The 56,024-nt window shown below is 39.1% G+C and overlaps 6 protein-coding genes and 1 long non-coding RNA gene across 7 annotated transcripts; 3 read left to right on the top strand and 4 right to left on the bottom strand.

Annotated features, from left to right (window-relative positions):
* Positions 1 to 1,776: 1,776 nt before the first annotated feature.
* On the top strand, positions 1,777 to 4,993 carry LOC103989022 (truncated FRIGIDA-like protein 1). Its single transcript, XM_018826851.2, has 3 exons — positions 1,777 to 2,681; positions 3,886 to 4,061; positions 4,150 to 4,993. The coding sequence occupies exons 1-3, from the start codon at positions 1,931 to 1,933 to the stop codon at positions 4,705 to 4,707; spliced, it is 1,485 nt and encodes a 494-aa protein (XP_018682396.2). The 5' UTR covers positions 1,777 to 1,930; the 3' UTR covers positions 4,708 to 4,993.
* A 3,228-nt stretch (positions 4,994 to 8,221) lies between these two features.
* LOC135639855 (uncharacterized) lies at positions 8,222 to 9,577 on the bottom strand. Its single transcript, XR_010497058.1, has 3 exons — positions 9,440 to 9,577; positions 9,299 to 9,373; positions 8,222 to 9,181 (listed from the first exon to the last, which is right to left on the bottom strand). It is a non-coding gene; the product is annotated as an uncharacterized LOC135639855 (long non-coding RNA).
* A 2,739-nt stretch (positions 9,578 to 12,316) lies between these two features.
* LOC135641758 (probable methionine--tRNA ligase) lies at positions 12,317 to 25,955 on the top strand. Its single transcript, XM_065157449.1, has 17 exons — positions 12,317 to 12,558; positions 12,676 to 12,820; positions 13,245 to 13,398; positions 13,506 to 13,661; positions 13,776 to 14,006; positions 14,175 to 14,318; positions 15,344 to 15,434; positions 17,229 to 17,335; positions 17,441 to 17,555; positions 21,082 to 21,200; positions 21,327 to 21,392; positions 21,495 to 21,623; positions 21,761 to 21,904; positions 22,008 to 22,128; positions 23,234 to 23,463; positions 23,559 to 23,660; positions 25,512 to 25,955. Exons 1-17 carry the CDS (start codon positions 12,438 to 12,440, stop codon positions 25,740 to 25,742), a joined length of 2,406 nt encoding a protein of 801 aa, XP_065013521.1. The 5' UTR covers positions 12,317 to 12,437; the 3' UTR covers positions 25,743 to 25,955.
* A 1,357-nt stretch (positions 25,956 to 27,312) lies between these two features.
* On the bottom strand, positions 27,313 to 28,299 carry LOC103989769 (probable serine acetyltransferase 4). The gene has a single exon (XM_009408718.3). It carries the CDS (start codon positions 28,264 to 28,266, stop codon positions 27,358 to 27,360), a length of 909 nt encoding a protein of 302 aa, XP_009406993.2. The 5' UTR covers positions 28,267 to 28,299; the 3' UTR covers positions 27,313 to 27,357.
* Positions 28,300 to 35,714: 7,415 nt separating this feature from the next.
* On the top strand, positions 35,715 to 37,067 carry LOC135640132 (outer envelope pore protein 24B, chloroplastic-like). Its single transcript, XM_065154286.1, has 3 exons — positions 35,715 to 35,983; positions 36,049 to 36,444; positions 36,837 to 37,067. Exons 1-3 carry the CDS (start codon positions 35,768 to 35,770, stop codon positions 36,915 to 36,917), a joined length of 693 nt encoding a protein of 230 aa, XP_065010358.1. The 5' UTR covers positions 35,715 to 35,767; the 3' UTR covers positions 36,918 to 37,067.
* Positions 37,068 to 45,976: 8,909 nt separating this feature from the next.
* On the bottom strand, positions 45,977 to 47,479 carry LOC135639957 (geranylgeranyl pyrophosphate synthase 7, chloroplastic-like). Its single transcript, XM_065153991.1, has one exon. The coding sequence runs from the start codon at positions 47,278 to 47,280 to the stop codon at positions 46,129 to 46,131; it is 1,152 nt and encodes a 383-aa protein (XP_065010063.1). The 5' UTR covers positions 47,281 to 47,479; the 3' UTR covers positions 45,977 to 46,128.
* A 2,760-nt stretch (positions 47,480 to 50,239) lies between these two features.
* LOC103989019 (arabinosyltransferase RRA2) lies at positions 50,240 to 54,190 on the bottom strand. The gene is made up of 2 exons (XM_009407748.3): positions 53,919 to 54,190; positions 50,240 to 51,684 (listed from the first exon to the last, which is right to left on the bottom strand). The coding sequence occupies exons 1-2, from the start codon at positions 54,108 to 54,110 to the stop codon at positions 50,569 to 50,571; spliced, it is 1,308 nt and encodes a 435-aa protein (XP_009406023.2). The 5' UTR covers positions 54,111 to 54,190; the 3' UTR covers positions 50,240 to 50,568.
* Between the last annotated feature and the right edge of the window lie 1,834 nt (positions 54,191 to 56,024).

Below are 56,024 nucleotides of genomic sequence, written 5' to 3'. Positions count from 1 at the left end.
AAAATGTTAAATTACTGGACTGTAATGGCTCAAATATGCAAAAGACCAAATGAAGAGAGGACCAGGACCTTCATGACCAATAAAAACCAACAAGAAGGCCCTTCACAAACCAGATCCTGGCAGCAACCTTTGATAAACCAAAAGGTACTAAGTGCTAAAAAAAACAAGGGAAGAGTTCATGTTTTTACTTGTGAAGATCTTATTTGTTGGTTTAAAAATCAGGACATTACATTTGAAATATTAGGAATAATTGATCATAAGAAGCATAGCAAATTTAGTAACTGTGCTATGTAAGAAAAGAAATTATAAACTGGAACTACTGAATTAGAAGATGGTTTAATTTAATGCCTGTTATATATTGGGCAAAAGATCTTCTTGAGGAACAAAATCATTAACAAAAATTTCTTCATTGATGAAAAGGACAAAATCAAAGAGCACAGCTACAAGAAGTATGCCTAGAACTTTTGCCATGCAACAAAGCAACAACTAATAAAATAATTAAAGAATCATGGACCAAGAATGGGATAAGCTATGCAAGAATTATATGTATATAAATATAAACATGTATATATATATATATGTAACAGGTAAACATTGAGATCAAATCTCATACACTATTCTTCACATCATCTGCTTCCATTCCTAATAAACTGTACATGCATTATCCATCAAAATATTTTACATGATTAAGATGTATGGATACAAACATGTCCAAATTCCGATTGGAATTAAGCAGTTAACTATTATCAAATTAGATAATAATTACACAAAAAAATATAATCTCATTTACAAAGTAGTACAAGTGAAAGGTAATAAAAAAGGTTCCTATTTGGGTGCACAATCTGCATCTATAAGACCTTAAACAAATCAGTGATAGATAGACTATCTTTCGTATGGTACTTAATTTATAGGAGATATTATATGCCTTGGATTACATATGGTAATACGTAAGATTATAGAAATTACGATAAAATAAACCAAACCAAAATGATACTAAATCAATTTAGGGTTATTTATTCACTTATGTTACAGGAGAACTTAGATTTAATATGATATGATGTTGCTTTTCTTTATCAAACAGATATGGCCTTAGGCCATAATGTTTTCCCAAACAATCCATCATCAAATTTAATAGGACCGGATCATCGGATTCCATCTCACATGATTAATAATATCTGTCCTCATGGTTTACCCATCGAGGAACAGTAATGGTATGATCTGTGACAAGACTCTCACATTCGAAGATAGATTTTAGGACCTATGAGGTATGTTCTTATCTTAGAATTTTAAGGATGATTTTCCAGTTTTTTTTTTTGTTTTTCCTCGGAGATGTCTCTTTTCGGATTTCTCTGGCAGCTTCCTTTTGCTTGTCTAATTTTATCCTAGCACATGATATTCTACTATTTTATATTTTTTTGATATTATTAAAAAATGTAATTCAATGAAAAATAGAGGTTTTTTACATTGGTTAGCATATTTGGTATAAGTATCATAAGTAATCTAAAAATAAGAGAAGAAAAAAATATATATATGACTGATGGTCAAAGCAAGATATATTAGGCAAAGGACGAGCGCTAGGAAAATCTAAAATAGAGGGGTATATTTGAAAACAAAAAAGAGACTTTTTCGGAAAGATCGAATTTTACTACTTCTGTAGCTGTGCTATCGGGGACGGCTAGCCGTACAATCAAAATCCAACGGTTGATAGGGACCCTATCGGTTTTTGGATTCAATTAGGAAAGCAAGAACCCACGTCGGGTCGGAGTTTAGTTCGTGTACGATAAATTTACCCTACCCACCGATCTGTCCTCTCCTCTTCCGATTGGGCGCTCTTTCGATTAGGGTTTCGTTCGTCATCGTCGTCGTCGTCACGCTTCTTTTCGAACACCGTCTTCGGTAGATTTAAGTTAGGGTTGTCGTATCGTAGGTCATGACGACAGCAGAGATCGAGGCGGCCATGGCGTCGATCCCCTCGAAGAAGGAGGAGCTCCGGAAGGCCTTCGAGGCCCTCCAGGCATTCTCGTCCTGCCTGGCATCGTTCACTCTCAAGTGGAAGGACCTAGAGGATCATCTCGCCTCGATTGAAAGCCTCATTGGTGACCGCCTCCGCGAACTCGACTCCAAGTCCCACTCCTCTGTGAAGGCGGAGGCCAACCCGGAGACTGCGCCGGAGGTCGTACCGCGGCTTCAGCTCAGCTCTCTCTGCGTCAACATGGATGGCGTGGGACTGAGATCGTACATCATTGTGAACCGGAACGATATCGCCGAGATACGGAAAGAGCTCGGTGCTGCCATTCGGTCCGCACCAGACCCAGCTAAATTGGTCCTTGATGCCATGGACGGGTTTCACCGCCCAAGAGCCGAAGGAGAGAAGGATGGGGATGTGCAGGTGATTAAGAGGACTTGTCTGAGTCTTTTGGAGCAGGTCCAGATCTTGGCACCTGAAATAAAGTCTTCTGTGAAGGATCAGGCCAAGAAAGTAGCGGTGGAGTGGAAAGGTCAGATTTTGGATGACAGTGATAAAGGGACGGATGCTTTTGCTTTCTTGCAGCTCTTGGCAACTTATAGGTTGACTTCGGAGTTCAATACGGATGAAATCCTGGATCTTTTTGTTTTGATTTCACGGAGGAAGCAGGCTCTTGAACTTTGCAAGAGACTCGGTCTTGTCCAAAATATGTCCGGTACGCTATTGCTTCTTACCGTGCAAACAGTTCCTTGATTTTTTTTCCCATCTTCATTGATATGAATTCTGATAGCATGCAATTCATCCTACTTGGATGCTGCATATTCTTCTTGTTTGCATTTTTCTTCTCTTTAAGTCCTAATATGATGTGTCTTATTTTGTGTATTATATTTTGCTTGCCTTAGTCATCACCTGACTCACCTTTTGGTCATGCAGCAATCTTTTTCCTTCAAGATTTTTAATTAGATTTTTCAGTGAATATTAACATATATATAATATAATATAAAATTCTAGTATAGCTTATCCCATTCTTGTATATTTTTCAGTGAATATTAATATATATATATATATATATATATATATATATAATATAAAATTCTAGTATAGCTTATCCCATTCTTGTATATTTTTCAGTGAACATTAGTTGTTGTTTTGTTGCATGGCAAAAGGTCTAGGCACTGTGCTCTTTGATTTCGTCCTTTTCATCAATGAAGAAATTTTTGTTAATGATTTGGTTCCTCGAGAAGATCTTTTGCCCAATATATAACAGGCATTAAACCATCTTCTAATTCAGTAGTTCCAGTTTATAATTCTCTGCTTACCTAGCTCAGTTTCTAAATTTGCTATACTTCTTATGATCAATTATTCCTAATATTTCAAATGTAATGTCCTGATTTTTAAACCAACAAATAAGATCTTCACAAGTAAAAACATGAACTCTTCCCTTGTGTTTTTTAGCACTTAATACCTTTTGGTTGATCAAAGGTTGCTGCTAGGATCTGGTTTGTGAAGGGCCTTCTTGTTGGTTTTTATTGGTCATGAAGGTCCTGGTCCTCTCTTCATTTGGTCTTTTGCTTATTTGAGCCATTACAGTCCAGTAATTTAACATTTTACTAGCTTTTACCTGTTTGTAAGTCACTATCATTGTTATCAAACATTTGAGATTTTATTTTAGAGCATGTTTTCTTTTTCAGTAATTTTGTTTCTGGAAACATTTTTCTGAAGACTGATCCTCTTTTGTGTAAATGTTGATCCTTACTCTTCCTACTTGTAACCATCAGCATATGGAGATATTGAGGACATAGTGTCTGGAAGTCATTTTTAGGTTATAAATCTTGAGAAATTTTCACTGTGTTTTTCTTTTGGCTTGTTAAGCTCTGTCGGTCTCTGATACCTACAAGCAACCATTTTGCTTGTGACAGATCTAATTCAGAAACTGAACAGCAAGAGCAGACAACTTGAGGCTATCAAATTTGTCCATGCTCTTGACTTATTTGACAAGTACCCTCCAGTACCTCTCTTGGAAGCCTACCTAAGAGAATCCAGAAAGGCTGCTCAAGGAGCACGAAAGAGAGGAAATAATTCTAGTCAGTTACAGGTATGCATGGTTACCCTCTGTAGGTGTTGTTGATTAAAGGTGTCCATGATTCCATTCATAGCTCCATTTTGTGCATAAACTGCCACAGAATGAGGCCATTTCCAAAGAGCTTGCTGCTGCGAAAGCGGTGATTAAAACTGTTGAGGAATGCAAGCTTGAATCTGAGTTTTCGTGTGAGGATCTTCAGAAGCGTATTACTCGGTTGGAGCAACAAAAGGCAGACAAGAAACGAACTGCGACAGCTGCTACTGCCACGAATTCAAGAACTTCGAAGCAGCAGCAGCCTTCCAATAAACGGCCTCGATCATCTACAACTTTATCATATCCTGTTCGTTCTCACCCTCTTCCTTCATGTGCTCAAAATCAGTCCCATTTGGGTTTGACTGAGCAGCAATCGTCATATGCGGGTTTGGGTCGGTCCTATGGCCTTACTACAACTGCAGCTCTGTATGATGTTGCACTCCCTAGTATTCCTGGAACCATCGAACTGAGTGGAAAACCTTCACCAAGGTCTTATCTTTATCCATCAGAGTTCCATGCTAGCTCCAGTTTGTACAACAGGCCAGCATCGTACGGTGGCTACCCCATGTCTGGTTTGGGAACAAGTTATGGCTCATCTTTTTACCCACTAGGATATCAAAAGTGAAGTTGCTTCTTCACTGAACTTGTAATATGCCTGCCATATCCTTGGCCTAGTTGCCTTTTGTTTAGATCAACTTACAAGTGGAGACTTTTGGTTCTTTATGTTGCAGTGCTCTCGGTGAAGCTGATCAAATCATATGGAATACCATTTAGGAATTGGAAACAAATATTTGTTTTGTTTTATATTTTGTATTTTAGGTTGGTAACCATAAGATATATACTTCATTAAAATATAATTTTGGTCTGGACAAATTATTTGTTATGCTTATATATAAGTACGAGTTTTAGGATGTTGCTTCTTATGGTTGAAACATGATAAGCAATATATTGGTTCCTGTGGCTGTTGCTTCTCATAGACAGAAATTTGGCTAGCAGCATGCAGCATGTTAGTTGGTGATTATGTTATCCTATATTTGAAGATCTTGATATCTATATATCCGGTTGCAAATTTGTGGTCATTGCTTTTCTGGTTTAGGATGCAACATCTCCAGCCCGGTTGGCAATTATAATGTGAAGCCAGTCCTCCTGGTCAGCCATCGACAAAGATGGAAGTAAAAAAGATAATGCTATCCTCACGTCAATCCGCATGAGTGTTTTCACTGATTGATTGGGATGATAATGTAAACTTTGAGGCATTTTGGGTGTGTTTGGTGTCACTTATGTTTGACATCCTAGTGTATTTAGTCTTTCCATTATTATTGACTCTGTATTTTAGTTTTTGAGTTGATTGTGGTTCTTAAGAGTTGTCTTATAGAATCAATCATTTACAAGATGATGAGTACTGTAATATAATGCGGATTAATGATGGTGGCTACACATCTTCTTTTTATGTTGAAAGCTTATGATGTATGACTATAATTTGGGGATTTAAAATTGTAACTTCCTACGTACCCTCAGTATTATGTGAGAAATGTACCTCAGAAATGGCACAGAGTTGAATACATGGCTGTTTGGCCAATGATTATGACAATCCCAGCCACTTGATTTTAAGGTATAATACATGAGAAGGCAGGCTAGTTCAACATGTTTCGGCGGTTAAATCTATTCACTTGCCCATCTCATTGCTTATCAAAGTGGATCTTATCATGTTGAGCTTATACTAGCATCCAAGAAAGTTTTAAATGTAGTACAAGTAGTAGAAATGTATGCCTATGTGGATAATAAAGATGAATAGGTAGTGAATGGGATTGGTAACATGTAACAGTCGATCCAAGGTGGGACAATGGCACATCTAATATGATGGGATAGGATAGTTAATTTGATTTATAAGGCTATATTAGGTTTTCTATGAAGTTGGTTTAAGTATTTTAGATTAGTAGTTCAAGCATATTAAATTAATGTATCACTTATTTATGATATAAGTGGTATATATATAAATAGATTAGAGACACATCACAAGGAAAAGTTTGCACCGTGAGTTGAGTTGACCTCATGTGTTCTAAGATGCTTGTTTGGATCTTGACTTTTATAAAGCCTTTTGATAAAGGACTATTTTGATTTGGTCAGTGATCCTCGTACGGTTGTCTGTCTTTTATAGGACATATGAGCTCCAAAAATCACCTCTAAGAATAAGAAGAACTTGACGGATTTATGAGGTTTTGGTTCCTATACTCCTCAACTAATATGAGACTAAATAATTTTATTAATTCTCCTACCCATAGGGGAGCCAAGGTACACGGCTCGGGAGCAAGTTTGCTCGGTCGAGGTGCAAGCTTCGAACCCTCCTTCTAACTCGTGAGGAATTATCCGCTTTGAGCGATGAGCATACTCGCATGGTTTTATCCTTTGCGGAGCATATAAGTTCCAAAAAGCATTTTTGAGAGTAAGAAAGATCTAACAAACTTATAAACTTTTGGTTTTGCATGCTTCAAATATGGGATTAAATGATCTTACCTTTCTAATATTTTAGAATAAAAACTTAGCCTCTTGTGATATAAAAGTAAGAGCTGAGCTGTCTAGGCTAAATGAACGCCATCATCATAATATTTTACTTTTATTTGTTCCCTTTTCTATAGATTAAACTGGAAGTGTTCCTTTGATTAGATCAAGCATAAAAGTTTGTCCTTCTCCCATTTGCATGCCAACTGATTACTGTTTGTTTTTACAGTAGTCTCTCCAATGGCCTACCCGGTAAATGATGCAGAAAAAGGATAAAGAAATATACATATCACAATCTATTCAACACATTTTAGTTGTGGTGTAACCCTACCAAACTGTTGTTTTCGTTATAACATTTATTATGGGCCAGTAAAAGAAATCAGAACTTGGTTCCGTTTCATTTCTCACAAAAAGATGGAGATCATAGCAAATCTAAACCATTTTTAACCTCTTCACAGAAAGGAAGTAGTGGTCATTTTAAGGGAAGCAAATTCTTGGCTTCTGTCCCAGATTGATCAGCGGTGACACCTTCACAAAGAAAAGGTGAAAGCAAAAGGATCACAACTTCTCAGGCAACGGATGTCTTATGCAGAAATATGTGAAAAGGAAGAAGAAGCATCGGCAAACCGTAGTCAAAAAAGTTTGGCACCGTCAAAAGTCACTGATAAGTGCTTGACGTTTGATGTCTCCCATGGATTTGCGACCTTTTTGTTGGGTGGGTGGGGGATAGCTTTCCTTTTTGACCATTGAGAAAGCTCTGCTGTGAATACATGTGTTCTTCACCTGCCGCAGTCTGCAAGCAACAACAAAAGAGTTGCTGCAAGCCCTTAATGCGCTGGCTATTAGAAGTTTCAAGTTTCATGTAAATGATAGAGAAGTCCCTTCCTTGTATGGACTCATGTCTTCATCAATCGTTGCAGTCTGCAAGCAACCAAAAAAGAGATGCTGCTGGTCCTTGATGAACTGGCTTTCAGAAGGTTCAGTTTCATATAACATCTGTTTCTATAGCTATCTTTCGAGTCGTGTAAACCCAAATGATAGAGAAACGCTCCAAACAGAGGACAATCAGTCCATTTTCACTGTTTGAAACGAAGAAGCTGTCATCAGTGGTTGACAAATCAAGCAAAAATCTTTTCATCATCATGTCATCATTGCATCAATTGGCTGTTTACTCGTTTCTTTAGTTCTTGTTAACATCTATCTCTGGTGTGTGCTTAGTGGCATTTACATGTCATTATGAATAGGAAACACAAGGACATACCTTGCTCACTTGATTGTAGGTTCTTCTGGAGATGGAAGGTTATGAAATCGGAATAGCAGAGCTGAATCTTATCTGTGTGCATACAAGGAATCGTTATGATCCAGTAGCATAAGCAATCACAAGAAAAGGAAAGGTGAACTCTTCATGGCTTTTGTGGATCTCAATCATTTATGAGCGGAGATGAGAAATTGGTCGACTGATGCTGGAAACCTTCTGATTCTGCTCAAGCACTGGGTTATATTCTATGATTTATAAGAGACTGTACATTAGTGCAATATGTGGTATAAGAAAAACAAACAGTTCAAGATTTAGCATAACCTGAATTCAAGGAAACAAATCATGGATTTTTATGTCGAAACAGACTATATTAAGATTGTTGAAATATACAAATCAAGATAGGTACAAATTGGATGTACAATAGATATGTCTTGGAACAGATTTTAGGCAGAGATAGATGTGGAATCCACAGAAAAAGAATAATGAGAAACAAATTACTGTGAAACATCTTCTTCACTGAGATTAAGCTTCTCTGAAATTGCCAAAAACATAGTGTTGTATGGTATAATCTTAAGCCAAAAACTAGATGAGGTTGGTGCGATCTATTTACATATCATCATGCACTTAGTTGCTTGCTCTCAATCCATCATTCTAGAGAAGATACTCCACATCTTTAACATTGATGCCACTGCAAATGGAACTATAGGACCATTGAAGGCTACTTCACAGAACAAGCGGAAAAGGATGGTGATGTGGAGATGGCAGTATCACTCCAAGAAGGAAAACGAAGCATGACAAGAGAACAGCACCAGCAGCATAAGTGTCACTGCCTTCAGACCAGCAGAAGTCCCTTCCCATCCAAATGACTCACGACAAAGTAGAAAGTTGCAGACGTAAGAGATTGAAACTACAGCAGCAGCACAGCCTTCTGCTGGGACGATACATGCAATCCATTAAATCCAAGTTAATAATGCTTTTGCTTCTGTAGTCAAAAGCATGCATGAATAGATTACCCAAGAATTGGAAGAGATGGAAGGAACCTGGAAAGGCTGTCTTCCAAAGCCCCCCCATAAAATAGAACAACAGGAGGTGATTAAGAGATTGCAATCTGGGCAAGTGATAGAGGACAAACCAGTCACATAATCTTATTCTTCTCAAAACTCCCTTCCAAATGCATACCTCCATGCTTCCTTGGTCTACTCCCTCACCCCTATCTCCCTTTAAAAAGTGGCTTTGGCCCTGCTCCCATTCACCAAACAACTCCTGAGGCAACCTTCACACCCTTTAGCACTTGGACTTTGCCTTCCACCATAGATTCTCCTCCTACTCGCCGTGCATCATCCTGGATCAATTAGAGGGCACCAATATGCGTGAAAATTAATGCAACAACACAGGAATCATTCCCTATAAATCCAACCCTTCACTGCTACCTTCGAGCTAACACACCACTTCCACTCACCTACTCAGCCTGCAGCTGCCTGCTTCCATGGGGAGGGAAGACACGGGACCCGTCGGCGTCAACTCCTCCATCGCCCTGCTGCAGGAGAGGTTCAAGCAGCTGGAAAGAGTTAGAGAGATGAGAGAGGAGAGACAACTGCACCGGTCAGTCGTCGTCAGGAGCCCAAGCGTTCCCCCCGAGCATCCCAAGTGGCTGTTCCCTGGCGCCGCGTCCGGCCGACTCCATCAGCAGTCCCAGACACTCGACACCTCGCTGTCCATGAGCTTGTGGCCCCGTGCAAGCGCTGCTCAAAGCTCTTCCGCGAGCAACAAAGCAGACGTCGATACTTCTCTTCACCTGTAACATGAATTCCTAAGATGGTATTTGTCACCAGTGCTAGCTGCAACTTCGCTGTACCATCACTATCGTAGTAGTAGAGTATCTCTCTTAGCAGAAAGGAATGTTTCCTTCCATCAAAACCCAGATGATTTAGCTGGTACAAACACTAAACACACCTAAAGATTGCATCCCGAGCAAATCACTTCAATCCATGATCGAGATAAATCATTGCAAATGCATGCCAGAAGGTGCACAGGGAGAGAGAGGTTTAGACCACATCCGAATGGAGAATACAGGTGGCAGGGTCGTACGTTTGGCAGTGCATGAGGAGGGAGGAGCTCGTCCAGCAAGTAGACGATAATTCCTGTCGGCCAAGCGAGTAAACGACGAGCATCATAACGTCCCGTCAGCAGATCAATCATGCATGATGTCGTCTTTCCCCTGTGACTGCGCATTACGGCCTGGGACGAAGGACTGGGCGATTCCCAGTTCAGTGGCAGCCTCCGCGTCGTCGTGCTCCGCACAAACGCAAACACAAACACAAACACAAAAACATGGCGATAGGAGCATGAATCGTTAGTCTTGCAGACACCATGATATCGATTCAGAGAAGGAGATCCAGTGAAACTACTGGTGAATTGTTAGGTCAAACTTCGGTCTTAAATATTCGAAAAATAAATCATACTTATGTATATAAGATAAACATATTTCCATAATAAAATCTATAGTATTATGAAAATGTTTGTAAAATATTTGATAATTAAAAGGGAGAAATCTAAACTCCAATGAGTTATCTGACAAGAAAATAGGTTGGTTTCATATGATGTGTGATGATAAGAGAAGGTAAAAATGAGTGTGAAGTTGAAAGACCATATACAAGACAAGAATAATTAAATAAGAAATAACCTTAATGAGAGAACAGAGAATGGAGAAAAGAGAGCGATTAGGAAGAGGAATTACGTTATGCATATCTTAATTAAACATTACTTTTTTTTGTCCTAAAAGGATTAAAATGCTATCAAAAAGTAAATAAAAGAGTAACTTTATTTACATAATGTTATATGATGAATATATATATATATCACAAATAATCCATTTCATAAACTGGATTTGTCGAGTTGATTTTTGATTTTTTCGATCAGACACAGTCCCATTTTAATAACTATGGTTGGAAGGAAGGACATCTAAAACATGTGTTTGCTAGCACTAATGAAGAAATGAATTGGATTCAACTCCATAACTTGTCTGTCATCTTCCATGGAACTCTGTCCTCCTGTATGGAGGAGTTTGGGCGAGAGATGAATATAAGAAGACTCTGTTTATTTCAATTCATTTTATGAGCAAAATTGCTGACTTTTTGTTTTAATTCAATGTAGTCAGACTTATATCACTTTGATCCTATAAATATTTCTTATAATGTTATCATCAAATCTTTGGTTAATAGGCCAAAACCTCTTCTCCCTGAAGCTTAAAGAGAAAGAACAAGCAGCTCTTGTGCATGACCAAAGCATATCTGATAATGTTTTGACTATAGAGAGATGACTCATTCTCTTGGTTAGAAAAATAAGGCATCTCCTATGATAAAGATTAAACTTGATATGGAGATAAATTAGGTGACATTCTGAGGTGGAATCAATTCCTTTTTGTTTTATTCTATCAAATGGCTTTTTCTGGCTAATAAATTAGGTGGATTGTGGCTTATGCTGAATCCTACCAAACAGATAAAGCTTAGGAGGGATGTCAAGTGGGGGAGCACTAATCCCCCTAATTTGTTTATGCTTGTGTCTCTCATATGCTTTTATGATCCTTACTATAGTGGATTTATGTTGGTGAAAACATCAAAGTATTTCTCTTTACAATAGGATGGAATCTTATATTTCAGAAGAATGCCAACAATATTATAAGTTGATGAATCTAAAAATGTTCCATGGAATTTATTTTAGAAAGAGTCAGTCAGCAACAAAACAACAAAAAGCGTACGACTTCTTTAGTTGGATAATGTGTCACTCAACACATCCCTCTAGTGGGCTTTGGTGGCTAAAATTATATCTAGTGGGATGTCTTCTTCATGCTATTGATACTTTTTATCTTACATTTATGAGATAAGATAAATACTACATTAGGATCCACAATCACCATCATGCTATGAATGGTGATAACAAAAAAGACAAGCTCATGTAGGTATGTATGCATGCTATGAATCTTCCTTTGTGTGGGTATCATGCATCAACACCAAGGATTGAGCATAGGTTCAAAGTCATTATTCAGATGCTCTAATCCATTAAGACAAATAATTCTCCCACCTGCACCTTCACTATCTTGTTGCTTTGAGATTCCATGTCATGATTCCAAGCCATTTCACACTATTCCACCTTCCTTTGCACAAGGTCGAGACAAGAAAATGCTAGAGTGAGGAAAACTTTGTACCTGCCCTTCTACCCTTTTATGATTGGAGTTAATGACCGGGCCCCGCGCGGCATTCAAGCGGGTAACTTAAAAAGCGTCGTGGTGCTCGTGCGCGTCCCTGTGGGTCCCACCAGATGCGCCCACGAATCGGATGCGAGACGCGTCAGGATATCACCAAAACATTACCATCGAATCGCCGTTGGATTGTATTTTATCGCATCTTAAAGCGAATCCAATGGTTGAAAGTCTATGTCGCGGACGGCTCATATGTTGGGGAGCTTTCACCCCACAAGATTCCCAGAAGGGAATCCGCACTCCTCCTATAGCCTCGTCGTTGGCTTCCGGCTGAGTGCCGGCACATAGTACGAGCCCCGTACACAAACGTCGACGAAACCCTCGTTCGATCTAATTAGCGATGGAGGACACACCGGCGGAGAATTCCCCCAAGCTTCCGGTCCCTGGCCGCCGTAACATCCTCATCACCAGCGCCCTCCCCTACGTCAACAACGTCCCCCACCTTGGAAATATCATTGGGTGTAATTTCCCTATCAGTTCTTTGTTTTGTTGCTTTTCATCCTAAAATTGATTTTTTTGTGGATTGTTTCGGCGTTGTGAGGATGAAAATGAGACCTTTTCTTGCATTTTGGGCAAAGGCGTTTTGAGTGCGGATGTGTTTGCTCGATATTGCCGGTTGCGGGGCTATAATACGATTTATATCTGTGGGACGGATGAGTATGGAACCGCTACGGAGACAAAGGCTATGGAGGAGAATTGCTCTCCCAAGGAAATCTGTGACAAGTTTGTACCTCCCTGATAAGCTCTGTTCTACTCAGCTTTCAGTAGGCCTTTTTGTTTTTCCAGTTTAATAAAAACAATTTATTAAGCTTGTGATGATTATAAGTTTCTTAGATGAGGTTCTTACCAATTTAAGCTTGTGTACTTTCACCAACTTTTTATGGTATAAACATAAAGTTAGTTGCATCAAATTTGGTTTTTAAGTTTGAAATCACTATTGCTAAATCTTTGTGCCCACGAAAGATATCTTTTCTTAGTCCTTTTTGCTAATGGACAATCAAATTTCTCCATTCATATATATGTAGAACTTCGGTGATATTATCATATTCTTTCTCATGCAAAGCATAGGAAATTAGTGGTGAATTAGGTTGCTTCCCTAATCTAAGATTTCTTGTGTTTTTACAAATGCCTTTTGTTCATAATTTAGGTACCATGAAATACATAAGGAGGTCTATAAGTGGTTTGACATAAGCTTTGATGAGTTTGGACGCACATCCTCTCCACAGCAGACTGAAATCTGCCAATCAATTTTTCACAAATTGTTGGAGAATAATTGGCTATCTGAAAAAACCATGCTCCAGGTATTTCTTTCCTTTTGTACGATTGTTGATTGAATCAAATAAGTTCCTTCTTGACATAAGGCTGTTTTGCCTTGCTGTTTGTTAAATTGTTTGGAAATTATATGCAGCTCTATTGTGATACATGCCAACGCTTCTTAGCTGATCGGCTTGTGGAGGGAACATGCCCTACATTGGATTGCAATTATGAATCTGCACGTGGCGATCAGTGTGAAAAATGTGGAAAATTGTTAAATCCAACTGAACTGATAGATCCCAAGTGCAAGGTAAATTACATTTTCATGATCTTTATGTGCAAGTCTCTTTGTCTTAAATCCTTGAGTAAATAAATATTAAATTATGCTTTGGTGTATTTTGACCCAAGGTTGCTGACTCTTCAGGTATGCCAAAGGACTCCACACATATGTGACACAGACCATTTGTTTCTAGAGCTACCCTTGCTGAGGAAAAAATTGGAAGACTATATTGACAGTATGTCGATAACTGGATCTTGGAGCCAAAATGCAATTCAAGCAACACAAGCATGGCTGAAGGAAGGCCTGAAACCTCGCTGTATTACAAGAGATCTAAAATGGGGAGTTCCTGTGCCACATGAAAAGTATAAAGACAAGGTTTAACAAATTACATATGTTGATTCAGGCTTAATTATGCTTGCAGATTAGACTGGTCCCTTGTTAATGGATCATATTTTGCTTATGCTTCCAGATGTTTGAATGATTGTTGGATTATCTTTTAAGTAATGTTCAACTTTTAAAATTGATTGATATTCACCTGTCTAGGTATTCTATGTGTGGTTCGATGCCCCAATTGGGTATATCTCAATCACTGCATGCTACACTCTCGAGTGGGAGAAATGGTGGAAGAACCCTGAAAATGTGGAGTTGTATCAGTTCATGGGCAAGGATAACGTACCATTTCACACGGTAAACTGTATTATTTCTTTGATTGTAATTACTGACTGACCCTCTTACATGGCAAAACTACATTACATTATTTGATTTTAAGTGCTTTCTGTAACCAATACCTTATTTTGCACATATTTTTTATTGTGTTAGTTTTGTCATCAAGAGCTTACTTTTATGTATACTGTGTTGCTTATCTGGGTGTTATCTACTTACATGCATTCACCCATGTCCATCAAGGTATCCTGCTGGCCACATTGCAATCCTTGTTTAGTTCAATACTGTATTGTAGTAGTGAATTCATCAGTCATCACATCTGTTTTCATTGGTCATCTACCCTAACCTTTCAGTCGATCTCCCTTGGTTGCCTCTAATGAGTCAAGCCTCAACTGAACTAGGTCTCCGCACTATCTACTTTTATTTCGCTCGTTCCCTTCTAAAGAGCTACATTCCATTCATCCTGAATTCAAGATAATCTCGAGCCCAATCAGCATGCATAAATGCAGTTATATCAATCTTATCAGCTGCTTTAAAATGCTCTTTTGAAAGATCTAAAGATATTGCAATCTTTTTCTCTCGGAGTCTGCATAAACTTACTTACCACTCCTACATCAAAGGCAATGCCTAATGTGGTCACTTTCAAATAAATGAGCTTTCAAGAAATGTATATGGGTCCGGGATTCTAAAAAGCTTTCCCTTCATCTTTACTAAAACTTGTTGTATTTTTGGGTTTTCAAGTTGTGATATGTCATTTTATTGAAGTGGGATAGCTAACTCAGCCAGTAGTGCCTTGTACATGCATACTTATGTGCCTAGTTACATAAATGGGCATGAGACAGGCTAAAAACACATACGGTGGTATTACCTCACTAGCATATGTCATGCAATGGCATTTGCATATATATGCAGTTATTCTCATAAATACCTTTGGTAATTTGCACCAGCCATTTATTCCAGCTATTATAGCCTTTGACAACTTGTTTATACTTATTTGTATTTATCTATTTTTCCTCTTAAATGTTCATGATATTGATGTTTGTTTCCAGGTAATGTTTCCTTCCACACTGATTGGAACCGGTGAAAAGTGGACGATGATGAAGACCATAAGTGTCACGGAGTATTTAAATTATGAAACAGGTATTGTTGTCCAACCTTTGGATGTATTTTGCATTCTATATTTGTCATGAACATGTAAAATTTAGTATCATCCTTTCAACCAAGAATTCCCATTTGGATGCCCATATAGACTGGGTGGCAGTCAGGTTAATTCATGCATTGGCACAAATACTATTTGCCACTCTATGTGGACAAAGTTGTGCCAAAGAACAAAAAGAAAGAAAAGACAAATAGAAGAGAGAAAGGAAGAAAAAACAGAAAAAGAAAAAGGCAAAGAAACCATAAATTCTGAGGCATTTATATTTTGCTCAATGGTGGGAAGAGTTGCATGTAGCTGACCCCAAATAGTTGAGATATTATGGCTTGTTCATGTTGTTGTATACCCAGGAATCATAAGATGATTTCCTCTGATGCCTCTGTTTGATTAATCTTGCAATAGAAATTTATTATAATTTTTTTCCCTTGGTGTTGTTGCCACATAAAAGAACTTTTCTAATATGACCATGACAATTTCACGGCTACCTACAACTGAACCTGAAATTTGTTTTGAACCATATTAAAACATATTAAAGCATATTTGAACTGTCCCAATCCATGGTGCAGTTTGGACATGGACCAATTTGTGCCAATTTGAATATCAATGCATTGAAGATATTTTGTTGATTGAGGGTGAAATATGTCACAATTCTTGTTTGGTTTGATGCTTTAATTCATATACAAGCATAATATTATTTGATCATCATTTTGCTTGCTAGCAAAATGACAGAATTTTAATTGTCTGTTCTTCTAGTCATATTGTCCTACAGGTCTTCCAACCTATTCCTCCATTCCATTGACTACTTGTCAGTCCAAAGTGAACAAACTAACTAATAAGGTAGCACTAGCTGCTTCATTTGATGTCCTCCATCAAGGATATTTACATCAAAAATAAACTCTCTGGTTCAAGGACTTCATGATGGAAGAAAAATCAGAACTTGAAGGATGAATTGACTTCCAAATGACAAGAAGATTAAAGAGAAGTAGATACTTGGTTTATATTTAGCACTTCAACAGGCATGGAGCTCTCTGGTGGCTTGTTGTCTTCCATGTTTGCTTGGGTTACCATATCTGCAAAGGAGCACCATCACCCTTAACAACATACCCATGACTTGTGACACATGGTGCCGTTGCATGGATATGATGGACCATGCTTGTGGAATGTAATGGCGTCTTTTACTGTTTAACTGCAACCAAGATCCAGAGCACTGTGTAGTTGCTTGAGGTCCAACAAATTTGAATGACATAGTTGTCCAAGGTGCAATAGTTCCAGCATATCATGCCCCCTTTAGTGAATGCTTGGAAATTCAGAATAAAATCTAATTGCTTCTTTTTGTGCAAACTGGGTTAGAATAAAATTCAAAAACTTAAGCTATTAAGAAAGGACCCAACATATTCATAAACTCTAAAGTCATCCTTTTGTTGCAAACCGGGCTTGCATGACATGTAAAATTGAACCCAATTGCGTGGTACTAGCAAAATAGGAAAAAGAATATTAAACCAACATTAATTAAGCACTGAATGAAAAAAATAGGGGAAGATATTGAATTCGAACACACAACCTACTTCGATACCATGTTAAAGATTTTGATTGGATTATTACTAATCCAAAAGCTTAAGTCCTTAGAAAAGGACCCTACATATATAAAATCTAACAAGAGTTTATTATGATGTACTTTAAAGTTTAAACTGATTTTTTAAAACAGTATAATGGCAGCTAATATATGAGATTTTCCTTTCCTTTTTCATATGTGTTCATGTTGCTTCTTTGTTTGGCAGGAAAATTTTCTAAAAGTAAGGGTGTTGGAGTTTTTGGTAATGATGCAAAGGATACAAATATTCCCACAGAAGTGTGGAGATACTACTTGCTTACAAATAGACCTGAGGTGAGTTTAAAGGAAGAAGTTTAGTTATATTTTATCAGGCATATCAAATTTCTCATTTTAGCTCTTTGTACTTGAACACTAAGTCCAATTGCTTTAACAAATTAGGTATCGGACACTTTATTTACATGGTCAGACTTACAGGCTAAGCTGAATAGTGAGCTGCTGAATAACTTGGGCAATTTTGTGAATCGTGTATTGAGCTTTATTGCCAAACCAGAAGGTTAGATGTTGATGATGTTAGAAATCGCTGTAGTTGCAGTACCTGAGATATTACTGCATCCTTTTACATTTAGTTACAAAATCATTCTTAAATAGCATATCTTCTATATGATGGAGCTTCATCTGTATATATATTCAAAGATCAATGATCAGTATGTATTGTTAAAGAATACCTTACATATTGGCATATATTTGGCCTTTATTTTGTTTGTTATAATACTAATTTATTTGATACTATTATGTGATTGGATGCTTTGGTACAATTTTTATATGACCAGTTGGAAGTTCTACCTGTCTGAGGTCATTAATGATTTGTTTGGGTATTTTCAGTCTGAGTAGCTATGTCTTGTATATCTCGCCCAGTAGAGCCTTTACTTTAATGGTACAAAATATACTCGTTAAGGCTGGTCCCCAGGATAGAAAATGTTGCTACAAAGTCGAGTTAATAGCATTAACCAATAAGTATGGCAATAAAGGAATACTTTATTTCATTTCATGCACATTGCATATAATATATTAATTTAGACATTACATCTACTGTGCATCAAGGTTTTTAATACCGGTCCGTATCGGCGTACCGAGCTTTGCTCGGTACGGTACGTACCGATATATACCGTTGGTGTGTTGGTACATCATAAAACCTTAAAAATACCTTTACCTACCATGCCAGGACGTACCGATCGGTATGCTTCGGTAATGGTCAAAATCCGGGGCGGTACCGATCGGTACGTCTCGGTACCAGTCGATACTAGTCAAAACACTAGTATTGCCTGGTAGAGGACAGTTCGCTAATACTATGGTTATTAATTAGATAGGTGAGTTACTAATACTAATGGTCTGAGGAGATGTAAAGAGAGATATAAGAAAACCTTGAAATAATCAAAGATTTGAATGCTCTTGCGATCAAATCTATAGAAAATAAATGAATGAAGCACATAGTTGTCTTTCTTAAGGATTTGTGTCTATATAAAAAAATAAGCTCACATTTGATTGTCACTCTCTTCTTAGCATAGCCCAAAATCCAAAATAAATATATAGACAACCATATTCTTGGTAAAAGAAATGTTAAGGGCTTGCTTTTACCTCAACCAGCTCAATTTAAAGGTATAATACAGGAGAGCTTCATTATTGTTGCAACAATTTATAATTGAGGTCCCATAGCAAAAGGATATCTGTAAAATGGCAAAATGCCATATTCATTAATATGGTTACAATATTACAATACCTGAGATAATCTTGTTAGTGTACAGGAGGTACACCATCGTAGCATTTATTAGGTCACACTAGACCAAGAACTACCGTGGAACAAACATCAAGGACATAGTTTAACATGCGTGAGACACGTCATCAGTAATAAGCTCTAGTTCCTTATAAAAGGTCTGTTTAAAGTATTCTTGGAAAAGAATAGTCATTTATGGCACAAGGGCATATCCTGATGCCTTTTGGTACCATTGAATGATGTACAGTGTGGCTTTCCTTATGATGATTAACAATGCCAAAAATTGGGAAATGCATGTGAAGGCACAAGTCCAAATGATGCTTGTATATACCTTTCTAGCATAAAATACATGATACTTGTGCCTATTGCTACAAGAATCCTTGTGTTGAAATACGGGTGCTTTGTTAAGCTGACATGCATCATTTGTATTGATATACAAATATCATGTATGCTTGTGCCTAAGCTGAAAGTTTGAACAACTTCTTGAGGGTTCCCACTTATATTTTGATATACATTTGAAATGTTCATGAGAAATGACATATATAAAGGTCTACATTGTTCAATTCACCCCTTCTGATATAGCAAGCAACAAAGAACAACCTTGTTCTGGATGACTTCTCTTGGCTTTTCTGATAGTGTTTGTTCTGATTAAGTTTTGCAAATCTAAATTCTTACAATAATACCAAAACACCAACTAACAAGTTAATGGAGCTTTTTCATTTTTGATGAGCTAATCTACCAACTGCTATGGTATCATAAATCATGGAACCAAGCCAAGGAAATATACTTGTTCACTTGTTTAGGTCCTTTACCTGAGTTGCCAACTATACTAAAGGCTCCCAACATTTTTAGTATAATATTCAAAGTATTCAACGATCCTTTGGGTAAAAAGAAAAAATCTAGTGGTCAATCCTCTTTGAAAATCTAGCGCCAGAGCAGTGGGGATATCCCAGGTGGAGCCATCATTAAAAAGGATGTCCCCAGATTGTGGAGGACAAGGTTCGCAATACCCTACCGTACCGGTATTTCAATCTGGGCTCGGTACCGGTACGGTATGGTATATCGAGCGGTACACCCAGGTGTGCCGAGCACTGCTACAGTGTTACAGTGCACTGCTACAGTGTTACAGTGCACTGCTACAGTGCACTCAGACCAGTAACAGGCGGTCCGCGTACCGGCAACCTGTCAGACCGGTACATACCGCCCATACCGGATGGTACAGTTCGGTACTGCAGACCCTGGTGGAGGATAGACTATGAAAGCCCATGCAAAAGGTTCTCTCCATTGATGTGGCAGGGCTGAACATAGAAAGGCTCACATAGTAGCCCATTGCTTTGGCAAATGTCTTGCACCCAAGACAGGAGTTCATTCACTGTAGTTAGTTGGTTGATGGCTTGATGCTAGAAGATTGCATGTGTGGGTGGAAGAACCACTAATGAAAAAGCCATGAATTAGAATATCTAGATGTGAAGAATAGTAAATTGTGTTTCATTGCTTACAATCATAACTAAGACAATCGCACATAATAGTTTTTCAAGTGAGCCATTCCCTCTGAATTTGTGAAAATATATGATTCATATGAACAATGCAAGTACCAGCATCAAAGATCATGGTTGGGACTTGAAACATATCTCATCAGACATGCCAAGAATTTGTGAGTTGTACATTTCAAAGAAAATTTGTTAAAGTGCTTAAGTTAGTATATGTAGCCCATTTCCCATGATTATACTAGTAATCATAATCATTTGTATCCTCAAGTTAAAGTTTTTCTTGTAGTTGACATCAGTTTGTTGCTTAAAGCTTCTACCTCTATTCTGGCATAGATTATGCTGTCGAGACCTGCTTGATATTGCCACCAAATTCAGATTTCTCTACTAAACTTTGCAACTGCTCGTTTGGATGCTGCTGAATCGTATTCTATGTTACTACTTGCTCCTCAGTGCTCTAAAATAACTATCATTACCAATAGTTTTAGTGGCTACCCTGGCTGGAACTGAATATATCACTGTTCTTATTCATTTGTAAAGTTTCTGCAACTTACTTTTGTACTGTAAATGCTACCTATGACATTTCAACATTCTTTGTGGTTTCTCGTTTATGATGTCGTCATTTCTGATGGGGATCATTGCCAATCATTTGTGTGCAACCTTAAATTTTAATTATGTTAAGCATTCAAATGCTGCACTACGTATGCGCTACATGTCCACGCCTAAAATAGTTCACAAATACTGGGTAGTGTTTGTTGTAGCATCAACTATTATGTAACACTAATGTATAGTATTTTCTGGTTAATTGTCTTTCTCTGCAGGAGCAGGATATAACTCTATTGTTCCTGATGCTCCTGATGCAGAGTCACATAACTTGACAAAAGATTTAGGAGAGAAAGTTGGTAAATTGGTTGACCAATATCTTGATGCCATGGAAAAGGTGATTATGTTTTTCTTTTGTTCACCAATTAGATTATGAAACCGTCAGATGTGTCAGTTTGTGCTGGTGATTGGTTCTAATGGCTGAAATTAATATTGATAAAAAACATGTTCTGCTATATGACAGGTAAAACTAAAGCAAGGCTTGAGGACTGCAATGAGCATATCTAGTGAAGGTAATGCATATCTACAGGTACGTTACTTCTCATATTCTTTTTCTTTTTCTTTTTCTTTTCCTACTATGCAGATACTTATTGATGTGACTATGGAACTTCTATGACTTTATACCATATAGGAGAGCCAATTTTGGAAGCTTTACAAAGAAGACCCATCTTCTTGTGCCATTGTGATGAAGACATCAGCTGGTCTTGTCTACCTTCTTGCAACTTTGTTGGAACCCTTTATGCCTTCTTTCTCTATTGAAGTAATTTTTTTAAGACCCACTACTTCATTTTTCATTTTTTTGCAACATATAAGTTTCATAAGTCTCCTCTGCAGATCAAACTTGTTCAGATTTGTGTGATCAATTGGATTTATATTACTTTTCCTTGCAACATGTAGGTGCTAAGGCAGCTAAATTTATCACCAAAAACATCTCTCTCATTCTGTAACGAGAAAGGAGAAACAGATGACAAAAAGAAACCTTGGAATTTTTTACCATCTGGACACAGTATATCGAAACCCGAACCACTATTTAAGGAACTGGTATGTAGTACTTGTGCATGGTACTTCCTCGTGTTTGTTCATCTCTACTACTTTTAAATTTTTGGTTATCTACTCCATTCAACTATTTAATATTGCAATCCAGAAAGATGAAGATGTGGAGTACTTTAGGATGAGATTTGCTGGTAGTCAAGCTGACAGAAAGGTGAAAGCAGAAGCTGATGCTAAAAAGATAGCCGAGCAGCTAAAGAGCACAAACATAACAGGTAGCAAGACTCCTAGTCCATGTTGCATGAAACTTATCTTTTTCTCAAATTGAGGTAACTCATTTACTCATTTACGTTCTGTTGGAAAAAACATAGTTAACTATTATAGTAATGACAACAAGGGAAATGTTTAGGAACATTTCCATTCGATTATGTGTACTTTTCCATTCGAAAGTGATGTCAACAGTGCTGCAAAAAGTTTATTATGATTTCAAATACTTTGAACAAATACAACCTTTGATGTTGCAAGTGAAGATTTGTAAAGGTCTTCTATGTTGGGGGCTCATAATCCTTGATGGGAACCATGATTTTAAATTCTGGTGGGTGTGGTAGGAATGTGGACCTAGTACCATTTGGTATTTAAAATTTTTAATTTTTCTTCAACTGAAACCTGGAGTTAATGTGGACCTAGTACCATTTGGTATTTAAATTTTTAATTTTTCTTCAACTGAAACCTGGAGTTATGGGTCGGTATAGCATCCGATACACTGGCATGGTACTGATCTGGTGGATAATGAAACTAGTATCTGATCAAGATTTAAAATCTTAATGAGAACAAGATTCAAAATTTCACTATAGTAAATGTGAACTTCATTCATTATTTTGTAGTTTCTTTCCTATAATAATTTGTGGTGGAAGCCAGTAGTATATGCCAGTCTAAGGTTCAGTAAAAATGATATTTATAGTTGGGCTACTGCATAACCAGGTAATTGTAGTTATGAAAAAGGAAATAATTGAATAATTTTTTGCATAAATGTTATAGTATTTTAACAACTGAATATGTTTTGTTGTGTACATTTCCGATAGGAATCTGTACCTGGTGTATGACAATACATGTATACCAGATAATTGCCCTTTTATTGATGTTAAAAAATGGTATGCTCTTGACGGATGTTTATATTTTCTTGCAATAGGTTTGATATATCTGAATGAAAGTTTCGAATGATAAAGCCTAGCAATACTACAAATTGACAACTAAGATGAATCAGTTATTCATGGGTGCTGTCACAGACAGCTCAACCAAACTTTACTTGCAAATGAAACATTGTTGGCAAACTCTCCTGAGCAGAGACATCTTGTCAAATTTCATTTGTTATCTTTGCAGAAGCCAATGCAAAGAAACAACAGTGCAAGCCAGAAGGCAGTCCAAAAGCAAAGCCTACCGAAACAGAGATACCAATTACAAAACTTGACATCCGTGTGGGTCTCATCAAGAAAGTTCAGAAGCATCCGGATGCTGACGCCCTTTACGTGGAAGAAATTGATGTGGGTGAGGAATCAACTAGAACAGTTGTTAGCGGACTTGTCAAGTACATTCCTCTTGAAGAAATGCAGGTCTTCTTTTTTCCTCACATTTATTCAGATTAAAGATAGTTTTTCCTTTATACTAATTTTTTAAGCTTTCACCTACTGCAACCACTGAACTACAGAACCGGAAGGTTTGTGTTCTCTGTAATCTGAAACCAGCAACAATGCGGGGCATTAAGTCTCATGCAATGGTCTTGGCTGCATCCAGTGATGACCATTCCAAAGTAAGTCATGATGCTCCCCATGCTTTAGTTGTTAATTCTCTTCTTCCTATATCTTGCAGTAGTAAATTTGGCTTCCAAGAGAGATATGCAATGTGAATTTTTTTGCTCCTGAAATCTGTTTCTTAGGTTTTCTGTTGTGTAGATGATGTTTGTGTCTTCATGAGTACTCTTATTCTTTGTTTGCAAACAATTTAGAGGATACAATAACAATACTGCTCAAATGCTAAGTGATTATCATCTGAAACAATACAAATCAGTAGTCTTGTTGAAGTAGGGAATAGGGACATGTTTGTAAGTTGTTTCATGTCTGGAGACTTATGTTTAATTGTGTTAAAATATTTACCCTTGTAGTTCCTTCCTCTGGAAGGCAAAAGTTAATTTAATTGCATATTTTACATGTAGGATCTTCTTTTGCATTGTTGAGATGACTATGGCAAGTTGAGAATAAGAAAACTACTGTCAAATATGATTATTTTACTTGGAGCAAAACATCAGATAGTGGATAAAAGCTTCTCTAAGATTACTAAAAGGCTTAGGCTTGCTCAGTAATATCTCCACATTTGGTGAATTTACTGCATTAAACTGCATGATGCTCAGAAATTATGTTCAAACTTTCTGTAGTGGATCTATGACGATGCCTACATGGGTAATGGTAATCAATTTATTTGAAGGATCCAAGCCAAAAATTGAAGATTAGATTTTTTTTAATATGTATTATTACAAATAACTACATGGTTTTCATTGTGAATATTCATTGTGAGCATCTATTGTACCTCAGTCGTTTATAGAAAAGAAAAGAAAAGAGAACATCAAACGTGAAGACTTAGTCAGCATAAATCTGATGGATGGAACATATGGATATTTTCTGTTGAGCGCACTTGATACTTTTGGATAAAACATGGTTAAAAATTGGGTTTACCATTTCGGGTATCGGACCCATCTCAAAGATTTGTCGGTATGGTACATACCTGTGTACCAACACATTGTACGTCGAGGCATATCGATGGGGACGCGGGCGAACCGTTTCTTTGTGACGAGTCGGACAAGTACATACCATCCATACCATACTGACTCTGGTGGTACAACAAACATTGGTTAAAAAACATTGGATCCTTAATTTGGCTTTCTAAATTTTTATATGATAATTAGTTTGACGACACAACAGCATGTATTTAAGCACCTAGAAGCTATTTGTCAGAGTTTTTGGATCATGGGAAGAAATTATAGAGTATAGATCAAGAAATTTAATTTCTCCTAAGTCAGTCTATACCGATCATTATTTACTAATCCACGCATGAATCAATATGTGAACCACCACATTTCGGATGATGCAATCCAATCCGATCCAGTAAAAAAAAAAGATCTTTTAAAGCCTCGATCGGCCAAAACCTTTAGGTCTCACAAATCGTGAACCCTCTCTGTTTCCTTGCGCCATCATTCGATGCCACCCATCCAGCCATGGCTCATCGTCAGCCTCTTTTCCAGAATTTCTCCTCCTCTTCTTCTCCATTATCTCCTTATCCTTTACCTCCTCATCTTCCTCCTCCTCCACTCCTCCTTCCTTCTTCTCCTTCTTTCTTCTTTTTATTCCTCCTTATTTGTGTTCCATCTTCCTGGAAGAATAAAATACAGGGGACAAAGAGATGATTTTATTTGTAAGCGAAATATTTTTTTATGATGGATTCTACAATGTTCTCTCATTCTCTTTTTTTTTTTTTTTCTGCCTTGCAATTTTAAATAAGTCCTTTATAGCTTGATTAATTTGCTGTGAAAGCATCCAGTTCAGCTAATGGTACAGCTAATTGTACGAGAGGTTATCTATGATATATTAACATGATAATTGAACTACAGGTAGAAATGGTCGATCCACCTGCATCAGCTGCTGTTGGTGAGCGAGTAACCTTCTCCGGATACTCTGGTGAGCCCGACAACATAATTAGTGCCAAGAGCAAGGTCTGGGAGAAGGTACAGTTGGACATGCATACAGATGCTGAGCTGGTAGCCTGCTACAAGGATGTGCCATTCATGACGTCCGCTGGGGTTTGCAAGGTCTCATCTATTGCAAACGGAATAATAAGGTAGAATCATATGTCCTTCTGTCCGTCACAGGACTCCATTGATGCTTCTTCTCACATCTTATCTTGTATCTATATAAATTGATGATACAACGATCCTCAAAGAGGAATTCATATTGCTCTTCTAAATCTTGGTGTGTGCCAACATTTTACCCACCCGCATACTCGATGTACATACTAGTGACTTTTTAATGAAATGTGTCGATGTTGGATCAAATAACTTCATGTCTCAGGTCCAAATTCTTAGAATTGAATTTTATTTTCCCTTTTTTATTGCGAGATCAAATAACTTCATGACGAGGAATACTTAGAGGTTGTTCTTAGGTTGTTCTTCTTCTACTCCCATTATTTTGTTGTCTTCATCTTTAGAAACAAGGGATTGAGACTCATCTCCTTCCATTAAAGATTAAAATAAATGAGGGGTATCTTAAATGAGAGATTCCTTGGTCTCACATGCAAACTTTGACTTGGATTCTTTGTTTTAGAAGTAGAAGAAGAGAGAAAAAGACGAGAGTCTTTTAAGAAGAATGTCTCGGACCCCACAGTCGTGTTTCCAAGAACTGAGACTGTTTCGGTCCATTTCATCTCACACAAATAAAAATAGCAGCCACTACAGAACAAGAATGTGTCCTTGCACTACATGCCTTCCTTCTGTAGCTCTTGACCCATGTAAGACACAATAAATAGCAAGGTCAAAGATGTATTTGCGTGTCAATTGTTTCGTTGAGAAACTTACTTATGAGGTATATAGTATTTGCTATCGATTTAGTTGATTTTATCTAAGGTGTATTTCTAGAACTTTCTCAATCTTTTTTGTTGGGAATGATGTTGGTGATATCATCCCAACTCAATTCGAGTCTGACATGCGCTGTTAGTCTTTGGTCCCGTATGAGATATTTCATAACATTTATGGTGCCAACCGACACTGAGATCAAGTGGAAATGAAATAAGTAGAGAAGAAAAAGAAGAGTCAAATCTTGTTAATCATACTTCTATGGTCAATATTTTCTAACGATGAATGATTAGAGAAATATTCCTTATATATATATATATATATATATATATATATATATATATATATATATATATATATATATATATATATATATATATATATATATATATATATACATGATCGTCACAACACGTGAAACATTAACCATCTTAGTACCTTGAAACCCCCTAGTGGCACGGATAGGACTTTTGAATAACAAGAAAGGTATTGTCCTTTGCTTCGGTCGCTATTCATTGTTTGTTACTCAGCACACATGATAAAAAATGATCAGTTTTTGAATTATTTTTATGTGTTATGGTGACTACGATGAGTGACCTGAAACGTTAATCATTTCAATACCTTATAACCTTTGGGTGATAGAGATGAAGCTCTCGGATAATAGAGTTGGTGCTACCCTATGCTTCGGTCGTTGTCTACCAACGAAACAAAAACACTTTGTGTCATCGAGAAAAAAAACCTAAAATAATTTTTTTTTTATGTTGCTCGCTGAATATTTTTTAATGAAAAAATTAAGATAAAAGATCATAAAGGTAACAAGAGAGGAGGCTCAAAACAAATTGAGCTTCTCAATGCACTTAAACATCATCATAATGAAAGATGGCATTAATTAGTTAGCATAATTCGAACACGACGTGTGGTCTACAATGTGTCCGGCCCGGTTCTCCTTGCCATTGACCAAAGTCGCTGGGTTGCCCACCGCCGTCGTCCTCGGCGGTACTACCTTCAGCACCACCGACCCCGCCCCTATCTTGGTCCCCTCCCCGATCCTCACATTGCCCAGGATCTTTGTCCCGGCACCGAGGAGCACTCCGTCGCCGATCTTCGGGTGCCGGTCACCGCCCTCCTTCCCGGTGCCTCCCAATGTGACCCCGTGCAGGATCGAGACGTCATCCCCGACCACCGTTGTCTCACCGATCACTACCCCGGTGGCATGGTCGAGCAGCACCCCAGCACCAATTCTAGCCCCCGGGTGGATATCCACTGCGAGGACTTCTGAGGTGCGGCTCTGCAACAACAGTGCCGTGGCCCGACGACCCTCAGTCCATAGCCGGTGGGCAACTCGATGTACCTGTAAGGCCTGAAAACCCTTGTAGTAGAGGAAGCAGTGCGCCATCTTGGCACAGGCCGGGTCGCGGCCCTTGGCGGCGCGTAGGTCACAGCGGAGAGCCCGCCGGATGTTCGGATCCTTCGTGAGAACCGATGAGATTAGCTCCTGGAGGGCGCAGCTGGGTAGGACGGTGGGGACGGCCAGCTTGCTGGCGAGGTGGGCCGAGAGAGCGGACTCGAGAGTTGCATGACAGAGGACGAGGTCGTAGTAGTGTTTGCGGAGGAAGGGCTCCTCCTCGGCGTCGGTCCGTGCCTCTTCCTGGATGGTGCACCAGACGTCGTCGACCATCAACTGGCAGAGACTAGGGCCGCCGACGAGGGAACCATTGAGGTGGAAGGAGATGGGTTTGATACTGGCGGATTTGGTGCAGCAGCTCTGCACGCATGCAGCCATCACCTTGTAAGACATTTCAAGCTGTGGAGAACTAAAGAGAGATGGGAGTTGAGATGGGAGTGTAGAAGTGGTGAGGATATTTATATGCATATGGTGTCGTGGGGTAAAGAAGGGGGGGAATGATGCAATTTAAGAGAAGTTTGAGGAGGAAGACGAAGAAAATGATATTTCAGTAATTTTTTACTCGGAGTTTTCCCTCTTCCGCAAGAAATGAACAGCGCTCTCATTAATATATACCTGCCGTGTGATTGGAGTGCCTGACCGGGTCAGGGTGGGTCCGGGTATTGGTCATAGGCTAACCTCCAATCAGTAGTCAGGTGGACAAGTGGTTTACGTAGGGATGAAGCGGGAGTCTGGGCGGGGCAAAGGGCACGATACTCGTGTCCTTTCGGTGGTACCAATCAGGAAAAGTCTATTCCTAGTCGGTCGGTCAGCGAAGTCGGCTTCGGGCCATGGCTTCTTGCCAATAGAAACCGCTCCTTCCCCCGATTGGTGACTCGGTAAAGACTGGTGATCCGGAAGGATAGGGACTTAGGTCGCTAGGAACGGACTGCAACCGTTGGATCTCGATCGAACGGATCATAATGGAGATGGAGCATCCCAGATGGAGAGGCGTAAACGACCGTCTAGTTGAGAGAGTGGCGTCTCGTCGCGAGCGGCGGCGGTTGACGGGCAGTTGACTATTATGGACGGTGGGACCAAACGGAGTGACGATTGAGACACACCATCAAGAAAATAGTCAACGGGTAATCTTGACCGGGATTCTGTATCATTATTGCTCTCTTTTAGCAAAGGTCCTTTGACGTTGGCAATACCACACGTTTTGTACCCAATTAAGAACCTTCCAATGTGAAGATCTAAATGAGTTTGGATAAATCTATCCACCATCACATGTATTCAGTGGTTTATCTTAAATCTTTTCCAAGCATCTTTTGATAGTAAAACTTGAAACGAAACACAAATTTGTGAAGGTAAACGAGAATCAACATCATGACATTGAAATAAAGCTACTTGAAACAAGGTTGGGATCAAGAAAATTTGAAGTAAAACTACTTAGACGTAAAGGATCAACCTTGTTTTGAGCATCGATGATGTGTAGAGATAGCTTTGGCTCATATCATACTTTTTAAGTTAGCTTTAGGTATCTCTTAATCAAATTTCATATGGATATAAATAGACAATTACTTGAGTGATTAGTTGGGTTTGGGTTTGTGTAAGAAGTAATTTGTGGATATTATACCCATCATTCTTAAGAAGATGACTAATAAGGTTTTTCTAAGATATTATATGGCTATTTGATCCATTTAGTATATGTAATATCTAATTTGGCATAGATTTAAATAATTAGATAGATACTCAAATTAAGAGATAGAATTCACAGATATCTTATTTATGGCCATTCCTAAGTGTACTAGTAAAATGAAAAAGCATGGCGAAAGTAAGCGACTTTGAAATTTACTAACCATAGATAAAATAGAATTAAATCCAATATCTCATTTTCATTTTGTTTGTATTCTTTATTTTCATTATTTTCAAAATTTACGACTGAATGAACGAATGAGAGGATTATGTGCTTTGTATTTTCTAGAAAAACTTAGAATGTTAGAATTATAGAAAACACTTTTAGCCACATAATTTGAGATCGGATGTAGATTAATTATTGATAACTTGCAGATTTCTGCATCATTCGATGTGATGGATCCCAAGATTTATGGCTGAGAGCTCATGGAGCTATGATATCTTATTTCTAGCCTTTGAAGGAAGACCTTCCTCGTTGAGCAGTTTGGAGGTCTCTTCCTCATTGACTGTAGTTGATTTCGGGATTTTAATTTTGGACTGTGGACTTCTCTTGAATGCTAATTATGTCTTTTATAAGCTAAAATCTTGCCCAGCGAAGCAATAAAAGAAACTCATGTTTGGCGTATGTAACAATTGTCTGCAAGAATAATATCTGCTTTTGCGTAGAACTTTTTCGCTATTACTTGCTTACATATTAGTATAAAACTAGCATAATTTCTCTGCATATTTCTTAGCATAAAGCAGGAGATTTTGTGCTAGAAAAAATAGCTAGAATTTTTTTTCGTGGAATGTCTATTTCATTTCCTATCAATTATGTCTGTTTGATTTTTGTCAATGTGTTTGGACTATTTTTTTTATGGCATTTAAATGTAGGCAAAACATCCACAAAATAGAATCAGTAAATGTATATGGAGTTTGCACAAGTTCACATGAGATTGCTTGTTTGCCTAAACAAAAGAATTGGTTATTAAAGCTTTTATTCTCTCAGCATTAATTGATCTGAAGATTGCATTAATACCAATGTCACAATTCCAAAAGCTAAAATATTCCATTACCACTATTATTGTTCGATTATATACATGAATACCTCATCATAAGTTACATGTATCTTTGAAAATTTCTAATTTATGTTTCTTAAATTTAGGGAAGAAAAGATCAACTATCTCTATTCTATTTTTTAGATAATTTGAGGGTAATTCTAATAAACACAAGTTGGCTATGACAATGTCACATGATATATTGGAAGAGAGACAGAGTTAGATCAGAAAGGTTGAGTAATCTAAAGATTATTATACCTTATAGATATATTGGGTTCTTTCCTAGTAACTTATCATTCTCGATCGTTTCAGGTTAAGAATATACAAAAGTTGATCATGTCTCATCTAACGACTTAATCATTCAGAATATCAGTGATTAAATAATTCGAATGGTATCAACCTATATATTAGTATTATATATATTCATTCAATTTAAGTTTCATATGATGGATTTGAAAATTAGTCGCTATATACATCTCATCTAATGCCTTCGAACAATAGTGATAAAAAAAAGTAAAATCCTAATACTAGTAATTAACTCTGTTTTTTTAATATCATTTAAACTATAAGTTTGTACATATCTTTGAAATCGAGCTGAATTAAGCCAAAATCACACTGTCATAGTTTTGGAAGACAAAAAAGTAAACTCTTATTATTCTTGTTTTGTTATAAGAGTTAAATTTGGAGCCAATAAAAAAAAAAATTTCGTTCCTAGCAAATATAATTATAAATATGCCACATTTGTATGCTTTTATTCATGGATTCATATACATTCGTTCAAGATGTTTTTTTAGTCATGTTTTATTACGTGCCACATTTCTTTCGAGCATTGACAATAGATAAAAAAGAAATTACCAAAGTTAGAGGCCACAAATCAGTAGTTATGCAATATATTTAAATCACCAAAGGTAGACAAGAAATAAAAACGAAAAAAACAGAAAAATAAGAGAAGATAAGTGAGTTGGGATAACAGCATATTGGAATTTTTCGATTGGATTTCGATAATCTTTTTATCAGACTTGTGATGAATTCAAATAATAAAATTGGTAATTGATTGATCAAAATAAATTTGTGCATTCACGTACTCTACCCATTGTCTTTTCTAATAAGAGATAGGGATGATCACAGATCATTTTTTTAGGTATCCTATTTATATGATCTTTTTAATTGAATGTTCATGAAGAATAGTTTTATGCTACATTGAACTATCAAATCCATAATCACATTGGGAAGGCAATAAGTCAGGTTCCTGCTCTTTGTTTTCCCAAAACTAAACTATATTTTGGTAAGATATCCTATTAATAGATAATTAATAGGTTTGGACATCAAGACAATCAATCAGTTTCAAGAATGAGTGGGATAAATTTGATAGATATATTTTTTCTTTATTTTTCAAAAATAAAATTGATCTTTTTTATCTTGTCAATCGGGTTTGAAATAAATGTTGGTAGGAGAATAAGTACTTAGTCACTGTTATTGCTATATTATATTCTTTATATTTATAAATTATTATTTGATTTAAGCGAAATAATTATTAAGATTTATTATGGTTATCCATATATTGGGTTGTGGAGCTGATCTTAATTTGAATTTGAGTCTATCACTAGTTTGATTTTAGGAAATGAGTGACAAAAATCTTTTTAATAATTAAATTAGTAAGGATTGAGAAGTATAATATAGAATTTAAAAAATAAAAAAAGTTTTGGATGATATATCTCATAGTTTTTGTAAAGGATGCTCGTAACCTTTTTAATACCGAATGAGAAAATTAATTTATGAGAATAATTTCACGGAATTATGAATCATAGATCGAATATGAGATTGATGAGATATAAAGAAAAATAAACTTTTGTATATGAACAAATACTAGTAGGCCATAACACGCAGCGAAATTAAATGGAATCATAATCAAATAGAACACTAAGATTTACGTGGAAAACTCCTCCAATGTAAAGGGTAAAAACCACGGGGTAAACTAAAGATAATCCATTATAAGAATAATGAATATATAAATCTCATTCTCTTGCCCAAAACCCTAGCAACAATCACAAAAGAATAACTAGAATACAAGGATCACGTCATTGTACATAATATTTAAATTCTCTCTTAAGTAATCACAGCAAGAATCTATTGTATATTTGATCTAACTTGAGATGAGAACACTGCCTAGATGATCAAGAATAGCCCCTCTACGTTGTCCTTGATATGATGCTCGGGTATGAATGTGTCAAAAATTTCATATTAATAACTAAAACTAAATTATATGAGATTCAATACCATGGATATAGTTTTATGTTCATTTCAAAATTGCTTTCTATCCTCCCTATACTTATTATTAGGGTTCGAAAGTATCTAAGAAGTGTTAGTCAAATTCTAGTTGAGAGATTATTGTAACTATTTAGTAAATTAAGATTTGTTCTTATAAATACTTATCGAGTCTCAAGATTTTTAATGAGAAAATTACATAAGATATTATAGAAGCTCGCGAGGGTATTCTTTAGGATTTATAGAGAATGTTGAGAGAAGAGTTCTTCATGTTTATATGAGAGGGTATATAAGTGGATTCTTCTTAACTAAAGATAACTTGAGTCTTATAATTTCTCTCGTATAATGAAGAATTTAGTTTTTTTCTATGTATATAGGTAGGAATTGCTGGACATTGTGTCGATATTTGGTATGTTATTTATTTATTAATTTTTAGGTTTATTCTTTTAGTTTTTGAGTTTTTCTTTCCTTTCCTATGATAATTTCATCTTATGACAGAGGAGGTGAAAGATATTCTTGTTCAGTAAAACCTAGTAAGAATATTGAATAAGTGAGCAAATAAACTAAAAAAGATAAGCGACGAAGATCAGGATGAGTTTGAGGCAAAGTGTGTAAATATTATTCATCTTTGCATCGTAAATAATATTATCAATAATATTATTGTTAATAATTTTATCATAATTATTTGAGATAAACTAGAAAAACTTTATATAGCTAAAAGCTTAACAAACAAGTTATATATATGAAGCGGAAGCTATATAAGCTAATGACTAAGACAGAGAGTTCGTAGAGTATCTAAACATATTCAAATGAATATTAGATTAATTAAAAAAGTTAATATAAAAATTGATGAGAAGGATAATGTGTTGTTACTTCTCTTATAACAATCTAAAGCATAAATTCAGAAAGTAGAAGGTTCATTAAATTAAAATATAGATAAATTCTTGACTTGCTGGGTGGATGTCCAGTACGTCGCTTGGGGCACTTGCAAGGTAAGGAATCCCTTGCAATAACAATTAAGTGTATGTTTATGTGGTGTAAATAGGTTCCCATTAGTAAACATTGATAAGAATGGTTGTTTAGAAGGAAATGTTGTCCTGTGATCCAACTTATATTTTAGAAAACACATATGATATATGCAAATAACAAATTTTATTTAATCTATGTTATTTATTATTAATGCTTGTGTTTGAACTAGAATTTATGGATATTGTACTGATTATTCCTAAGAAGATGACATGCTAATTATAGATTATCCCCATAATTAGTTACCTTTAGTATTTTGGTTTCTAAACCTTCAAAAGTTACATTACGATCCCTATACTTACGAAAGTAAAACATTGAGATTCCTGTACAAGGTTGAAAATATAATTTTATATCATTAAAAATTAAGAGATAAGAGTTTTGTTAGAGCAACGAGGTTAAATGTTTTACTTTCATAAATTTAAGAATCTCAATTTAACTTTTGAAAGTATAGGAATCGAGATGCTAAAGATAGCTAATTACAAGGGTAATATGAAATTAGCCCAAAAATGACTAATATAATTTTTTAAGATATTTTATAGTTATTTGATCCATTCAGTATATAATAGTCTAATTTGACTTATATTTAGATAGTGAGATAGATACTCAAATTTAAAGTAGAGTGATAGAATTGACATGTATCTTATTTATGGCCATTCCTAAGTGTACTAGTAAAATGAAAAATCACATCAAAAGTAAGCAACTTTGAAATTTACTAACCATAGAGAAAATAGGACCAAATCCAACATTTAATTATAATTGCATGGTATTTTGGCACAATTCAAGTCCCTAATTTTCTAACTATTAAAGCAGGTCTCATAAGTAAACAACGATAAGAATGGTTTGTTTTGAAGGATGACTTTTGGTAAGCATTATTCATAGAATTGAAGTCATCAATCGGTAAGTTCTACTAACAACTAGTAGAAAACAATTACAGTGACATTTGGATGTTGATTTACTAGTTATAGGATGGTGGTGGAAGAAGAAGAAGATGATGATGAGGAGGGATGCAACTTCAGTTAACAAATCGTAGAGACAACAAAGGCAAAAGGAAAAGAGACATGCACCTACGAGAAGAGAGCAGCAATAATAGAAGAAGAACCTAATGCCTTCAACTTCCCATCATCTCATGGTAAAGCTATTTTTAGCTTCAGTGTTAAGTTTAAAGCCTTCGAAGGTAGGTTTTTAGCTCTCTTCTTCTATCCTAGTGGTTGAATGAACATGACCAAAGCCGACTGCAGTAGCACAGAATCTGGTGGCCACCATGTGTAAATATCAAGTTGGTTTCATTTGCAGGTGATGTGACATGGGTGAGAGAGTTCAATACAAAAACGATGTCTGAACAAAGAGAAAATGAAGTGTTTGATGCTTGGACAAACAATTTACAGTGAGATTTGACCACAGAGATGATGCTTCTTTCTATTGAGCTTTTGATTCTAACATTATAGACAAACAAAACGAGGATTTATGCTACTAAGAGATGGTCATTACTTTAGTATTTCTCAAGAATTGCAATCGACATGTTTTAGGCTGATCTTGAATCGAATGTTTGGGTAGAACATGATCAAGAATGATTCAAAGGAAACATCGTCGAGGAAGGTATACCGAGAAGATGCCAACACCGAAAAGGCTTCCTTGAGAAAGCTTCCATGAGGAGTCGAGATCAAGAATGATTTAAACGAAAGGAAAAGAAAGAAGAGAGAGTTACTTTTTGAGGCACTATATATGTAATTTTCGTGGAAAAGAGAAAAGAAAGATACTTTGTAGCCATCAGCAAGCAATCCCGGCCGTCTTCAATGGGAGCTATCTACCACTATTTTCTCCTCTCTTATGCCTTCCTCCTCGGCTCACCTCCACGAGGAAAGTGTTGGTAGCTTGGGAGCAGGTAGACAATGATGAGGGCCACACTGACCGGCAAGTACGAGACCGACAAGGACGATGGCAAGGCCTCCACCATCCTTACCATCAACACCAACGTCGGCGACGCCAAGCTTAAGGCCTCCGTCACCAACGCCCTCGTCGTCAACACCGCCAAGGACTCGCCCCCGAAGTTCTCCTTAACCCTCGAGAAGCCCGACTCCTTCTCCGTCGTGTACTCTCGCAAACATGTAATCCTTTCTACCATGGATTCACGCAGTATTCGTGCATCTGTTGACGTGATGTGAACCTTCAGGACGCCAATCGTCAAAGTGATGATCCTCCGGACGTCCAGTTCAAGTTCATGAACGCCATCAAGGTGATGGAGAAGACGGTGGAGCTGGAGTACACCCACGGGATGCCGGAGAAGAAGACGGCGGTGGGGGGGTCGGTGGCGTTGAACCCGCGGAACAAGGTGGCGGTGAGCCACGTGCTGGGCACCAGGGACTGCAAGGTGAAGTACAAGTACGAACACGGCGAGCGGGTAAGGACGGCGGTGGAGCCGTCCTACGAAGTAGCCGCGAATGCGTGGGGTCTGGACGTGTCGAGCAAGTTCGAGGGCGGCGACGCCGTGAGGGCGAGCTACCGGACGGCGGCCAAGACGGTTCAGCTGGAATGGAGTAGGAACTCCAAGGTCAATGGCACTTTCAAGGTAGAGTTGTCCGAGGACCTTCTTAGGCAATGCTTTTGGATCATCAATAATCCATTAACACCCTTAGTTTAGACTATCTAAACTGCAAATGAGGCATCAGCTCATAACATTTATTGTTTGATAGGTAAGACAGATCAAGTTATAAGAACAAGAAAAAGAAATCCAAAATCAGCTTAAAATGCAATTTGTTGCTGACATATGATGTCTCTGTTTCATTTCCATTTTGATCCTTTTATCCTTTTCGTTTGTATTATATTATTTTTAAAAGTCACAAATGAATGAATGAATGATCTGTATTTTTCTGGAAGAAGTTAGAATTACAGAGAACACTTGTAGCCACATAATTGTAAGAATTTGAGATCTGATGTAGCTTAATTATTGATGCCTTGCAGATTTCTTCATCATTCAATGTGATGGATCCCAAGATAAATCCAAGATTTATGGCTGAGAGCACATGGAGCTATGATTTCTGATTTCTAGGCTTGGAAGGAAGTCTTCCAGAGCAGTTTGGAGGTCTCTTCCTCATTGATTGAAGTTGATTTCAGAATTTTAATTTTAGACTGTGGACTTCTTTTGAATGCTAATTGTGTCTTTTATAAGCTGATGTAATGGTGTATGTCACATTGCCTGCAAGAATAATAATATCTGCTTTTGTGTACAATGATACAACATTTTCCCTATTACTTCTTTACATGTCAGTAATTTCTCTGCATATTATATATATATATATATATATATATATATATATATATATATATATATATATATTAGCTGATATATACATCTCATCTAACTGTTTGAATGATAGTGATAAAATTTTAAAATCTTAATGCTACTAAAAAACTCTATTTTTTGTGTGTCCTTTAAACCATCAGTTTGTACACATGTTTGAAATCGAGATGAATTAAGCCAAAATCACATCGTCATAGTTTTGGAAGACAAAAAAAAGAAAACTCATTGAAGCCAATAATAATTAAGTTATTTCGGCTTAACCATCGTTCTTAGCAGATATAATTATAAGTACCCCACATTTATATGCTTTTATTGGTAACCGCTTTCATCATCTAAGCACACGTTGCACCCACCGTGGATGAGTGAGGAGGCTGCAACCTCCCGTGTGAGGTGACGTGGAGGATATTTCTGTGCCTTCCTCTTGTACTTACCATAAGGCATCGGAACTGCAGTACAGAGTGAGCAAAGGAATAGACAGAAAGGGGGGAAAAACAAAAAGGGAGGAGAGAAAGTCTTCTATTTTATTTGGTTCTCTTGATTTTAATTTTTTAAATTTTTTTGCTCTAGTTCTTCTTCTATTATAAGAAATAATGTCTTTTTTTATCTTTTTTATTAGAAAGAATGCTATACTCTCTCTTTTTTTTTTTTTATAATGACTATCTTCTAGTTTGCTCATGCATGTTTTCCTTAGTCAATTGAGAGTTTTACCATATTATATCTTGATATTATTATTTTAATTAATTTTAAAATTTTAATTTATATTGTTTTAATTTTATACTACTTGACTCTATTTAATTAGGTAAGATATATTATAAATTATTAGATTATGTGATCCTATTAAATTAGGTAAGATATATTATAAATATTATTGAAAGTCCAATTATAATAGGATTCCTAAGGAGATGACCTTCATGAAAGAGCGTTCTTAATTATTTATCCTAGACCCTCTACTCTCGACTACAAATAAATATAACCTCCTAAGGATTTATAATGAAAATGTGGATACATAGATATGTAAATAAGAGGAGATGAGGATATGCGATATTATTGAGATATTTTAGATCTTCTATCACCTACCCTTACTTATATGAACCAGTCAATAAGAGATTACATATCTTATTTTATCTCCCTTTTGTCCCTAATTCATCGCTCATAGTGGTCCTATGAAAGATAGGAAAAGAAGAGAAAGTGAATCTAGTTCTCAATGCAGATCGATATTGTTATAGCTTTCAAATCTAACGACGGTACACCCGCAAATCAGATAACTTAGTATAATAGAAGCATTGTTTTTAGTTTTACACTCTCGTCTCCTATAACTTAATATCACAACTAAACTCAAAAGGGAGGAAATGACTCAAATAATGCTAAAAAAGAAAGCTAAGTGAGGTATTTATAGGCTCGGAGCCCAAAATTTAAATCCTCAAAAATTTTGGGATATGAGCGATATCAATGCCAACATTTCCCAGTATTATCATCATAACTTTTGATCTCGTAATTCAGGACTAGTGATACTATCATTATAAAATTTGAATTCTAAGTAGTGCTACCGTCGCCTTAAGTGGTACTACTAACTCAAGTGGTATTATCGCTTGGGCCTAGTGGTACCATCGCTCAAGCATATTTTAGGCCACTAGTTTGGCCTTCTAGCAGGCTTAATTCAACCCGACTTCAAGACTAATGGCTTTCTTGATAAGTTAGTATTATTTCGATTAAATACTAACTTAAATTGACATAAAATGATTTTGATCATGACTTTGATAAATCAATCACATATCTGACATATTTACGAAGCTTTTGACACGTTGTATGCTCTTCTGGAATATCATCCGATCTTTCAACATTTCGTTTGAACCTATAATACATCATCTTTTCTTTCGGTGGATAGCCCATTCCACTAGCATATTGACTTTATCATGACATTGAATCTTCCGATATAATATATAATCCTTCCTAAACCTTTAGCATGAAGTTTAATATTTCTAACACGTTGATAAATTCTTTGACTAGATGTCTAATTTTCGATACGATAATTTCTTAGCACAATATTTTACTTTGCTTAATAGTTGACCCTTTGATGGTCTCAGTCTATGATTAAAGTATTTCATGCGTCACTTATCTCAAAAGTATATTAGCTCAATAAACTTATCAATTAATTTTATCATCAAAATCAAGAATTCAAAAAGACTTAATTGATGGATCAATCCTCGAAACTATGCTTAAAAGTGCATACATAAATGAATATAAAATTTTAAATATGCATGGGTTAATTATAATTTTCTAAAAAACATCAAATCTATAGTCCCAATGACTTGTGATAAGAGTCTTAACCGAATGATCCATTATCAAAAACTATGCTTAAAAGCAGACACATAAATGATACGAAATTTTTAATATATAAAGGTGTTAATTATTTTTTTTTTAAAAAAAATATTATCAAATCTATTGTCCCACCAATTGACCTATTAGGTCAATTAATGACTTATGACATGAGACTTAACCGACAGATCCATCATAAAAAAAAAACTACGCTTAAAAGCGCATGCATAAATGATATGAAATTTTAAATATGCAAAGGTGTTAATTATAATTTTCTAAAAATATTATCAAATAATCTATAATCCCAACAATTGACCTCTAGGTCAACTATTGACTTGTGATACGAGACTTGATCGACTGATACATCCTCAAAAACTACACCTAAAAGCGCACACATAAATGAATATAAAATTTTAATTATGCAAAGGAGTTAATTATAATTTTTTTAAGAAAATGATCAAATCTATAGTCCGACGAATTGACCTATCAGGTCAACCAATGACTTGCATCTCCGAAAATTACGCTTAAGAACAACCGCACACATAAATGAAGATGAGATTTTAAATATGCAAAGGCGAGCAATCGTAATTTTAACCAAAGCAAATATGCTAAGGGGTGTAATCGTAAAAGTGCACATGCGAAAACGTTCGTCGCACCGTCGGACATCGACGGAACCCTAAATAGCTTCTCCTTCCGTTCTCTCTGTGTTGGTGTAAACAACTTCGTGTCGTGGCCTCGGGGCCGACGCGGCTTGTTTTGGGGCCGAATGGCGGGGATCTCTGCTCAAGGTCTCTCGGGGTAGCTGAAGTGGCCGACCGTGCGGATCAGATAACATTTGGGTTCATCGGGATGCCCCGTGGGGAAGGCTTCCTCTCCTTGGCGTCCCGGGGAGATAGCTTTGTCTTCCTACCTGCACACAGGTCGGGTCGGAAGCTCAGCCTGACCCCTCCGACGATCAAGTTAGTGATGTGGAATGGAGTGGTTCCTTCGCCCCCCCTCGCCCTTCTCAGGGGCGAGGTTTTTATAGGGTGATTTCCCGTGTCTGATGCGACCGCTTGCAGGGGGCGGGTTGCATCTGACACTGGTGTTAGCGTGAAGAACAGAGTCTGAACAAGTCGTTAATGGGCCTTGGTCTGCGTTTTGGTTCGTTTGACCAGGTTCCGCCGGGTCGTTTGAGGTGTGAGGTGTCGTCCGGGACAGCTGACGTCTGTGCGGGTCTTGTCACCATTTATTATCCTCATCATATTCCCCCCCTCGAAGGAAGTCTGAGGCATGGCTTCGGCTTTGAGAACCGTCCCGTCCGGGCGCCTTGCCGGGGGTGTGAGAATCGTGGAGTTTAGCAACTAAGAAGGGTCGGATGTGTAGCGGTGACCCAGGTAGCGTGCGACCGACGAGCACACTTAGTGGGGCAGGCCGACGCATGGTGTGACCTCGGGGAGCATGGAGCCGAGGAGCACGACGCAGGCGGGCAGGCCACGCAGGTGTGGCCTCGGGGAGCATGGAGCCGAGGAGCACGACGCAGGCGGGCAGGCCGCGCAGGTGTGGCCTCAGGGTGCATGGAGCCGAGGAGCACGACGTAGGCGGGCATGGAGCCGAGGAGCATGACGCAGGCGGGCAGGCCGCGCAGGTGTGGCCTCGGGGTGCATGGAGCCGAAGAGCACGACGTAGGCGGGCATGGAGCCGAGGAGCACGACGCAGGCGGGCAGGCCGCGCAAGTGTGGCCTCGGGGTGCATGGAGCCGAGGGGCACGACGCAGGCGGGCTGGCCCAAGGAGCTACTTGTGCTGTTGTCCCTCCATGCCCATTCAACAGCGGCGGGAGCTGAAAACTTATGTGCCTGGTTTCCTCTTTGAGAGGGAGTTCGTTACTTTTGTCGCACGCTTTTAGACGTCGAGATCGAGGCATCAGGGCTCTGCTGCTTCCTTGCTCCGGAATCGCCACGTCAGGCCTTCATTATGGCGGGACGTCCTTTGGCATTCCTGACGTGACGTGACGGTTACACACGTGCGTGGGTGGGTTGTCACCCATTCTCGGGAGGTGAAGGGGTGCTAGTTCTGGCGGGATATCTTCCTTAAATAGCGAGCATCCGGCTTCGTTCCCATCTCTTGCTGCTGAGTCCTCTTCTTCGGGTCTTGCCGTCTTCTTTCCAGTCGTTCTCCTCGCCTCCTGCGTCGCCTTACTTTTCCCAGTAGTCCCTTCCCATTAAGGTCAGTGAGGATGACGTCCTCTTCTTCCTCTTCTTCCTCCTCTTCCCACGGAGCTAGGGAGAGATGTCCTCCACCGTCTCCCGTTCAATCCTCCGATGGGGAAGTGGCGCGGCGGGCCCTTGAGGCCTTGATGTGGTCGCACGACCTGGACTCCACCGTGAGCGGGTCATCGCTGAGGGGACTCCGGGAACGCTATAGTATCCCGGAGGACTATATCCTCAACGCGCCAGAACCGGGACAGCGGGCCTATGACCCGGTTCTGAAGGGTTTCGCGTTAACCCTAGACGCCCTGGAGGCGGGTCTGCGCTTTCCCCTTCACCCCCTCATTGTCTCTTGCATCTCTCTCTGGCAGATCTCGCCATCCCAGGTGGCGCTGAACTCTTGCCGCTACCTAGTGGCGTTCCTAGAGGAATGCCACTACGCCAACATCACTCTCGCACTTAACCTGTTCCTGTCCTGCTACAGTCTTTCCAAAGGGGTGGGGGGTTACTTCTTGTCTGCCCGAGCAGGCTTTCGAGTCGGGGGAGCCCCTTCCAACAACAAAGGATGGAAGGGGAGGTTTTCCTATGTTAGTTGCGCGAGGGACTGGGGTTTTGGGGTCCGGTGGTCTACGAGGGTGATCAATAACACTGCCCCGAGCCTGAGCGACGAAGAACGCCGGGATCTGGGGAGGCTCAGGGAGGTTCTCCCCAGCTCCCAGGCCATCCGGAACATGACCGAGCGGTGGCTGGCCGAGGCTGGTCTCAGTCCGATGCCTCGGGGTATGTTAGTAGCACCCGGTCCGGCTACTCCGTGGTTCACCTCTGGTTTTTACTTTTGTCTTGCTTTTGCAGAAATGGTGAACCTCCGGTCACTTCTGAGAGGTCGGGCGTCGCCCGCCTCTTCTCCAATTCCGTCAGCTGACCCGAAGCCCGGCTCGAAGGATGCACCGTTAGAGGTCGAGGCCGGGCGCCCTCTGAAGAAGGCGAAGATAGCACCCTCAAAGGGGGCTGAAGCAGGCCCTGTCCGAGCTGCAGCGGGTCCTAGTAGGGAGGCGACAAGGAAAGATTCGCGCCCTCCATCCGTGTGCGATCTGTGTCGACTGCCCATGGGCGATGAGCCATTCTTCTCGTGGGTGGTGGGCGAGATCCCGACGGGGGAGGGAAGCGACCCCCTAGTCGCCCGCTGGGGGGGTTTGTCCCGAGGGGACAAAGTGTGGGCCGGTGGCGATCCCTCGGCTGCATTTCTCCGGGGTGTTCTTCATCCCGACATGGCTCGGGACTTATACACCCTGCCCTCGGAGGCTCTGCTTGGCAAGTCCGCCATGTCTCTAACCTGGGTAAGTGCTATGCTTGCCACCTTAGGTTATTCATCCGATGCGGTAGGAAGGTCGACTAACAAGAAGGTTGTCATCACCATCTTCGTCCTTGGTGCTTCCCCGAGGGTCAAGGGCAGGATGGTCGCACCCAGTGGCGAAATTGATTCGCCGGTGAATCCGGTGAGCGCCGAGTTCATGGGCACCAGGGCGTCGCGGGAGAGCCCGAGCTTCTGGAATGCGTCCAGATAAAGGATGTCGGCCGAGCTCCCCGTGTCGACCATGATCCTTTTTACTTGGGCGTTGGCGATTCTGGCAGACACCACCAACGCGTCATCGTGTTCAGGCGGTTCGGCTCTCTTAACTGGAAACGTGACCTCGGGCGCCGGCCCGCTTCCGGGGTCCTCGAGTGTTGGGGCGCGGGCGTATGCTTTCCGCCCAATCATACTATTTCCCCCATTCGCCGGGCCGCCCGTGATCACATCAATCTACCTTTCGACGGGGCCCTCGGTCCGTGGGGAAAGCTCCTTATTTTGCCATAGGTAGTGGCCAAGATGCCCCCTTCGAATCAGCTCCTCGATCTGTCGCTTTAGCTCACAACACTCTTCCGTATCATGCCCGTTCTGTCGATGGAAGCGGCAATATCTCGTTTTGTCCGCGAGCTCTCGGGGGTTCCTCATCGGGATGGGGGTTTTGAGCAGCCCCTTCCCCTTTATCTGGAGGAATATCTGAGTTCGGGATGTTCCCAAAGCGGGGGAGGGCGACCTCCGTACGGTTGGGTCGGATCGGTCTGATCTGTGTTTCGGCGGACCAGGTAGCTGCACAGTCGGTTCCGCCCGGGGCCTTTTATTCTCCTCACGTCTCCCGGACATCCAGGCTTCAGCCGTGACATAGTGATTGGCTCGCTGGAGCATTTCTAAGACGGCGGTGGTAGGTCATTCCATGAGGGACCAAAAGAACCTAGAGGGACGAAGACCCGCCATAAATGCCTGCATCAATAAAGAGGGGTGAGCACCTGATAAACCTCGGATTTCAGTGGTGAATCGGTTCACAAAACGAGAGAGAGGTTCGTCCTCCTTTTGGTTCAGTCCGAGGAGCAGGGCGATGGATGACTTTGGTCGAGCCAAAGCCAAGAAGTTGAGCTTGAACTCCTCGGTGAGCTGGTTGAAGGAGGTGATTCCCTCGGTCTTCAAACCGCTATACTAAGCGCGGGCCGAGCCTCTCAGGGTCGTAGGAAACGCCCTGCACATCAGAGCGTCAAAGGTTCCGTACAGCGCCATCTGAGCCCGAAAGGCAGCCACGTGGTCGGCGGGGTCGGTGGTGCCGTCATAGGCGTCCAGGGAGGGGAGTCGAAAGCTTGTGGGCACCGACTGATCCTGTATTTCGACCGCGAACGATGACCCCCGGCGCGCCTCGTCCCCAGGCTCCCCCTTTGAGGTTCGGACCTCTCTCTATATTTCTTCGAGTCATTGACTAAGAAAGTGCAGCTGGGCCCAGAGAGAGCCCGCTGACTCAGTAGGCATCGGCTCATGCTCGGGTCGACCGGGAGGGTTTCCCCCCGCCTGATTTCCCAGGGGAAACACCCGGGCCTGGGGTGAGCCGGCGGGTGCCGAGGTAGTCGTGTGAACAAGTGCAGATGGGTCCAACCGACGCATAGGCTGGGCCACCGATGGGTTTGTCGTATGGGAAACGAGTGGGATTACCGTCTGCACCATTCCTGCCAAGGCCCGGACTTGAAGGGCGAGGTCCTGGAAGGCTTTAGATGACACGGGCGAGGGAACACTCGGAGCGCCCTCGGGGGGAAGTAGGCCCGGGTCGTTGAACAGACGCCAGTAGCATTCTGAGGTCGTGGCGGGATCGTCCGCCCGTGGCTCATTACGCGAGGGGCGCTCGGTCGATGCCCTTGTTAAGAACGATCCCTCGGCTGGGGCTTCGTCGGGGTTGATCAGGGGATCCCTCGACATTCGGGCCCTCCTTCTAGCGCCAATCTGTTGGTGTAAACAACTTCGTGCCATGGCCTCGGGGCCGACACGGCTTGTTTTGGGGCCGAATGGCAGGGTTCTTTGCTCAAGGTCTCTCGGAGTAGCTGAAGTGGCCGACCGTGCGGATCAGATCACGTCTGGGTTCATCGGGATGCCCCGTGGGGAAGGCTTCCTCTCCTTGGCGTCCCGGGGAGATAGCTTCGTCTTCCTACTTGCATATAAGTCGGGTCGGAAGCTCGGCCCGACCCCTCCGACGATCAAGTTAGTGATGTGGAATGGAGTGGTTCCTTCGCCCCCCCCCCTCGCCCTTCTCAGGGGCGGGGTTTTTATAGGGCGATTTACCGTGTCTGATGCGACCGCTTGCATAGGGCGGGTTGCGTCTGACACTGGTGTTGGCGTGGCGTGAAGAACAGAGTCTGAACAGGTCGTTAATGGGCCTTGATCTGCATTCTGGTTCATTTGACTAGGTTCCACCGAATCGTTTGAGGTGTGAGGTGTCGTCCGGGACAGCTGACGTCTGCGCGGGTCTTATCACCATTTATTATCCTCATCACTCTGTTAAACGGAAGGTGATGTTAGTGAGACTTTGGAGGCATCACTCACTGTTCAGCACGCTGTTGTAATTTACATTGTTTAGTTAGAGGTTCACTGCTTATGTTTCTGTGTTTGAGAAACATAAGCAGTGTTTATCATTTCTGCAAAGCTGCCATGGATGGTGACATCAATGCTTATGTTTGCCTACGTGCTTAGGCTGCCTCATTTCTTCGTGCCTGATGTCGCTGTGGGATTCTGTGATATAAAGATTCTAGCAGTACTGTAAGGTTTCAAGATGTTGATGGCTCTTCTAACTAAGATAACATTTTGCTGATTAAGAAATCATTATGCAGCAATTATCAAAACTTGATAGACATAATTGTGTTTGAGAATATATATATGTCCATATAAGCAAGTAATCCAAGAACGAAGACATATATTTTCAACTTCTTAAAGCAGCTTCGAGACCATTATGTTTGCTACAAATTGCCAATACATCCTTATTACAGAACCAATGAATTAAACAACAGCATCGACCTGTACCGAAGGAATGGGGGAGACATGACATTGCAGCTCCTAATGGCAGATCAAATTGATCCCAGTTTTACCATCCGAATGATCTACTTCTGGCGGTCGGCAATATAATTCGCTAGGTGTAGCAAAGGCGCCGCCTTTATTGGATCAAATCCGGCAAGCTGCTCCTTGGAGTCCTTCAGCAGCTCCTCGGCGAACTCCCTTGACTTCTCCAAACCCAACAGCTTTGGATACGTCGTCTTATCGCTGGCCAGATCCTTCCCTGCCGTCTTTCCCAGCTCCTCCGACGATTTAGTCACGTCGAGGATGTCATCAACAACCTGGAACAGTAGCCCAATGCACCTAGCGTAATTTCTCAGCTGCTCAATCTGGTGATCGGAGGCACCACCCACGATGGCGCCGATGACCACCGAAGCCTCCAAAAGAGCAGCGGTCTTGTGGAGGTGGATAAACTCAAGCTGATCGAGGCTAACGTGAGATCCGAGCCCAGTGGCCTCCATGTCAGCCACTTGGCCCGCGACGAGTCCCCCGGCACCGGCGCAGCGTGCAAGCTCACTTACAGCACGGACGATCCGGTCAGGAGGCACGGATCCGTCGGCAGGGTAGGATGCCGGGTCTGCCAGGTGGCCGAAAGCAAGGAAAGGGAGGGCGTCGCCGGCTAGGAGGGCGATGGGCTCGTCGAAGGCGCGGTGGCAGGAAGGTCGGCCGCGGCGGAAGTCGTCGTCGTCCATGATGGGGAGGTCGTCGTGGATGAGGGACATGGTGTGGATCATCTCGACGGCAACGGCAGCGGGCATCGCGCAGGCGTCCCGGCCGCCAGAAACCTCACAGGCGGCCAGGCAAAGGACGGGGCGGATGCGCTTGCCGCCGGCGAGGAGGGAGTAGCGCATCGCCTCGTAGAACCGCTCCGGGTGCACGAGCGGCACGGCCTCGTCAAGGGCGCTGTTGACGGCCGCTGCCTTCCGGAGCATGTAGCCCTTGAAATCGAAAGCCTCGGCCTCCGCCGGTGCCGGTTCCCGGGCGGGGGACGGGCAGGTGTCAACCTCCATCGCGCAGGGCGGTCGCGGGAGGCGGCGTTGGGCGGAGGTGAACGTGGCGGGTCGCGTCCTTAGGGCCGCCGTCGCCGTCCGCAAAGGGGGAGGAAGGCGGAAGGTGGTGGAGGAGTAGGATGAGCGGGAGGAGATGTCGGTCCTCGGGTCCACAGCGGTGCCGCAGATACAAGGGGCAAGCGATGCCATCAGTTGTATATATAGACTTACAATACAACTCTCTCTCTCTCTCTCTCCTTTAGCCTCCTTTCTTCTCGTATGAGAATGAAGAGGAAGTGGAGTAGAACGAGGAGAGGATCTCTCTCTCTCTCTCTCTCTCTCTTCCCTTCAACCTCCCCCTTCTCGTATGAGAATGACGAGGAACATGTATCTATGTATACATATATAGAGGGGACGAGGAGGATGGGAGGGAAGAGAGGAGATGTTAATGTTGGAGAAGCGAAGATTTTGGTTCGCTCCGAGTACATGGGGGAAAAACAAAGGAGCCAATGAATGGGGAAGAAGACCAGCCTGGGGGGGTAATGGACAATTATGGTTGGTGATTAGATCAGAAGGGATATGGTGATCCCACCAGCAGCTGCATCAGTTGCTGTATCTTCTTGCGGACCTACTGATGCAAGCGTGTAAGAAGCAAAGTCGCCAACGAACAGATGGAGGACGGCGGTGTGGGATCCGATCAACCCGCGAATTCGGGGAGAGGCTGTGGGTCTTGTGCTGTCATTAAGATGCGTGCGGAAACTTGATCGTTACATGTTAAGATTAGGACGTGGAGGGATCTTCCGTCGTTTGGGTAATGAATGAAGCCTCTGCTCTTACAAAGTGTCATCAGATAAGTCATCCTAATAACTCATAAATGAAATCCAAAAGAATCATCCTAATTCATCATGACAAGTCATCCTAATAACTCATAAAATCCTAATTCTTTTGTTGCCATCGTTTCATTGGCAAAAGGGCTATTTCTTCATAGATCATAGCATGTTAAAATATGCTGCTAAAGAACACCTTGATCATGAGGAAAAACTGTGGTTGACTCTACTAAACTAGCTTAAATTGAATTTGGATACCAATCAATCGAATATCAAAATAATTTTAATAGAAAAGTAAGTAGTAAGTTGGATCTGAATTCAAACACTACGATTGCTAGTCAGATTGGATATCATATTTGTTGTCACTTTAATATTAAAAATAATTATTTACCAAATTCAAGTGAGAGAATTGATTTTTAAATCGGTTTAGATATCTACTGTAGTTAAAATAATAGACACTTTTTCATTGTTACTCTATCTTTATTCAAATTACATATCATTATTTTTTATTTTTATTCTTTTCAATGAACTAAATTCATTTGTAAGTAATAGCTATTAGCTTTTGATGCATTAACAATATCGGCTAACCAAATCACGTTAAAATAACATTTAAAAGAAATATTCACTTATTTAAGTACTTAATCTTTCATAATCTAATATTATTATAGAATGAATGTCTTTTGAACAAAAGATTCTTCTAACATGTTTTTATTATCGACTCTCAGAACTCATGAACTTTTGAACTCTTCTTATATTTTTTTTTGTCATTTATAAACAAATACTCGAGTATACTCCTAATATAAATTTTACATAAAATATTCAAACGAAAATTAGATAATAGAACCTTTTTTGGAGCATGAGAGAATTCGACTCCGTGGGTGAACATCTTGATTAATAATTTGTATCTCACTATACTCAAAACATACTTCTTTCTAATTTTAAACATGATAAGATTTAAAAAAATAAATTAAGGTGAGTCACTGTTACCATCTACGATCAAGAATGACAATAATAATTCGTAATGCAATGATAGAGAATTAGATAGTGAAAAAATAAACAAGTATTTGACGATGGACAATACGATGATCATCACCTAACAAGCAAGTCTTACGAAAGATTGTAGTTGAAGTGAATAGCGATACTTCATAACATATATAATGACGGATCAGAATACATTAAAATGCTTCTGTAATCATTGAATTATGGCTATTTGTTGTACTAGTTGTTATTTCAATCTGGTTGGCACCCTGATGGAGCAGTTGAAGTCAGTGTGAACTGTTGAAAGCAACATGATGCCTTCCCCATCTGGTTGACTATCTATCTATTTATTCATTGAGTAAGAAAGCAAGGTAAGAGGTGGAAGCTACAAAATTTCTATCCCAAGAAAAGGGAGAATGGTGGTTCTAACAATGTAAGCTAGGCTGTGAGGTAGGTAGGTATTCAGTAATTATTTCTGGAAATGTGAAGCCCGTCAACACCTTAATAAAATTGGCAGGATGAAAGACATTTTCACAAAAATTCTGCATCCACCAAGGAGCATCAAAATGGCAGGATAGCCTCCGGCGGCGACAATGTTCCCTGAGGTAGACCGGAAGACATAGCCAGTTTCTACAATATCAGACTTGGGAGAAAAGGTGCCATCACATTCCAAGGTAAGGTCAAAATTGAAAGGAAGTGTATTTGGTAGAATACACTGCTCTCGTTTGACCAAATCTTAGATGATGTGAACAAGATAATATCTGGGATATGGATTCTGCTCTCGTTTGACCAAATCTGATGTCTGCAATCCAAACAAAGACTACGTTGTTCTAAGTAAACATAGCAGAGTTTTGTATTGAGGTATTGCCTGTTATGGAATCAATTCATAGACTCCTAACGCATGCTTCCATAGTCAATTCTTGCATGTCTGAATTGCCTTTTCTGTTGTTAAAAATTATTAGTCTCCTGATGTCTTTTCAGATGTTAGATGTGACGAAGCCATGTTGCCAATTCTTGTTTGGTACATCAATCTCCTTAATTTCCATAGCAAGCCATGTACACACATTATAATCATTGCAAGAAGCCAAAGATGACCATTTCGGGAACTCGGGGAAAAAAGACACTGGAAAGTTCTTTAAATCCATATGAGCTTTAAATAAAAGACAAAACAGAAATCTCAAAGTTTTAGTTAATATTTAAAATATGCAAGAATTAAACTTCAGTTATATACTGTAACTTATGGAAGTTACAGCATCTTGAATCAATTGGAGATCAATCATGCAGCACTGTGAGTCAATATTGGCATCATGGATCAAGTAGGGTGTCCTACAATAATACCAGAAGATAGAACTGCAGGCCACAAGTTTCAGATAAGTGTATCAATCTACAACATTGGATCAACCAAAAAAGTTACAAGCTCCAGACCCCCTCAAAAAGTGTAGTGTTTCACTCACGAGGTAGGAATTTAGGTGAAAGCATCCAAGTTGGAAGTGTTCCATGGAAACCTCGGGAAAAAAAAAAAAAACGCTGACATAGAACTCTTCAAACAAGAGAACATATCAAGAAATAGCTAGTTCGTATAGTATACTAGGAGCACAACTTACACCACACCAAGTTGTGTCCTAAAAGAAACTAACCCATGAATCTTAGAAATTGCAGTTTGCCAGGGACAATATTGCAAGAAGAAGATTGACTAGTACCGTGAACCATCAGGAAAAGGGTCTAGCGCATCTTGCTTCCCGTTCACAAAGAAGTCGACAACAGCTTTCATTCTAGCAAACTTTTCTGGATGGTAATTCACGTGAACGATCACAGGTTTTAACCGGCGTAAATGGGCATCTTTTCTCACGGTCTTAAAGAGAACCTTGCTGTTCATAAAGAGATACATGTCCATGGTCCTCTTGGAAGCATGAAGGCCCTCATACCCTGGATGTGAAGGAAAAAAGAGCTCTTCGTTAAAAACTGCTTGGTCCCATGACTTCTGTCGTGCCAACCGGTCCGCCACACGATCCAAAAGCTCAATAGAGGGAAACGTGGGTCTTATGTAGAAAAATCCAGAGTTATAAACCCAGATCCGCATTGTATGAGCATATCTTGCCCAACCCATCGAAGGCTCATCAAAGACATCATCATAACCATAGGCTGTCATGTTATTGTGACCGTCACTCATTGACTCCACATCAGAATCTCTGTAGAGATGATCGAATGGGTTCTGCAAGTAGATTATATCGACATCTGAAAGAAGAACACTGTACCCAAGCTGTAAAAATTCTCTCAAGATGCGGAATTTCAATCCAGAGACAGCATGATTTCCACCACTCCTTCCAATGCTATCAATACCTTCATCAGGATTTCTTCGATAAACAGGAACTTTGCTTGAGTTGCAAAATCTTTCTATCTCATCATCCAAAGCTACTACTAGATAGTTGGGTATACCCACTCTTTGAATATTCTGGAACCACAACTCCAACATATCCTTGACATTGGAATTTGCTAGTGCAACTATAAGCTCCTTCCTAACAGCTACCTTTTCCAGAATCTTTGCCAACCTAGGGTTCACAGATTCATCAGGAACTACAGTTGGATTTGTTCTCAGGGACTTGACAGTACCAAAAGGGCCAGCTTTACGCCGCTCTCCTAGAGCTACGAACTGGTTCTGAGCCTGATCTTTACCCTGCTCAGCCAATTTAAGTTTTGTCGTCAGCTCCATGACCTGTTTCTTCAAATCTTCATTCTTCTGTGAGAGCGATGCCAACTCAGATTTCAACACGTTTGTCCTCTCAGATGTTTCACATTTTGCTGAGTTACCCTAGACAAATAAAAGGAAAATAACATAGGTATACAATACAAGTAGTGATCAATCTAAACTGCCCCAACAGGATGACAATAGAATAAATCCTTTGCTCATAGCTTTGTTTGAATTTGGAAAGTCAAAACTTATCTCATTTTGTTGTTTACATGATAAAACCACCAATCTTTGTTTTATAATCTATTGCTTGGAACCACTGGCTCAATCTTAAAATATCTACACAACTGAACTTGGTCATGAAAAGAAAAAAAAATGATAGACTACATCAGAGTTTATAATTAGATACTGATGATGGAGAAGAATAGAGCAGATAATCTAAACAGATATAAGATAGGAAAATCCAACAAAGCCCAGCAACCCTGTATGATGGATGAAATGCTAAAATGGTAATAAATTCAAGTTCAAACATCAGTAATTGTTTGATTAGGTAAAAGAATCAAGCTGTACTTTTCCCAAAATGTGCCTAAAATTTGGTGATTTAAGCTTCAGTTATCAGAAGTACCTATGAGCATCATGTTGGGTTATAGACTTTTCCATGTTCTAAACACAGAAAGGCCTGCAATTTGTGGTCAGGTTGGTGACGTGGAAAACAAACACGAAATGAAATCATCAAGTCCCATTGTTGATGTTTGAATTAAAATAATAAAATTCTCATTCCAATGACAGAGCGGAATCAAAATAAGGTTTAAAGCCTGGATCTCACGTCTGACTCTCCCTCAAGAATAAATTGTGATTCCTAGAGATAATATTCATTTGACCTTTACATCTTCTTTCTCACTAAAAGAATATTAACTAACTAAGTAAACACTAAGGCGCAACATATAACATAAAAAATAATATTAATGAAATATGAACATAAAAAATTCTATTATTATATTAAAATAAAATAATATGTAACAAAATAAGATTAAAAAATTATATCGCATAAAAATATTTTAAATTAATCAATTATGTTATTTATTAGATCCAACTTTAATCGTGATTCTTATTTTGAAATTCAAGCACAGAAGATGTAAAAGGATATGATCATTCTGATTCTAGTGTTTCCAATTCCAATTCTAGTGAAATTCAATACCAATCCTGATTTCAGTTCAAATTCCAGTTTCAGCATCGAACCTAACACCTCCTTAAGGCTGTACAAAAATTTGAAGACCTTGGTTACACCATATATTACTGCTAGCTAAATGTTTTCCAGGAACAATAATGAAACTTATAAGTGCCAACCAATCCATCAGGAAAGAAGATAATGATGAGAGCATCACCTTCACGTACAAAGGATATACACTGTAACCACAAGTAGACATGAACTCGTTGAGGAATTAGGAAGTTTTAGCTCCTGACTACATATAGTATCACTCCAAAGTGTGCTTTGGGCCACAGGGTCAACATGCACTCTCTGTGCATGTTTCTACCAGATAATCCCCAATGTCTCTCACTTCTCAACCCCATTAAGTCGTACCCTAAATAGACAAGTAAGATGTATAATGACAAGACTGAGATAAGAAAAATAATTTTGATGATTAAAAATCAGAAATCAAAACTATATTAAATAGCTTGAAAGCATGCTTCGGTCACAAGATTGATCATTATCAAGAAGATCATTTTGAAGTATATAAAACGAGTCTCAGATAAAAGAAACAACTTTGTTGCCAAAAAAAATAGTTGCAAAACCAAAACAAAATATAGGAAGATTGATATTTATCAAAAAGATCCTTTTAAACTTCCAAATTCCCACCTGAAGGATAATAACGTCAAAGTTCACTAATACTCTGATGTACTGTACACAACAAAGACTTCTGTGCCTAGCTTCAGAGAAAACTAAAAAAAGAAAAAAAGATTGGCCTAATCACACATTGTAAACAAACAATAGAAAACTAACAAGATAACCCTCTCAGTAATATCTAGATGCGGAAAAAAGAAAGTAGAAGCATAATTTGAGCCAAAGAATACCAAAATCTCTTCTTCCCTCTTTAAAAATAAAAAGAAAACCAAATCAAATGTAGCACATTAAAAAAATCATTCAGATTTGTGAGTGGTTCCTTGTGATCCACATAGAACAAAGTAGTAAATAAATTATGTCGACGCGGCTCGCTTTCTTGCCAATATTGCAAAATCTTCAACTTTCTTTTGCGACCGTTCTCAGGATCTCATCTCTTAAGTTGGTTTCTCGTCAAAGATCTATCTTTACACTGGAAACCCAACATAACAAACGAGAGAGGGTCGAATCGCCATACCAGACTCCAATCAGCGGCCGAATCCTGGCCGTGGGAAGGCAAGGTCGAGAAAGAACGAAAGAGGCCGTCCGGGTAGAGGAAGGCGCAGACGCAGCCAAGGAGGACGCCGACGGCGACGGCCATGGCGATTCGGGATCCGCGAGAGGGCGATCCATTGGATCGCGCCAGGAGGCCATCCCGCCGCCCCGCCATCCTCTATGAAACCGCCGATCTGGAGAAGCAGAGTAAGCGTAGGCGACAGGACGAGGGCGAGATAAAGAGCCAGAAAAAAGAGATGCATTTATTTATGTTGTAGTAATGAGACGTTACGGTGGAAGAGAAATGGAGAAGAAAAACAGTAAAGAAAAAAAAATAGTAAAAGTAAAAAAATGTGGAATGACAGAGACAAGCAATTAACATTCTAAAAATCTAAATTATGTATTATTAAGTATTTTATATATAAAAAAGTTTAGGTTGCTCAAAAAGATTAAAAAAAAAAATTCATAAAAGGATTAAATGAAAGATAAACATTTGATATAATACGGATATGTCCTAATGAGGGAAGACATTTGATGTTACAATAAAAATACATAAAATTAATGATATGAGGGAACTTTATCAGAAAATATAAATAAATTAAATACTGGTAACTTAAATAATAAATGATTTTTAATGGAACTCAATAACAACAAGATATTTATGTAGTCAATTCCACGTATTATTATTATTATTATTATTATTATTATATATAATTTAAAGTTACATAGTGTTGTTGGAGAAAAAACATAAAAAGGCATTTGTAGTGAGTACATTTGAATAATACTCTGTGGAAAAGAAACTTTGTTTATGATTTCACCAAAATTACAGCTTAATGTGATGATTTATATTTCCTTTCTAGTAAAAGAAAAAGTATATCAACAAAATCAATTTAGAGTTTGATAATTTCTTTGCTTTTACTTTAAACAATGATGAATGGTGGTTAGCTTATTGTTGCGTAGCAATAGGGTTTCAGTTTCAGTCAAATGTAAGAAAGAATTATAGGTAGCATAATGTAAAGAAAAGAAAAGATAATCAAATGGTCATGTAAAATATAATTATCACAAAAAGAAGAGTAGAATCTGTAATAAAAATTTTAGATAAGATTTAAACTAATTAAAACTAGGTTTAAAGGTTAATAAGCATGGGGGAGGATAGAGAGCAACTTTCAATACAACTGTATCGATGGTATCGAAGCTCAGATAATTTAATTTTAGTTAATAATATGAGAAATTTAACATGTAAATATTTGAATGATATTATTTTTATGATATTATTCATATATTTTGTATTTTAGTATTATTACTAAAAATTATTAAGTGTGACAGGTTGGATTTTGAAGTGTGAGAAGACGAGACCACTCCCACTATACCTTCATAATAGATAGTAAATCAAGAAAAGAAATTAGAGTAAGGTAATCATTTCTTGCTATTCTCTCTCAGGAGATAATAAGAAATGTCGTGTTCATAGCCTTAAATTTTTCTGATTGTACTTTACCTGTGGTTTTCTAATATATATTTTTCTCGGAGATCAACAAATGTATGAGATTGTCTCCGACAAGTTTGGTGAAGGAGACTTCTTATCCTCTTCTCTTGCTTCTTTGCTAGTGTTGCTACTTCTCATACTTCTTTCCATACTGATTTGCTTGCCAAAACCTAAACGAACTCCAACTAGCTGAAAGAAACCTCAATATACACACCCTATATAGAACATATGGCTATTTCTAAAACAAGTGGAACTGAGACTTCAATAGTCTTGATGTAATCAATAATGTCTGGTGGAGTCATCTCAAGCTATTTGTTTCATTTCTATTTCAAATGAATAGTAAGGTTTACATGTTCCTATTTATTGATTACATGATGAGGACCTTTTTGTCAAGATGTTCATCATACTCAAAGATGGGGGTATGAATTAGTTTAATAATCTTCTTAATCAATTCTAAAATTTGATCCATAAATTAATATATTTCAAAATTTTGATCGATGAAAATAGCGTTACAAATAAAGAGAATAAAACTAAGTAATAAATAAAAGATGAATAAAAATAGATAAAATAATTTATAGTGGTTCAATTTTTTCGACGTATTTCTAC

This window comes from Musa acuminata, chromosome BXJ3-6, assembly GCF_036884655.1.
Source record: "Musa acuminata AAA Group cultivar baxijiao chromosome BXJ3-6, Cavendish_Baxijiao_AAA, whole genome shotgun sequence".
Classification (NCBI taxonomy): Eukaryota; Viridiplantae; Streptophyta; class Magnoliopsida; order Zingiberales; family Musaceae; genus Musa; species Musa acuminata.
The sequence above is the reverse complement of the archived record's forward strand: the minus strand, read 5'-3'. Positions and strand labels throughout refer to the sequence as shown.

Excerpts from the sequence above, each read along its gene's own strand:
- LOC135640132 (XM_065154286.1), top strand. The coding sequence starts at position 35,768 with ATGATGAGGGCCACACTGACCGGCAAGTACGAGACCGACAAGGACGAT. Across the intron at positions 35,984-36,048 it reads TCGTGTACTCTCGCAAACAT|GACGCCAATCGTCAAAGTGA; the intron begins GTAATCCTTTCT and ends GTGAACCTTCAG. Across the intron at positions 36,445-36,836 it reads AGGTCAATGGCACTTTCAAG|ATTTCTTCATCATTCAATGT; the intron begins GTAGAGTTGTCC and ends GATGCCTTGCAG.
- LOC135641758 (XM_065157449.1), top strand. The coding sequence starts at position 12,438 with ATGGAGGACACACCGGCGGAGAATTCCCCCAAGCTTCCGGTCCCTGGC. Across the intron at positions 13,399-13,505 it reads CTGAAAAAACCATGCTCCAG|CTCTATTGTGATACATGCCA; the intron begins GTATTTCTTTCC and ends AATTATATGCAG. Across the intron at positions 21,905-22,007 it reads AACCACTATTTAAGGAACTG|AAAGATGAAGATGTGGAGTA; the intron begins GTATGTAGTACT and ends ATTGCAATCCAG.
- LOC103989022 (XM_018826851.2), top strand. The coding sequence starts at position 1,931 with ATGACGACAGCAGAGATCGAGGCGGCCATGGCGTCGATCCCCTCGAAG. Across the intron at positions 2,682-3,885 it reads TCTTGTCCAAAATATGTCCG|ATCTAATTCAGAAACTGAAC; the intron begins GTACGCTATTGC and ends TGCTTGTGACAG. Across the intron at positions 4,062-4,149 it reads ATAATTCTAGTCAGTTACAG|AATGAGGCCATTTCCAAAGA; the intron begins GTATGCATGGTT and ends AAACTGCCACAG.
- LOC103989769 (XM_009408718.3), bottom strand. The coding sequence starts at position 28,266 with ATGTCTTACAAGGTGATGGCTGCATGCGTGCAGAGCTGCTGCACCAAA.
- LOC135639957 (XM_065153991.1), bottom strand. The coding sequence starts at position 47,280 with ATGGCATCGCTTGCCCCTTGTATCTGCGGCACCGCTGTGGACCCGAGG.
- LOC103989019 (XM_009407748.3), bottom strand. The coding sequence starts at position 54,110 with ATGGCGGGGCGGCGGGATGGCCTCCTGGCGCGATCCAATGGATCGCCC. Across the intron at positions 51,685-53,918 it reads CGGCCGCTGATTGGAGTCTG|GGTAACTCAGCAAAATGTGA; the intron begins GTATGGCGATTC and ends TTATTTGTCTAG.